The 72,089-nt window shown below is 36.6% G+C and overlaps 4 protein-coding genes and 2 pseudogenes across 4 annotated transcripts; 4 read left to right on the top strand and 2 right to left on the bottom strand.

Moving 5' to 3' along the window:
• Positions 1–12,750: 12,750 nt before the first annotated feature.
• On the top strand, positions 12,751–15,689 carry LOC107759080 (flavonoid 3'-monooxygenase CYP75B137). Its single transcript, XM_016576952.2, has 2 exons — positions 12,751–14,018; positions 14,889–15,689. The coding sequence occupies exons 1-2, from the start codon at positions 13,041–13,043 to the stop codon at positions 15,507–15,509; spliced, it is 1,599 nt and encodes a 532-aa protein (XP_016432438.1). The 5' UTR covers positions 12,751–13,040; the 3' UTR covers positions 15,510–15,689.
• Positions 15,690–16,431: 742 nt separating this feature from the next.
• Positions 16,432–20,903, top strand: LOC107759079 (flavonoid 3'-monooxygenase CYP75B137-like; annotated as a pseudogene).
• On the top strand, positions 20,770–22,222 carry LOC107759081 (ferruginol synthase). Its single transcript, XM_016576953.2, has 2 exons — positions 20,770–21,303; positions 21,902–22,222. The coding sequence occupies exons 1-2, from the start codon at positions 20,770–20,772 to the stop codon at positions 22,220–22,222; spliced, it is 855 nt and encodes a 284-aa protein (XP_016432439.2).
• LOC107759077 (labd-13Z-ene-9,15,16-triol synthase, chloroplastic-like) lies at positions 22,014–26,423 on the top strand. The gene is made up of 2 exons (XM_016576949.2): positions 22,014–25,288; positions 25,655–26,423. Exons 1-2 carry the CDS (start codon positions 24,350–24,352, stop codon positions 26,279–26,281), a joined length of 1,566 nt encoding a protein of 521 aa, XP_016432435.1. The 5' UTR covers positions 22,014–24,349; the 3' UTR covers positions 26,282–26,423.
• Positions 26,424–26,619: 196 nt separating this feature from the next.
• Positions 26,620–34,106, bottom strand: LOC107759078 (amine oxidase [copper-containing] gamma 2). The gene is made up of 5 exons (XM_075246825.1): positions 33,243–34,106; positions 31,703–32,379; positions 30,289–30,402; positions 27,747–28,294; positions 26,620–27,102 (listed from the first exon to the last, which is right to left on the bottom strand). Exons 1-5 carry the CDS (start codon positions 33,859–33,861, stop codon positions 26,892–26,894), a joined length of 2,169 nt encoding a protein of 722 aa, XP_075102926.1. The 5' UTR covers positions 33,862–34,106; the 3' UTR covers positions 26,620–26,891.
• A 1,968-nt stretch (positions 34,107–36,074) lies between these two features.
• Positions 36,075–39,788, bottom strand: LOC107764908 (amine oxidase [copper-containing] gamma 1-like; annotated as a pseudogene).
• Positions 39,789–72,089: the final 32,301 nt, after the last annotated feature.

A 72,089-nucleotide genomic window follows, 5' to 3' on the forward strand; every position in this document is an offset into this window, starting at 1 on the left:
GGTGAATATGTTTCATCAAAATCTACTCCAGGTCGTTGTGAGAATCCTTGTGCGACAAGGCGAGCTTTGTATCTTTCAACTTCATTTTGGTCACTCATTTTTCGCACAAAAACCCATTTATGACCAACTGGTTTTATACCAGCAGGTGTTTGGACTACCGGTCCAAAGACCTCTCTTTTAGCAAGTGCGTTCAATTCTGATTGAATTGCCTTTTGCCATTTTGGCCAATCATATCTTTGTCGACATTCTTTGACAGATCCGTGTTCAAAATCCTCACTATCTTGCATAATGTTAAGTGCAACATTATATGCAAAAATAATATCCACCACTATTTCAGATCGATTTAAATTAATCCCATCACCATTAGAACTTATTAAAAGTTCCTTGCTCACTTGAGTCTCGGGTTCGTTGATTTCTTCAGGAATCTCAGAACTAATCAGATCTTGGGTTTCTTCAGGAGATCCCTTCATATTATCATTTTCATCATTTGTTGATTTTCTTTTTCGAGGATTCTGATCCTTAAAACCCAAAGGCCTACCATGCTTCAAGCGTGCTTTAGGTTCACTAGATCTCATGTTAGTAAGTGGTCATGCTGGGATATCAATTCGGATAGGCACATTCTCTGCAGGGATATGTGACTTAGTTATCTTTTTCAAATCAGTAAATGCGTCTGACATTTGATTTGCTATATTCTGTAAATGGATGATCTTCTGGATCTCTTGATTACATATAGGGATACGTGGATCAAAATGAGATAATGATGAAACTTTTCACACAATTTTTCTTTTGATTTCCTTTTTCTCTCCCCCTAATTGTGGGAAGTTAGTTTTATCAAACTGACAATTTACAAATCGAGCAGTAAATAAATCTCCTGTCAATGGTTCAAGATAGCGAATAATATAAGGTGATTCAAACCCAACATATATTCCTAACCTTCTCTTAGGCCCCATCTTACTGCACTGTGGTGGTGCTACTAGCACATATACAGCACATCCAAAAATTCGTAGATAGACAATATTTGGTTCATGACCAAAAACTAATTACGACGGAAAATATGTATTATAATGTATCAATCTGAAACAGATAAGTGATGATGCATGCAATATGGTATGGTCCCAAACAGTAGTGATCAATTTTATTTTCATAACTAGTGGTCTTGCTATCAATTGCAGGCATTTAATAAATGACTTCGCAAGGCCATTTTGAGTATGAACATAAGTTACAGGATGTTCAACTTTTATCCCAACTGATAGACAATAATCATCAAAAGGTTGAGATGAGAATTCTCCAGCATTATCGAGGCAAATAGCCTTTATAGGATAATCTGAGAATTGTGCCCTTAATCGAATTATTTGGGTTAATAGCTTTGCAAACGCCAGGTTGCGAGATGATAGTAGGCACACATGAGACAATCTTGAAGATGCATCTATAGGACCATCATGAAGATGCTTGTAGAAAAATTTCAATAGAGTACCAAACGGATAATCTTCTTCAGAAAGATTATCTATAGCGGAGTAATAAATGGATATCCACAATATAATTATTTTCATAACAATCCATATAAATGTCGGATTATTGAAGTGGGTCAGTAAAACATTTATAATTTGTGGCTTTTATTTTTTAAACCTTTGGCTTTAAAAAACAATTACTACATCAACTAATGTCACTGAAAATATTGCTTGAATAGGTAGAGTGATAATGTAGCTAAAATGACAAAAATAGACTAACTACAAAACAAAACAAAAAGTGTTATAAAATAAAAGCAATTTAGTAAAACATGAACAAGACATGTTATGAAATAAAAATAATTTAGTAAAACATGAACAAGAAATGGAGATAGAGAGAAAGAAGAGATTTTCTTCTTCAATTGTATGTATTTTCTTATCTATTACAAGGCCTTTATATATGCATGAAAAGTGAAGAAAAATATGTCATTGAATATGTCATTAAGCATAGAAATATGTCATTGAATATGTCATTAAGCATTTGAGAAGATCATAGATAATGTGCCTCATTAAAACCTTATTAGGAAAAACCCCTATAGAAAAAAAATCCTAGTGAAGGAAAAAGAGTACACATGTTTAGAAATACGCCTTTTGGTTGCCTCGTTAAAAACCTTGCAAGGAAAACCCAGTGGGACAAAACCTTGCAACGGAAAAAGGCGTATTAACTCCCCCTGATGAGAGCATCAATTCACATCCTTGAGCCTTCGCATCCCAATCTTGCACACTAGTTTCTTAAAGATTGATGTGGGTAGAGATTTGGTGAACAGATCAGCCATATTATCACTTGAACGGATCTGTTGCACATTGATATCACTATTCTTTTAAAGATCATGTGTGAAAAATAACTTTGGTAAAATTTGCTTTGTCTTATCCCCTTTATGAATCCTCCCTTCAATTGGGCTATAAATGTTGCATTGTCTTCATACAAAATTATGGGTAGTTTGTCACACTTCAAACCACATTTGTCTCGAATAAGGTGTATTATAGACCTCAACCATACTCATTCTCGACTTGCTTCATGAATAGCAATTATCTTAGCATGATTAGATGAAGTAGCCATGATTGATTGCTTGGTCGATCACCAAGATATGACAGTGCCTCCATATGTAAACACATAGCTTGTTTGAGATCAAGCCTTGTGTGGGTCATATAAATACCCAGCATCGGCATAACCAACAAGATCGGGACTGCAATCATTGTCATAAAATAATCCCATATCGGTAGTCCCTTTTAGTTACCACAATATGTGTTTGATTCCATTCCAATGTCTCCTTGTAGGAGGAGCTATATCTTGTTAAGACATTAACTGAAAAAGTTATGTCACACCTTGTAATGTTAGAAAGATACATTAGTGCACCAATTGCACTAAGATACGGTACTTCGGGACCAAGAAGCTCTTCATTATTTTCATGAGGTCGGAATGGATGTGCTTTATCCATATAGAATCGCTTTAAAATCATTTTAGTGTATGCTGATTGATGGACAAAATTTCCATCTTTCATATACTCAATTTGTAGATCAAAATAAAATTTTATCTTTCCAAGATCTTTCATTTCAAATTTTTTCTTTAAATAGTCTACTGCTTTTGGAAGCTCTACTGCTTTAAGAAGCTCCCTAGGAGTTCCAATAATATTTAAATCATCAACATACACGGTGATTATAACAAATTTAGATCCAAATATTTTTATAAAGACCCAAGGACAAATTAAATCATTCTTGTACCTTTCTTTCAACAGGTACTCAATCAGGCGATTATACCACATGCGCCTTGATTGTTTCAATCCGTATAAGGATTTTTGAAGCTTTATTTAATAAATTTCTTGGAAACCTTAATATGCTTCAGAACAATTTAAATCCTTCACTGATTTCCATTATACGCATATCACGTTTTTCTTGTATTGCCAGATTAAAACCTGAAATGGCGACATCCACCACATGAGAACATGTCTATATATAATCAATGCCAGGATATTTACAAATTTTTTTGTGACACAAGTCGTCTTTATGTTTATCGACTTGACCTTTTTTTCGCACAAGAACACATTTATACCTCCACTAGCTTTATACTTTCAGGTGTTGGGACTATCCGTCCAACTTTATATTTTTCAGGTGAAATCAATTTTCATTGCGTATTTTTCATTTGGCCAATCATTTATCTGTCCAAATTTCATGACAGATTTGAGCTCAAGATCCTCGTCAATATTAATAATATTGAGCGCTACATTATATTAACAATATCGTCGACGATCATTTTATATCGGTTCTACTATTACCCAATAAAGACATAACTTATTGAGATCTCTTTATCTTATTATTTTCAGGTACCTGAGCCTCTCCCATGAGGTCTTATGAAATATTATGTCTTGGTGCTCTTCTAGAGCACTTGCCTCCTTATTATGACCATCTTGAACATTTGCTCATCTCCTTCTTCATGGAGTTTTATCTTTGGAACCGATTAGCCTATTATGCTTCATGCATGACATCGACTCTATTTATTATGAACTTTATTTTATTTGGAGCATTAGCAGCTGAATATGACATTTAGCTTTGGGTCAGCAAATACGCCTAGCAATATTTTACAAATGAATTATCACTTGAACTTCAAGTTCACTTTTTCTTGTGCGAGGATCTAGATGTACTCATAATAATTCATTACATGTATTACTTTTTCAGTTCCCCATTTTCTCCCCCTATTGTTGGGATCACCAACACATATCCCTAACCTTATTTGGGGATCCATCTTTGTGCATTGTGGTGGAACAACTAAATCATATAGCACATTCATATTTCTAGATGTAAATTATTTGGTTCCTGACCCTGAACCGATTGTGATAGGAAGAACTTATAATAACTTGGCTAGATGCGTACAAGTGCTGTTGAATATTAAATAATACATCACATACCAAATTTTATTTTGGTAATTTTGTTCTCATAACTAATGGTTTAGATATAATTGGAGGCATACAATTTCTGCTAAGCTAACTTGGATTTAAACCGGTATTATCAAGATAAATCATCATAATTTATATTCTGAAACTGTGCTCTAATAATTTGAGCAATCAATCTTGCAAAAGCCAAACGGCAAGTTGATAACAAATGCACATGTGACCATAGAATAGATGCATCTATTAAAATCATATAATAGTAAACGGTCCACATAGAAGGTGACTAGGTCCATATATTTATCACCTTTTATTCATTCCATAAATCAAGGGATTCAATCCCAACCTTAACTGGTATATCATGAGAATAAGCAGCACAAGAGAATTCTTGAAGAATCTTATATTTCTTCAATATATGCCAATGTAATTCACAATTAATTTTTCGCATCATAATTGAACCGAGATGGTCAACCGGTCATGCCAACTAATATTTATTTTAGTAAACCTCTAATTTAGTTGTGGCTTGTGATTGCATCATCATACTTATACTTGTGTAGTACAAATAGAAGAAAAGTCAGGTAACCTTTCATAGCTACCCGGTATGATTATAGTAATAGAAAGATATTCAATCTTCTTTTCATTTATAGTCTCAATATGCCTACCACTTTAGCTAATATATTTATAAATCAAAATGTTTCTTTTGAGACTTACTACTATATTAATGTCATGAACAATTTCTTCTTCCGGGTAGTAATAAATTAGTTCTTTCAGAGCTCTTAATTGCTTCTGTACTACAAGATCTTTTGTCACACCATCCATATAATGAATATCTCCTTCACAAAGAGAATCATATTATAATAATTGTCATGTTCAAAATCATCATAAGTAAAATAATTTCTTGCTTTAATTTTGCTTTTAATAACTTTCATAAGGCATGACAAATTTTTTTTGGCGTATCACATGTATGCGACCAATGATATATTCATGTAACTACACAATAATATTCATTATCTTTCTTTGTCTCAAACCTCCCTTAGAGGTGAGTTGTAGTATTTATCCAACCATGCACAAGTACATTATTATGCATAATCTTTATCACATATATATTTTCACATTCACTTTCAGGAATGAGTATGCATTCTCAATGTTTATCACAAGTCACATTCTCTTCAAAGAATGGAGTATAATCATACAATATGCTTTATTATTATTTTTTTCATACCAATTTGATGGTAAATATTGTCTTGTTCTCCCTTTTTATAATTACCATAGTAATAACTATTATTATTTTGGCCTTTTGCACGCCCACATTCATTGGTCAACCACTTGTCTTTATTTAGACTTATCATGCACTACTATTCCATTGGTTACACCAAGGTTCTGTGCTCAGTCCGTTCTTATTCGCACTGGTAATGGATGCGTTAACACACCATATTCAAGGGGATGTGCCATGGTGCATGCTATTCGCCGATGACATAGTTCTGATTGATGAGTCACGAGCCAGTGTTAACGAGAGGCTGGAGGTTTGGAGACAGGCTCTTGAGTCTAAGGGTTTCAAGCTGAGCAGGACGAAGACGGAATACCTGGGGTGTAAGTTTAGCGCTGAGCCAGGGGAAGTGGGCGTGGATGTGAGGCTTGATTCGCAGGTCATCCCGAGTAGAGGCAGCTTCAAGTACCTTGGTTCGGTTATCCAGGGGGAGGGGAGATCGACGAGGATGTCACACACCGTATTGGGGTAGGATGGATGAAGTGGAGGTTAGCATCTGGAGTCCTGTGTGACAAGAGAGTGCCACCGATACTCAAAGGTAAGTTCTATAAAGCGGTGGTTAGACCAGCCATGATGTATGGGGCTGAGTGTTGGCCCGTTAAAAACTCACATATCCAGAAGATGAAAGTAGCATAAATGAGGATGTTGTGATGGATGTGCGGGCACACTATGATAGATAAGATTAGGAATGATGATATTCGGGAGAAGGTGCACGTGGCTCCCATTGATGACAAGATATGGGAAGCGAGGCTTAGATGGTTCGGATATGTTCAGAGGAGAAGCCCAGATACTCCGGTACGGAGGTGTGAGCGGCTGGTTGTGGAGGGCACGAGAAGAGGTAGAGGGCGGCCTAAGAAGTATTGGAGAGAGGTGATCAGGCAGGATATGGCGAGGCTCCAGATTTCTGAGGACATGACACTTGATAGGAAGATGTGGAGGTCGAGTATTAGGGCTTTAGGTTAGGAGATAGTTGAGTCGTGCCTTACTTCGTACTATTGCAAGACTAGCCATGTAGGGTTTTTGTCTAAGATAGCTAGTGGCAATGTTGTATCTTACTATTTCGCTTTTCAGTGTAGGTCCTATTTACTAGCTATCGCTTTTGCTTTGCATCTTTCTTCTAGATTTCATGGTGTTCTTATTTTTCTTATGATTGTTATGGTGATACTAATATTGTCTCCCTTTGCTTTGCATCTTTCTTCTAGATTTCATGGTATTCCTATTTTTCATATGATTGATGTTGTGATACTAATATTGTCTCTTTTTTATCCTTTTGTCTTTTTGTTTTTTTGAGCCGAGGGTCTTTCGGAAACAACCTCTCTACTCCTTCGGGGTAGGGGTAAGGTCTGCGTACATACTACCCTCCCCAGACCTCATTAATGGGATTTTGCTGGGTTGTTGTTATTGTTTGTATGCACTATTATCCCATTCTCTTCAAGAATGGAGCAAATCAAGTGGGACAAGCTTCATGCTTTTTCATAAAAAATACATTATTTTTTCTTTAGTTATTATTATTATTATCAATATGGTGCATTAGGACTCAAACCCAATGCATTACCCAAATAAAGGCATGCTAGGCCATAATGCGTTGGAACTCAAATCCAACGTCTTTTCATCAACATAGTACGTTGGGACTTGAACTAATCGTCTTACCCTTAATCTTTGGCATAATAGGCCAAAATTCATTAGGACTCGCACTCGAGCCTTTAAAATATTATTACTTCATAATTATAGGCATAAGAAAATTAACTTTCAAGAAGACATATATATCTATTTCAATCTTGAAACAGTTCCTCTGCAACAAAAATGCTAGTTAGGATATATGCCAACTTTATTTTTAAATGATACTCTCACTTTTACATTTTAATAAATTAATTAGGGGAAAGGTGCAGATAACCTATAACAACTTATTTTTCAAAGACTATAAGAACTTCACCAAAAAAATCCAATACGGAGGAATGAGCCTTATGTTTCCAGCAAAAATATTTAAGGCTTAATGCATAACCGTGACTATTATAAATTATAACTATAATGAGTTTATATTGATTGTATATTCGAATGCCAAATTTGCAAGGTACTATAAAATTTCCTACATATTTGATAATTTTGCTTTCAATGAAATACATCATGTGATGGTAAAAATATTATTATTAAATTACCTTAATAATTATTTATCATAGTATGTAAAAGGTCAGAACATATATATACGTTGGAATATTATCTTTGTCCTATAAGAGATGTAGCAAATAAAGGTATACCTTTCCAGTTCTTTATTTCAGTGGATACAATTGAAAAAAATATTTTAACTAAATACTGAGTTTAGATGATGTAAAACTTATCTTTGTATTATCATCCAAGACATTTTTCATTGTACTTGATCTCATTGTCTGCTTATAATTTACATAGTCTTGATGTAAAAGATCATGAAATGAGCAATTCGTGCTGATAACGTGTTATAAAATAAAAGTAATTTAGTAAAACATGAACAAGATATGTTATGAAATAAAAGCAATTTAGTAAAACATGAACAAGAAATGGAGATAGAGAGAAGGAAGAGATTTTCTTCTTCAATTGTGTGTATTTTCTTATCTATTACAAGGCCTTTATATAGGTATGAAAAGTGAAAAAAAATATGTCATTAAATATAGAAATATATCATTGAATATGTCATTAAGCATTTGAGAACTTCATGGGGTAAAAATAGACATCCACCATAATTTAATTTTTCTTATAACAAAAAGTGATCTTTTTGCACTAGTTTATCTCAGTCGAGTGACGTTTTACAAAACAAAGGTGTTTGGCTAAGCTTATAAGCTGGTCAAACTGGCTTATAATCACTTTTTGGCCTATCTACGCGTTTGGTAAAATTAAAAGTGCTTATAAGTTAAGTGCTTATAAGCCAAAAATAAGCCATAAGTTGGTCACCCCCAACTTATCAAATTTCAGCTTATAAGCACTTTAGGTTTGACCAAAATATTTACTATTCTATCCCTAAAATACTTCTTTTTAAAACAAAACTCTTCGTATAGTTTTACTCTATCCCGGTTCTTCATAAAACCTAAACAGTTGTTGCCTCTCCAGCCGTGCCATTGCTTCCTTTACGTTCTTCTTTCATTCTTCTCTGCAACTATCAGACAAATTGCAGGTAATTTTTTTATGTTTTAAACACTCTATCAAGATATGTGTACAAATCCTCCTACGTGTTTCTATCAAGACAAGATGTGACTAAGATGAAAAGAATTGAAAACTGAATGAATCCAATTTTTAGTTTTGGGGTCCAAATCATAAGCTACTTTTGTCCCTTTTATCCCATATGTTTTAAACTTTACTGAGTATTTGTTGTTTGTCAAATTTATATTTCTCGAGCAGTATTTTTCTGCGTGTAATCAAAGTGACGGTACAAAACAGGCCAGCCTTTCGCTTTTACGCACGGATTTTCTTGTCTTGTATATTTTTTTTCTCATGACTTCTTGTTTAGAGTTGAGTATATTATTAATGTTATAAGGAGGTAGGCTACACGTATCCCCTTCTTTATGCATTGATGAAGACTAGCAAACACATTTTGGATGTAATACGAAAGATACCTAGTTATACATAAAGTTTCATGTTTGTGAAATTTATTCACGGTCACAACTCATGAGGAGAAAGAAGGAGTCGAGTAGGAACATAAATTTAATGGAAGTTACAACCCTCTGAAGCTCAAATATAACAACACATGCTTTCTCTTGTTTTGTTAGTCACTAGAAGTTTAAGACAGTTGGTCTCATTATAATATTGAATATTATTTATACTTCAAAAGTATGTGACATACAAAAATAAGAAGGTGTTCTTTTGAACTTTATTTATTTTGAGTTGTGCATAAATATTATTATATGTGTACGTTTATAGCTAAATCTTGTAATCTCTTCAGATTGTTAGCATTCAATTATGGGAGAACGACATAATGCTAAGTGGGACGAATATGCACATATTAAATTCATTGAATTGTGTGAGCAATAAGTTAGAAAAGGAAATAGGCCAAACACTTACTTGTCTAAAGATGGATGGAAGAATATGGTAAATGAGTTCAATAAGAAGACATGACTAGAATATACTAGAAAACAAATGAAAAATCATTGGGATCACATGAAAGCAGAGTGGACTCTTTTTAAGCAGTTGATGAGAGGTGAAATAGGTTTAGGATGGGATCCTGAAAGAAAAATAATTATTGCAGATGATGATTAGTGGGAGCAAAAAATTAAGGTACATTCCTTGCCCTTTTCTATAATTATTTCATAACTCTATTAATTGTTAGTTTTATTTGTTTGCTTAGAGTAATTTTAAATTCTTTTTTACAGGAGAATTCTAAATACAAAAAATTTAGGAACAAAGACCTTTCGCTGATATGGTTTCGTTACGATGCTTTATTTACTGATATCATTGCCACCGGAGAGAGAGCACGTGCAGCAAATCAAGAACAAGAGTCGGAAGTTGGGGTTAGAAATGATGTTTATGATAATGACATAGAACAATGGAATGATGAAAGAAGCGATGAAAGTCATGACTTGCAGAATATGGATTCAATTACGTTTCCTGAGCCATCGCTTAGAAAGCGAAAGTCAATAGATGGCAGTGGCAGTAGCAGTCAAGTGAAAAAGCGCAAGACAAAAAATAATTAATTGTCACTAAAAGAGGAGATACACTCCCTTATTGAGTTCATATCTAACAACAGCACATCTAAGTCTTCAGAGCCCACTATTGAGAAGTGCATGCATATTTTAGAAAATATTCCTGGTATTCTTGAAGGGAGTGATATTTTTAATTGTGATGTGAACTTGTTGACACAGAAAGAGATGCAACATGCATTTTTGAAGTTGTCTACCGATGAAGCTAGGAAATCTTGGTTGGAGTATAACCACCGACGATCCTTCGTGCCGTATAATCCATCTAATTCAATCTGAGAAGTTGTTGATGATGCCTTACCCATATTACATTAGCATTAGACGTTTTAACTTGTCCTTTAAAGTATGTGCAGAAGGTTACATTTTCTTAATGTTTTGTTTCCTGTTTATACATAATGGTGGTTTAATCATTTCTTGTTTAGACATTACGTGTTTTATTTTAATAGATGACTATACTATCAACTTTGAAGTTAGCATTTATCATTTTTAATTCGTAACAGTTTGTATGTCTATTTCATTTCAGTTTAATGGAATGCTGGAACAATGACTTGTTAAATGACGAAAATGAAGAAGAGGAAACTCAAGAAAATAAGGAACGGATGGCACTATGTCGAATAGCATGTAAGAGTATATTGATATATTATAAGAAATACATTTGTAAGGAACCATGTCGTACATCTAAACGCACTGGGAATATATTTATCCAAGAGATATTACATGAAAATGAGACTCGGTGTTATAAAAATTTTAGATTGAGGAAGTCAGTATTTCTTGATTTAAGCAAAGATCTAACTGATAAATATGGTCTTAAACCCACGCGTGGGATGTCTGTCTATGAAGAGTTAGGGATGTTCTTGATGATTTGTGCACATGGTGCCGGAAATCGATTGGTACAAGAGATTTTTCAACATTCAGGAGAAACAATTCATAGGCATTTTCATAGTGTTCTAAAGGCCATTGGTAAGCTTGCAAGAGACATAATTCAACCACATCCAAGTTATAATGATGGTGTAGGAGATCACAAGCCATGTAATCAACGATATCTCCCTTTCTTTAAAGTAAGTGACATACTTAATAATTATATTATTATATTTTTACATTTTAACTCAAAAAATTACCTAGTGTAAACTTATATTTAGTTTATGCATGTATATATTTTTAGGATTGTATTGGAGCACTTGATGGCACACATGTGAAAGCAAGATTGCCTCAAGGTCAAGAGATACCATATATTGGGCGTAAAGGTTATCCAACTCAAAATATTCTTGCTGTTGTCGACTTTAATATGTGTTTTACATTTGCATGGGCTGTGTGGGAAGGAGCAGCTCATGATAACCGTATATTTGGTGAGGCACTTCGTAGACCCGAACTGAATTTTTCACATCCATCCGGGGACAAATATTATCTTGTTGATGCAGGATATTCACACATAAAGGGATATATGGCTCCATATAAAGGGGATAATGTGAGATACCATCTTGCAGAATTTCGTCGAGGTGCGACACGACAATTGCGAGCACCAAATGGACATAAAGAAATGTTCAATTATTTGCATTCTTCTTGCAGAAACATTGTAGAGCGAACATTTGGGGGTATGGAAAGCAAGGTGGTCTATTTTGCGAGATATGCCTTTTTTATCATATTGACACTCAAAGAGATATCGTATTAGCTACAATGGCAATTCACAATTACATTAGAAAGAAATGTAAGGTGGACAATGCATTCCAAGAAGCTGAGAATGAGAGATATGTGCCACGTGTTGATCCTGATATTGGAAGATCCACAAGAGTCAACGTTGCAGATGAAGAAAATGTAGAAAATCAAGGAGATGATAATATTTGGATGGCAATTCGTGATATGATTGCTCAAGATATTTATGATAGTTAAATGTTTATTCTTATTTATTACAAACAATACATATTAAGTGCTTGTTTCTTCTCTACAAACACTGTGTGCATTATTTAAAGTTTTCTTCTTAACTTTTGTTAATTTATACTCCACCCCTTCTAATTTATGATTGTATACTTATCATAACATAAATTATATTTATAAAAACGATATTATCTAATCATTTTTATAATTAAAATAACATGATAAATAGATAGAATCTATGTAGAATCTAAAATTTTGAAGAAAATAACGTTTTTAGTAGTGTAAATTGTTATAAGGTCATTTAAGTTATTTTAACATAAAAAGAGCTTATCAGTACTTTTTAATCAAACAGTTTCAACTGCTTATTATTAGTTTAAGCACTTTTATCCAAACATGTAACTGCTTATTTTTTAAATCATTTTCAGCACTTAAAAGTGTTTTTCAACACTTAATACTTATCAGCTACTCTAAATCAGCTAAGCCAAACGGGCTCGTAATTTTCTTGCACAAATTTTAATAGTTGAGTAACCTATCAGAAACCACTCTAGATACATCCGTAACAACTTCAAAAAGAAAAAAGAAGGAAACAATGGTTTCCACTTTGAAACAAGAAACTACTAAGGGACCAACAATATTATTTTATTGTTTTTCCTTAGAGATAACAGTATGGGTAGGGAAGTAATGCATATTCAATGTGCATTTTCATCTTTATAAATCTGCCGAATTATTTTTGTCTTTATCCAAAATATCACATTCCTTTTAGGAAATCCATTTTCTTTTTAGTGGTGTAAAAGCATTGAACTTCCCATCACATTAGTTCTGCCATTTTTCATTTTCCCTCTTAGGCTCAAAAATAATGTCTCTCAAGTTTCTCAATCCTCTGTTTGATTCTTTTCCATGGCATTTGCAGGAACCAAATATTGAGCAAAATGGTGTCTTTTTCTCCTATATTCTTGGAATTATAGCTTTACTATGGTTTGTTTGGATTTTTATCAACAGGTCAAAGAAGGAACAACTCCCATTGCCACCAGGGCCTAAAGCTTTGCCTTTAGTAGGTAATCTCCTCTCTCTTGATCCTGAACTCCACACCTATTTTGCTTCTCTTTGCCAAATTTATGGTCCCATTTGTAGACTATGGCTTGGTAAAAAAGTTGGTATTATTATTACTTCTCCTGCTTTAGCTCGTGAGATTCTTAAGGATCAAGATACAATTTTTGCTAATAGAGATGTGCCTGCTGCTGGTAGAGAAGCTACATATGGTGGTAAAGATATAGTTTGGACTCCTTATGGACCAAAATGGCGCATGTTGAGAAAAGTTTGTGTTCGTGATATGCTTAGTGGTTCTACTTTAGATTCTGTTTATACACTAAGGAAAAAAGAGCTTAGAAGGACAATTAGTTACCTCTATAATCAGAAGGGTGTAGCAGTGAATATTGGTGAACAGATGTTTTTGACTGTGCTTAATGTGATTACAAGTATGTTATGGGGTGGTACAGTGAAGGGAGAGGAAAGATCTAGTCTTGGTGCAGAGTTTAGGCTTGTTGTGACTGAGATGACTGAGTTGTTAGGTACTCCGAATGTGTCCGATTTCTATCCGGGCTTGGCTAGGTTTGATTTGCAAGGTGTGACAAAGAAGATGAAGGTGTTGGCAAAGAGATTTGATAGGATATTTGAGACTATGATTGATCAAAGACAGAAAATGGATAGAAATGGTGGGATAGGAAGTGGTGTTGGACAAGAAAGCAAGGACTTTTTACAAGTTTTGCTTAAGTTGAAAGATCAAGCAGATGCGAAAATGCCTCTTACCATGACTGAACTCAAAGCCTTACTCATGGTATGTTTTTGTCATTTGTGCATATTCTACTAGAGTATACAGGAAAAGTATGTCACTTTCATTAGACCTGATTAGAAAAAACAGAAAAAAGTCTGTTACTTTCATTAGATGTGATGTTGGTTGTTTCCTTCTAAATGTGATTTTACAAATGAACCAGAAAGAAATCTTATACGGCATTAGTCATAAATGCATTATTATTGAGTAGTCAAGATTGCATTTGTCTTCAACAGTTCTTACCTTATCTCTATGGATGAATTATTGGCTCATATTGATCATGATGGCAGATATTCTTTTAGTTATAAATTATAATACAAGATTGAAATCAAATAAAAGATAAAGTGGGACTGTAAATTTATCGAAGAATTACTTTGGCGTATGAGAAATAAACTTAAAAAGAATCAAATTCATAATTCATGTCTAATGAACTGTTGGTTGCATACTTACATTCTTCTACTATTGGAAAATTCACTTTCAATATATGTGGTGCTGATTTCCTGGTTTGCATTTGCGTTTAAACAATCCATCTTTGGTTATTATGGATGAAAAAATTGGATTATAGTGATATTAGTCATAAGAAGAGGATCAAATGCTAATAAAAGTGAAAGATGGTTTGTAAATTTATTGAAGACTTATTGCGGCATATAAGAAATAAATACAAGAATAATCTGATTCATTTATTCATGTCCTGAACTGTTGGTTGCTACCTAGTTATTAGAGTACAGTAAGAAAAGAGCCGGAAACATTAGTATCAGACAACATATAAAGACTTAACTGTGTATTAAGACTGAACCTTGAAATGAATTCCAACATGCAGTTCTACAGAATATTCCTTTTGTTGTACATGATAATAACTTTAAATACCATGAACAGGATATGGTTGTTGGTGGAACTGACACAACCTCCAACATGGTTGAGTTTGCCATGGCTGAAATTATGAACAAACCAGAGGTACTGAGGAAATCACAACAGGAACTAGAGACAGTTGTGGGCAAAGATAACATAGTGGAAGAGTCTCATATTCAGCATTTACCATATCTCTATGCAGTTATGAAAGAAGCCTTGCGCATGCATCCAGCTCTCCCACTGTTGGTGCCTCATTGTCCTAGTGAGACAGTCACTGTGGGAGGATACACCGTTCCTAAAGGATCTCGTGTTTTCATAAATGTATGGGCAATACAGAGAGATCCCTCTATATGGGAAAATCCGACTGAGTTCCTTCCAGAGAGATTTTTGGACAGTAATTGGGACTATAGTGGAAATGATTTCAACTATTTTCCATTTGGTTCTGGCAGGAGAATTTGTGCGGGGATAGCCATGGCAGAGAGAATGTTCATGTATTCACTGGCTTCACTCATTCATTCTTTCGACTGGAAGTTGCCTGAAGGAGAGAAATTAGACCTTGAAGAGAAGTTTGGGATTGTTTTTAAGAAGAAACTGCCTCTGGTGGCTATACCTACTCCAAGATTATCCAATCCAACTCTCTATGAGTAAAATAAAAGATGCATCTCTATGTTGGCAATGGTCTTATGAACAACTCAAAGTTCTAATGTTCCATGTGAAACTAGTTCCATGACTCCTTTAGTATTATATACTGAATTGAATTTGAGATATCAATACATGTATATCATTTTATTTGGAGTACGTAAATGATTTCATACCGTTCCTTGTTTAGTTTGTGTTCATATAAAGAAGATATGGTTGGCATCTCCCTGATAGATATGTAAACACCCCTTGAACAAATTGTGAGATATATTGAAAATAAATCTTTATCCAAGTTTACATCAAACACATATTATATTATACAATGCATATGTAGATTTTAATGCGCTAAACCAAATGTCCAATCACAAATACAAATATTATAATAATTATGTTGCTTCATAATGAATCCTTATATTAAGTCGTGTACAAGTTATCTTATCTAACCATGATCATAAACTCTGATATTTATGCAAACTAAAAATGTTGTGTACTCTTTTAAGAGGTTGATTAATATGCTGAATTAGTATTTGAATTAAACTGGAAAAAACTTACTGCTGTTAGTAGCTCTAAAAATAAGGGCAGATTGGATTTTTCCGAGGAGATGTGAGATAAACTCCAGATTAGAGTGATCTGCGCCTCAATCAACTGAAAATAAGCATGGCATGCTTCTTTAGAGAAACTGCATATTCAATGCATACATGACAATTTTTTTTCTTCTTTTTGCCCAAACAATTAAAAAAAAAAGAAAAAAGAAGGAAAGAAGTGGTCCCTATTTAGAAACAAGAAACAATTTGGGACCAATAGTACATTGTTGTTTATTTCCCTTGAAGTAACAGTATGAGTGTGGAGGTATCTATATTCATTTTCATCTTATGGGACTGTCAAACTACTAATTTGTCTTGATCCAAAATATCTGTCTTCAGAATTCACCATTTTCTTTTAAGTGGTGTTAAAGCATTGAGCTTCCAATCACGTTGGTTCAGCCTTTTTTCTACACCACTGCTCTTTCTAATCTCATTTTCCTCTAAGGCTCAAATAATGTCTCTCAAGTTCTTCAAACCTCTATTTGATTATTGGCCGTGGCGTTTGCATGAAGCCAATATTGAGCAAAATGGTATCTTTTTCTCCAATATTCTTGGAATTGTAGCTTTACTATTGTTTGTTTGGATTTTCATCAAGAAGTCAAAGAAGGGACAACCCCCATTGCCACCAGGGGCTAAAGCTTTGCCTTTAGTAGGTAATCTCCTCTCTCTTGATCCTGAACTCCACGCCTATTTTGCATCACTTTCCCAAACTTATGGCCCTATTTGTAGACTCTGGCTTGGTAAAAAAGTTGGGATTATCATTACCTCTCCTGCTTTAGCTCGTGAGGTGCTTAAGGAACAAGATACTATTTTTGCTAACGGAGATGCGCCTGCTGCTGCTAGAGAATTTTCATATGGTGGTAAGGACATAGTTTGAACTTCTTATGGACCAAAATGGCGCATGTTGAGGAAGATTTCTGTTCGTGAAATGCTTAATGGTTCTACTTTAGACTCCGTTTATGCACTAAGGCGACGGGTGTTTAGACAGACAGTTAATTACTTATATAATCAGGCAGGTTCACCAGTGAGTATCGGTGAGCAGATGTTCTTGAATGCTCTTAATGTGATTACGAGCATGTTATGGGGTGACACAGTGAAGGGTGAGGAAAGAGCTAGTCTCGGTGCAGAGTTTAGGCTTCTTGTGACTGGGATGACTGAGCTGATAGGTACTCCGGATGTTTCGGATTTTTACCCGGGCTTGGCTAGGTTTGATTTGCAAGGTGTAACAAAGAAGATGAAGGTGTTGGCAAAGCGGGTTGACAAGATATTTGAGACCATTATTGATCAAAGACGGAAAACGGATAGAGATGGTGGGATGGGAAGTGGTGTTGGCCAAGAAAGGAAGGATTTTTTACAGGTTTTGCTGAAGTTGAAAGATGATGCCGATGCCAAAATACCTCTGACCATGTCTGAACTCAAAGCCTTACTCATGGTATGTTTTGTCATTTGTGCATTCCACTGTAGGAAAAGTCACTTTATCAGATCTGATGTTGGTTGTTTCCTTCTAAATGTGTTTTTCCAAATCATAGTCATTACTGCATCATTACCGAGTAGTCAATATTGCATTTGCCTTCAACAGTTCATACCTTATCTATGTGGATGAATAATTGGCTTACACTGATCATGATGGCGGACCTTCTTTTAGTTATAATAAAAAGATCGAATCAAAGGAAAGAGTGGGATTGTAAATTTATAGAAGAATTTTTTGGCGTATGAGAAATAAATTGAAGTCTTTTTCGAAACTACTGTGATTATGATTTCCTTGAGCTGAGGGTCTATCGGAAACAACCTCTCTACCTTCACAAGATAGGGGTAAGGTCTGCATACATTACCCTCCCCAGACTCTACTTGTGGATTACACCGGGTATGTTGTTGTCGCTGTTGTATGAGAAATAATTTAAGAAAATCAGATTCATAAACTCATGTCCTGAACTTTGGTTGCATTCTTCTACTATAGCAAACTTCACTTGAAATGGATGTGGTGCTGCTTTCTAAGTTTGCATTTGCGTGATAAACAGTCGATCTTTATTAATTATGGATGAATAATTGGCTTAGTGTGATATTTTAGTCATAAAAAGAGGATCAAATGCTAACAAAAATGGAAGATGCGATTGCAAATTTATCAAAGAACTGATGTGGCATATAAGAAATAAATACAAGAATCAGACTCAAGTAATCCATGTCCTGAACTGGTGGTTGCTACCTAGTTATTGGAGTACACATCAGACAACATGTAAAGACTTAACTGTGAATTCAGAGTAAACCTTGAACTGAACTCCAATATGCAGTTACAAAATACTGAATTGTTGTTGTACATGATAATAACTTTTACAAATACCATGAACAGGATATGATTGTTGGTGGAACTGACACAACCTCCAACACGGTTGAGTTTGCCATAGCTGAAATTATGAACAATCCAAAGGTCCTGAGGAAATTACAACAGGAACTGGAGACAGTTGTGGGCAAAGATAACATAGTAGAAGAGTCTCATATTCAGAACTTACCATATCTCTATGCAGTTATGAAAGAAGTCTTGCGCATACATCCAGTGGTCCCACTATTGGTGCCACATTGTCCTAGTGAGACAGTCACTGTGGGAGGATACACCATTCCTAAAGGATCTCGTGTTTTCATAAATGTATGGGCTATACAGAGAGATCCCTCTATATGGGAAAATCCGACTGAGTTCTATCCGGAAAGATTTTTGGACAATAAATTGGATTATAGTGGAAATGATTTCAACTTTATTCCATTTGGTTCTGGAAGAAGAATGTGTGCGGGAATAGCCATGGCAGAGAGGATGTTCATGTATTCACTGGCTTCACTTATTCACTCTTTCGACTGGAAGTTTCCCGAAGGAGAGAGAGTAGACCTTACAGAGAAGTTTGGTATTGTTTTGAAGAAGAAAATTCCTCTGGTGGCTATACCTACTCCAAGATTATCCAGTCCAACACTCTATGAGTAAGATAAAATATGTTGCTCTATCCTGGCAATAATCTTATGAACAACTCAATGAAAAATCAGAAGGTTCCATTGTTAATTCTATCTGAAATGGCTAATGGCTGTGACTCCTTAACTATTGTATACTGTACCAAATTTGAAATAATAATACATGTGTTACTTCATCAAAGCACTTAAAATAACAAAGCATGATACTGTTACTTCTTTAGTTAGTTTTCCTATTAAGGGAGAGATGATTGGCATCTCCCTGATAGATATGCCAGCAGCCTTCTAGCACTGCATGGATATTATAGAAAATAAATCTTTTTCCAATTTTAAATCAAACACATTTTACATTATACAATGTATACATTGATTTTAATGCAATGAACCAAATAGCCAATGACAATTACATAGTTGTGTCTTATGAGCACAGAATTGTGGCCTTCCAATCGTGGGATTTTTACCATTCCTCCGCCCCAATATGCATCACCAGCTTACTGAATTGTCTCAAAGCTTGATGATACAGTTGACACTATTAGAAAGTCATCTTGGCGTGGAATCAGGGGCGTACCCAGGATACTATTAGTGAAATTCGGAGTGGTGCAGTTTCTTATATATCGGGTAAAAAGCTTAGATCTACATTTCGTCTTGGAGCTTCGTAGTTTTATAATATAGTAAATAGATATCTAAAGCATATACATTACTCACTCCGTTCCAATTTATGTGAATCTGTTTGACTGGACACGGAGTTTAAGAAAAAATGAAGACTTTTGGAATTTGTGGTCCGAAACAAGTCAAAAATGGGCCCAGAGTATTTATGTGGTTATAAAAGCTTCTCATTAAGGGTACAATTGTAAGTTTAAGCTAAATTATTACCAAATTTAGAAAGGGATCATTCTTTTTATTGTTATGTTTTTGAAGCAACAGCATGGTTGGGAAGGATGTAGTGTATATTCATATTCATCTAGTTTGTCTGCTGGCTTTCAAAAGGTCCTACTTTAGGGTAAAAAAATGCCTATTTCCATTACAGCCTTGCTTATGATATGTTATGTCACATGTGCTTTAAAAGTCACTTTCTTTTGATTTGATGTTGGTTGTTTCCTTCTTCTAAGGTGTTTTAACCTTTCCTTTTGCCCAGCTCAAATCAGTTATAGTGGTTCAAACTTCAAATCAGTAACAGTCAGTGCTCCATTATTATTGAATAGCCAACATTGCATTTGCCTTCAACCGTTCTTGCCTTATCTATATGGATGGAAAAATTAGCTTCTATATTGATAATTGGCTTCATTTCAGAAGTTAATTTTAGAAGCAGCGCTAAGACTATCTTCCCACTAAACATGGCTTTAGCACCTCTAACCGAGCTTGGTCTTGCAGCTCTCACCCTTTCAATTGTATTCCTAACAATTCTATGGTACAAAAGGACATCAAATATACCACAGAAGACAGAACCTAGGTTGCCACCAGGGCCTCGTGGCCTTCCAATTGTGGGATTCTTACCATTCCTCCGCCCCAATTTGCACCATCAACTTACAGAATTGTCACAGAAGTATGGTCCAATATACAAGTTTTGGCTAGGAAGCAAACTATGCATTGTGTTGAATTCACCATCCTTAGCCAAAGAAGTGGTTCGTGATCAAGACTCTGTTTTTGCCAACCGTGACCCTTCTATTGCAGGATTGCTGGCCACATATGGTGGATTAGATATTGCACTTTCTCCCTATGGCTCCTATTGGCGTGATATGCGCAAACTGTTTGTGAGTGAGATGCTAAGCAACAGGAACCTTGAGGCTTGTTATAGTCTTCGGAAACACGAGGTCAGAAAGGCAATCAGAAACGTGCATACCAAGATTGCCTACCCCATTGACATTGGTGAATTGTCTTTTGTAACTGAAATGAATGTAATCATGAGTATGATCTTTGGCAGTAATTTTGTAGAGGAAAAGGAGAAGCATGCAAAAGATGGAGCTGAGTTCAGGGAATTGGTGATAAAATTTCTTCAAATGTTGGCAAAGCCAAACATATCAGACTTCTTCCCTATGCTTGCCAGGTTTGATTTACAAGGAATACAGAAAGAGATGGAGGCTCTCTTGAAGTCTGTTGAACGCATATTGGACCCTGCCATAAACGAATGCATGAAGATGCTTTCGGACAAAAGAGAGAGTAAAATTCAGGGGAATGCTAAGAAGGATTTTGTGCAGATCCTATTAGAGCTAATGGAGCAGAAAAATATTGGTATATCAGTGGACTTGGTGCAAATAAAGGCCATCTTGCTGGTAAGTTATATGGTCTGTAACTATTTTTTTTATCATTGCTTGTCTCCATAAAATTGGTTGTCCTAAGAATTCCATTATTTAGTTTACGAGAAATCAGTCTAAAGATTTAACAGTGATACAAACTTATTTATCATGTCTATTGAAGCACCCAAGAGTGTGGCCTAGCGGCCATTGATCAATGAAGCGGGTGCAAACCTTGAAAACAAAGGTTCAAATCCCATCAGAGACAAAAAATGTTAGTAGATGATTTCTTTCTATCTGCCTAAGATATGGTTGGTAGAGCTATCCAATACCTATATTGGTGGGAGGTAGCTGGTACCCTATGAAATTAGTCGAGGTGCATGCAAGTTTGCACGAACACCACTATTTATTGAATGCGGAATCAATGTGATAAATAGTGAAGAAAAATGAGAATGTTTTGATTTCATAATCAAGATGCATGAATCGCATAATTAGTTAGAATAGTCTTAAAAAGATGCACATATATATACTGAAACATGAATGCCACATCCCCCCTACGGGTAGAAGCAGGCATTTCAAATACTGGCAACGACTAAATTCCTTTTCCATGAGTTTCATATATGTTTCTGCATTGTAGGACATTGTGATTGGTGGGACTGACACTACAATCACGATGGTTGAATGGGTAATGGCGGAGCTTCTGAATAACCCAGAGGTAATGACAAAGGTGCAAAAGGAGCTGAAAAATGTAGTAGGGATGAATAACATTGTTGAAGAATCCCATTTACCAAAACTACACTATCTTGATGCAGTTGTAAAGGAGACATTTCGTCTACACCCTGCATTACCACTGCTTGTCCCTAAGCGCCCAAGCCAATCTGCAATAGTAGGTGGATACACAATACCTGAGGGAACTAAAGTACTCTTGAATGTTTATGCAATTCATAGGGATCCTTAAATATGGGAGAATCCATTGAAATTCCAGCCTGTTAGGTTCTTGAGTCACTCTACAAATTTTGACTTTGCTGGCAATAATATGAAGTACCTTCCATTTGGATCAGGGCGGAGAGTTTGTGCTGGCCTTCCTTTAGCAGAGAAAATGCTTATGTTTATATTGGCTTCGTTGCTGCATTCCTTTGATTGGAAACTCCCAGAGGGCGAAAATGTTGACCTTTCAGATGGATTTGGACTTGTCGTCAAGAAAAGTAAAAGGCTATTCGCCATTCCTACTCCGAGGTTATCAAATTTAGAACTATATCAATAAAAACAAGAAGCTATTAGGGAAAATGTTTATAGATGTTGAAGAAGGGGTACATGATCTTTCCCACTGGTTGTTGTATTTATAAGATCAACATGTATTATTGTGTATTAAATATTGAAGTTCAACTTATGTACCTTGCATTTTAAATAACATATGTACATTTAATGTAATGATATTATCAAAGGAGGATAATTCCATATTCAACTATTCTGAAATTGGTTATGGCTGCAAGGTTATATTTGTTTTTAGTTGCAATTGCTTCTTTTTAATCTATATCTGTCCTTAGATAATCTGCATGCAATATATTTTAGTACTTGTTTCTTTTGGAGGGCGTGTAGTATTCCCTTTAGTGTGGAAAAATATATTCTACTTGAAATACAAATGCTAAAACAAAAATGCGCGAGACACCAATAGAGAGATTTGAATTGCTGGCTGGAAACTTCGACTACTATACCCCCTGGCACTACATTGACTTTTTCGTAATCATTGCTCTCTTTAATACAAGCAAGTTTTCATTCAAGTCTCTCTTTGCACAATGTAATTTTGAAATTGGCTTTTCTTTGCGGCACTGACAGTCTAATCTAGCGTACAGAAGAGATTTTCAGTGCGGAGAGTAATCAGATAGAAGTAGGTTGTTTACATTACACGCCTTCTCAAGACATCTCAGGAAGGCGCCACATAACAGTTGGTTAGTACTCAACATGAAGATAAACTAAACCTGGTTATTAGGTGAATGCAGCTCTTTTCTGTACAGGGATCATCAAGAACAAACTAACTGCTCATGAAAACCATTTTCCCAACCAAAAAGGTATCATATTTCCTTTTGTAATATAAAATCAAGTCTATAACTTACTACTTTGAATAGAAAAACAAATTGTAGTTATTTATAAGCTTAACTCTAATAGTTTATCCGCCTACTATTAATTGTTGCTGACTGCTGACATTGCCGTGGTAACCACCAAATTTATCTTGGGCTTACTCTAGTAATATTCACCTAACCAGTGAAAATGCCAAAAAAAAAAAACAATAAAAAGTCCAAACTGTTTAAGGAAGATAATGTGAATTTATTCATTACTTGATAATCCGATGGAGTGTATTCTAAAAATAAACAACAACATACCCTGTAATCCTACAAGTGGGGTCTGGGGAGGGTAGTGTATATGCAAACCTTACCCCTACCTCGTGGAGATAGAGAGGCTGTTTCCGAAGACCCTCGGCTCAAGGACAAAATGAATATTCCATAACTAAAGATGCTGACAAATAGATTCAATTTAGTTAGGGTAGAAGAATATGTGCTGGAATTGCAACTCCCCTCTCTTCTCTTTATGCACTTTCCTAGAAGGCTTAGGTGTTCGTGGGTAAGCAATCACTATTATCAGGGGCGCGCTCTACCACTGAGCTAATAGCCCGTCGTGCCAGCCTCCCGTCAACCCATTAGGTTTATCGTTTTTCTAGTTTCTTCTCTAGCCGAGTGTGAAAGATTAACTTTTGACCGGTGACATAATAACTTGCTTCACTTCTAAATTGTTTGAACTTCCTGATGCAGAGAATTTTGACCTGGAAAAAAAAAGCCGTACTTTGTGCTAAAGGAGATACCTTCGGTTGCAGTCCCAGTGCCAAGATTATCTGAGTCAATATATATGGTCAAAAATTGAGTCTTCTGGAAACTTTCTAAGAACCCAAATTCTAGCTGCTGAAAGTGAGATGTAGAACAATAATTCAACCAAGACCTGATATATATAATTGTAATAATAATATACTCAAGAGGACATTTGACCTGATCCATTATAAGTAGAAAGTGCTGAAGCAATTTAACCAATAACCATGGCTTTAGCACAATCAAACCAGCTTGGTCTTGCAGCTCTCACAATTGGAATAGTATTCCTGACAATTTTTTGGTTCAAATGGACAAAAAATATCTCATACAAAGAAGGTCCCAAGTTGCCACCGGGGCCTCGTGGCCTTTCAATTGTGGGATTTTTACCATTCCTCCGCTCCAATTTGCACCATCAACTTACTGAATTGTCACAGAAGTATGGTCCAATTTACAAGTTTTGGCTAGGAAGCAAACTATGCATTGTGTTGAATTCGCCATCCTTAGCCAAAGAAGTGGTTCGTGATCAAGACTCAGTTTTTGCCAACCGTGACCCTCCAATAGCAGGATTGGCAGCCACATATGGTGGAGTAGACATCGGATTTTCTCCCTATGGCTCCTATTGGCGTGATATGCGCAAACTGTTTGTGAGTGAGATGCTAAGCAACAGGAACCTTGAGGCTTCTTATGGTTTACGTACACACGAGGTCAGAAAAACAATCAGAAACGTGCATACCAAGATTGGAAACCCCATTGACATTGGTGAATTGGCTTTTGTAACTCAAATGAATGTAATCATGAGTATGATCTTCGGCAGCAAATTTGTAGAGGAAAAGGAGAAGCATGGAAAAGATGGATCAGCTGAGTTTAAGGAAGTGGTGGTGAAAGTTTTTCAAGTGTTGGGAAAGCCAAACATATCAGACTTCTTCCCTATGCTTGCCAGGTTTGACTTACAAGGAATACAGAAAGAGATGAAGGCTCTTTCCAAGTCGGTTGAAAGTATATTAGACCCTGCCATAAACGAACGCATGAAGATGCTCTCGGACAAAAAAGAGGGTGAAATCCAGGGGAATGGGAAAAAGGATTTTGTGCAGATCTTAATAGAGCTAATGGAGCAGAAAGACATTGGGATATCACTGGATTTGGTGAAAATAAAGGCTATGTTGGTGGTAAGTTATATGGTCCTTATATCTTTTCTAAGTGTCTCTTTAGACTTGGTTATCTTGAAAATTCCATAACAATACTTTATCAGAAAGAAGTCTGAAAACTTAACAGCCTTATACGAACTGCTTAATCGTGTTTACAGTAGTATACAGGATCAATGTGATAAGAAAGTAAAGAAAAATGAGAATACATTTCAGTTCTTACTTAAGATGATTGAGCAGCATAATTAGCTATAATAGTCTTAAAAAGAGGTAGATATACATACCTAAACATGAATGTCGCGTCCCCCTACAGCTAAAATCAAACATTACTAAATTCCTGTGATGACAATGTTCCTTTCCCCCGACTTCATATATGTTTTTGCTAAGTAGGATATTGTGATTGGTGGAACTGACACTGTAATCACAACAGTCGAATGGGTAATGGCGGAGCTTCTTAATAACCCGGAGATAATGGCAAAGGTTCAACAAGAATTGAAACATGTCGTAGGAACGAACAACATTGTTGAAGAATCCCACTTGCCAAAACTACACTATCTTGACGCAGTTTTAAAGGAGACGCTACGTCTGCACCCTGCATTACCATTACTTATCCCTAAGCGCCCGAGCAAATCTGCAATAGTAGGTGGATACACAATACCTGAGGGAACAAAAGTATTCTTGAATGTTTATGCAATTCAGAGGGATCCTCAAGTGTGGGAAAATCCATTGGAATTTCAGCCTGAAAGGTTCTTGAATCACTCTACAAATTTAAACTATTCTGGAAATAATTTCAAGTACCTTCCATTTGGATCAGGGAGGAGAATATGCGCTGGCCTTCCTTTAGCTGAGAAAATGCTTATGTTTGTATTGGCTTCATCGCTGCATTCCTTTGATTGGAAACTCCCAGAGCGCGAAAAAGTTGATCTTTCAGATGGATTTGGACTTGTCATTAAGAAAAGCAAGAGCTTATTCGCCATCCCTACGCCCAGGTTACCACATTTAGAACTCTATCAGTAAAACCAGTAAATTATAAGGAAGATGTAATATAGACTCTGAAAGAAGGGGCTAGACTGATTTTGCCCACTGGTTATTGTATTTATAAGATCAAATACAATAATGTAAAATAAGTGATGTGATACTACAAATGTACACTAGTATTTTGAAATAAAATATGTATAATAGTTAGAATAGTGTTATCAAAGTATGATAACTTCATATTTTATCAGCCATTCTGGAATTCGCCATTGCTATACTGTTGCTTCACTTGTTCAAAGTTGCAATTGCTTTGACTCCACAGTTTCATATGAAATTAGCCTGTATCTATTGCAATTTGACATATTTAGGCCATAGTATTGTTTTATATGAAGATACAAACTGTGTCACAATAGTTTCATATAGCTTAGTTTTACAAAGTTTCATTGTTTGTGTTCAATTCCCTGTCAAACACAACTTTTGCCTAATTTCAACATCATCGGAAATGAAGCTGCAACTAATTAACTAACTCGTTCACTTTTTATTCATGAAATTTTGAGACTAAGGTACCCGAAATCCAAGTCTAGCGGCTTCATTTTTACATATTATGCACATTTGACAAGAGAAAGAACACTATTCATTGTGTAACTGATCATCAAGCAGAAGCAGCAGCTTTGCAATTTGGCAGGTCATTTGGAGAATTAGGTGGAATGCTCAGAATTGGGTTGCTCTCAAAGAAATTCACTGGCTTTATTTCAAAGCTTGATGATACTGTTGGCATAATTGGGAAGTCCTCTTGACATGGAATATGATGGAAACCTAATGTATACCACAACACTATGTCTTTATTCTCAATTGGCCTGTCTCTGCAAAATAGAAAGAAAGAGTGTTAATTACTCAAAAATTTCCAAGCCAACGGCTCTATCTAAAGTCAAGTAAAACTAGTAAAAGTAGGGGTGGTAAATTGATGGGTCGAAAATGGGTAATGAAAAAAAACGGATAAATTATCCGACTCGGCCCATATTTAATACGGATAAAAACGGGTTAACCGGCGGATAATATAGATATTCATACTATCTATGGCTTCTTTAATATGATTAGTTTTGGGAGAATTCCTAATCTCCCAAACTTGAGGAACCCAATTTGAGACTTTAAAAATGTAAAAGTTAAACCCATTATTTATCCATTTTCTAAGTGGACAATATGGTTCTTATCCATATTTGACCCGTTTTTAAAAAGTTCATTATCCAATCCATTTTCTAATGGATAATATGGATGAATAACTGTTTTCTTTTAACTATTTTGTCACCACTAAGTAAAAATATCTTTTAGACTTTGGATTTTGTCACGCTTTAAAATAGTGTTTACTCCGGAACTTTTACACTACCAGTGTATTTTAACCTGTTGTAGCAAGTAACATGGCTTATTTTTCAGGTTACTGTGACGGATACCTGTAATTATCTTTTAGGTGATTGAACTATCAATGCATAAAGGAAATAGTGTGTTTTACCTGTTAGACCAAATAGCAAGAGTGTCATCACCTTGACTTTGGTAAACAAACAAGCCAGCAGCCCATTGCTCAGATTCATTATATGGAGTGACCCAAATTTGGTTATTAGTAAAAGCACCTCTCTTCTGTGGAGGATCATCAAGATCAAGTAAACTAGCAGCAGTACCACCAGGAACAATTTTATAACCAGCAGGATTTCCAACTCTTGACTTCTTGCTAGGATTAATCACATGAAATTCTGAAGGATCATATAACTTGAGCTTAATTTGTGCATCTTTTTCAGTTTTAGCCACATTTCTAACTGCTTTTAAGTAACTTTTTCGTGGCGATTCGCCTGGAGAAGTCATTGCTTTCTGGAGATTTACCTTCACGAAAGAATTGTTCGATCCATCGATATCCATGTCAAGATGGAAAGTTATGTAGTGATCATGGATTACACCAATTATGTTTTCTGATAAGAGGGTACCATAGAGATACTCATTTTGGTTCACTTGATTCATGTTCACATATGGAGAGCCTTTCACCATCAATATTCCACTTAGTCCAACCTATGACAAGTATAATGAGGGAAGAAGAATTAATCTTGAAATTCAACTTGGAATTGATATTGAGATGTGACTAATAACCAAAAAAATACTTATGCAATTTATGATAAGTCACTAGTACTAGTACTATTTACGAGTTAGAACGAAATTAATATCAAAGGAATCTTAATGAGGAAAGAAGAATCTTGATGACTTAGGGTGTGTTTCGTACGACGGAAAATATTTTTCGGAAAATATTTTTTCATTTTACACTGCTTGGTTGCACAAAATAGTTTGGAAAATATTTTCCTAGATATTACATTTTCCTGAAATCGGAGGAAAATGACTTCCTTAGAAAAAGTTAGGAAAACATTTTCCAAAAACTCCACAAAATAGTTTGTCTTCCCCTGAAAAATGACAATGAAAAAGAATCTTATTTTTAAAATAGTTTTTTTTATTTGTTTCTGAAAATGTCAATAATAAAATAAAAAGAGTCGCGTTGAAAGTGGTTTTATTATTTGTTGCAAATATATATATATATATATATATATATATATATATATATATATATATATATATATATATATATATATATATTATTTTATTTTTTTTAAAGTCTGGTTTTTTTATTTTTCAGTTTAGAGGTTCGAAATTTTACGAGTTCCAAAGTTATGAGTTCGGAAGTTTATGTGTTTGGAAGTTTGGGGGTTTAGAAATTATAGAGTTTACGGGTTCGAAAGTTTAGCGATTCAGAAGTTTATGAAATTTGTGGGTTCGGGAGGTTGTTAGTTCGAAAGTTTATGGCTTCATGATTATTGTATCTAAATTATTTATAAATACTCTTGAGAAGTTATTTTCCTTAATTTGCGTACCAAATACCGGAAAATGGGTAAGATTACTACTTGTTTTTCAAGAAAATATTTTGCACAAAAAACATTTTCCGTTATACCAAACACAACCTTAATGATTCAACTTGGAATTATAATGAGATGTGACTAATCACGAAAACCGAAAAAGAAAGTACTTTTTCAATTTGACCCGGACAGAGTTTAAGAAAAAAAAAATTGAAACTTGTGATCTTAAAAGGTTAAAGTGTAAAAACTTTGTGGGCCATGACATTTGTATGGTTATAAAATCTTCTCATTAAGAGTAAACTCGGTAAAATGAAGTGTTTAAAGTTGAATTGTTTTCAATTGTATAAATATGCCATTTTTTGGAACGGACTAATAAGGAAAGTGTGTCATCTAAACTGAAACAAAGAGTGTACTATAATTCATTATTTTTTATTTGTAACTAAATTGATGTGATTGCTACCAATAATACACTACCGGTTGGTTTCCTGCATTAACTATTTGTCGGATTCTAGCTTTACTTTCGTAAAACAAAAGTTCAAAAATTTATTTTCTTACTTAAAAATATAAAAATAACATATACTAACAGAAAATTACTATAGTATCAATATTAGTAAATGTTTATAATATTATTTACAAATAAAGAAAAATAAAATACTTAATGGATAGGTGCAAATCAAGTATTATTTCCTCCTGTCCTTTTTATCTGTCATTTTAGCTAAAAGAATTTGGCCCAAAGTATCTATCACTTCCAGAAATCAAGAAGAGTTTATCTTTCTTTTTTTATTCCGTCCTTGCAACTACAGGAAGGCCTAGAATTATTAATCATTCATTTAAAAAAAAATAGGAATAATTTAGTTAAATACCTTTGATAATCTAGTTTATGTTTGTTACTTGTCAGAGTTATTGGACGGCAAATGAAATGATTCCAATTTTGTTTTTATTGACATGTAGAGTGAGTATAAGATTTTACACAAATGGTCCGCGGGATTTACTCTTTACTTTTTCTATCACGCACATAAATTATACACTAATTACACGTGATTACACACATATTATATGTAAATTATACATATACTTATTATATACTCATCGATTATTTTTAATTTATATGATTGAATGAATGATTATTTAATTTAGATTAATTATTCAAGATTATGTGCTAACCTTAACCCGGATAAGTCCGTCCGTTTGGAACTCCCAATCCACAATGTAATCATAGTTTGCCACTGATGCTGCCATTCTCACCACTAACGTCACCTTTGGCCTCACTTCTCGAATCTGCCCAAAGTAAGAGACGGAAAATAACAATCAGAAAGCGTCAAAGAAAACTTAATTTAAGAAACAAATGTGAAAGAACACTTGTTCAGTGACCAGTGCCGACATAGCGTATAGACAAATTCTAGTTCTAACTGAACCACTAAATTTGGAGCTAGACGATAAGACCAAATGAATGGTACTTGTCATGAAGAAGGACACAAGCTTTGTGGTGGCGGAACAAGAATTTTTATCAAAGACTGTCAAAAAATAAATAATTAATTATATCGAAAAGTAAATGAGAGTCAACGTATAGTAAATATACATAAAATATAAAAAATTATCTAGCAATATAGTATAATTTTTCGGCAAAGGGGTGTCGCTTGATACCCCTTGGTTCAATATGGCTCTGTCACTGCACAAGAGCAAGCTAGTTTGTGTCCCCACACCTTGTCGGAGAAGATAAATTTAAGATTTTAAGTTTATGAGTTCTAAAATATAATTTTTTTTATATACATGGATAAAAATAAATTATATATATATATATATATATATATATATATATATATATTAAATATTTTTTAATACAAATATAAAATTTAAGCCAAAATTATTAAATTCTACCGAATACATAACTTCTATTGTGGCTCCACCCCAACCCCACCTTTTCTATCCAATTTTCAAGTAAATGGTTCCACATGGAGTTAATGTACTTCTGAGAAATTGTAGGATAAGAGAACGAGAAGGGAAAAAATTAAATGGGTGTAGTTTTCGACATAGTTAACCGCAGAATAAGAGATGTAACTAAATAATACTAGTAGCCAAAAAGTCACTAGGATATAAACTTATGATACGGAATTTGTTTACTAACAATATACTCTAACTGCTTTTTATTTCAAATATAGATAGTCGAAAATTTTACATTAATTGCCGAATTCATTTTTTATTCTTTAACATAAAATTTACAGAGTAGCAAAGAATTGGCAAGATCAGTGACGTCATAACCTGATGCCGGGAATTTGATCTTATCATTTATATTCTTTAATTTGAACAATTAAATACATGGTTCAGTTATTTTACTGTGACAAAAAATTCCAGAAGGTCCAATGATATTACATGCCGTGGCGATGCCACCTTATGCTTAGATTAACATCCTTTCATCGAAAAATTATATTGTTTAAAATTATTTTTATGTATATATATTATACGTTGACTCTTCTTATTTTTATGTGCATTTATTTTTTATACCTCTTAATTAGTAAAATTTCTAACTCCGTTACTGATTACTTGAAATTACCCTAAAAGAGTATTATAATTCACTTACGGGCAAACCAGTGATGGGAGATTCAGCGTGTCGCCATCCAATATCACCAGCATAGCTTTCAAACACACAAATCATATTCGAACGAACATATGGCGTTCCATCAGCTGCCACAAACACACCATCCATATAATATGCATTACGTGGGCAATCATTTAACGGGTCAAGTGGCATAGCTTGTAACCCGAACCCGTATTCTCCAGCATCCATATACGTCTTAAAATACCATGCATCCGAAGGATCCATATACGGTACAAAAAGCTCCGACGTAAACCCTTTATACATAACATTTCTCATTTTCCCCGTATCCGGGTCTTGGACCATGACCCGGGATATAATCACTCCGGCTCTCGGGTCGGGTTTGAGGTGAAATTCCCAGTTTGCCCATTTCACTATATGGTTATCCTCTATAGTGAAACTTGGACCGTTTGGTTGTTCGATAGATATTGGCTTTAGTAAGTTTAGCGCTTGTGTGTTTTTTTGAGTAGAGAAACGATAGTCTGTGTCGGCGGCCTTTGGTATTGGTATGTTCTTTCCCTCATCTAAAATTTCTATAACTTGTTTGGTGTCTAAATCGAGAAGTACTGTTAGTCCTTCAATGGGTCTCATGTAGAAATTAATTGTGTCCTTCATTGTGTAGCACTGTACTTTAATTACTCTCCTTTTCTCCTCAACTTTTCCTGAAAATAAAAATAAAGCAAAATTAATTAACAATGAACAACTGTATATATTAAAACCACTAAGTACGTGTCTCATCATTAAGCAGACAATAAGTAATAATTAATATATACTTATATTCCATACCTACCAAGGACTTATTAAATATTGCAGTATGCAGACAAGTATCTAATGTCAGATGTCACAAAACAAAAAGGGAGGCAACTGATAATGGAAAAAACTTATCCAAAATCTGATCTTTGTACAACTCAACAATTATAGAAGTATCTTCACATAGGTCTCCATCAAAGCGAAATTAATTACTAATACACATTATTTATTAGCTTAATCTATTACTTAACTATGATGGTATAATTTAGTGCATGTACACATCAGTGAGAATAATTTTTACCTCTCGTAATTTCGCCAAAAAGATGTTTGTATTATTTTCTATTTTTAATTGCTTAAAAATCGGAAACACTTTCACCAAAATGAAAACTTTTCATATACAAAACTTTTCTAAGTTTATTATATTAAAAAAAAAGGTATATAAGCCAGATACAACTTTATAACATCGAGTTCATATGAGTTCATCACTTTTCATGTGTAGTATAAATTTAATATGTGTAAAAATTTACAATAACTATAACAAAAAAATAAGTTTGAATTCATAATTTTAAAATTACAATAGATTCGGCTCTACTTTCATTTTAAAGTAGATTTTTAATTCATTAAATTCAAGTTCACCTCCGTTTTGCCAATTTTATTGAATACAATAAGACAAACTTTATCATATCATGCTCAAACCAAAAACAAACACACCTAAATTGTAACGATAGTAAGAATTTCACCATCAAACTTCTAATATAAGAAAATTGACACTCACCATACCAACCAGTGGAGATAGGCAAACAAGCAAGATCAGCCAAATCAACGCCACGCTGGATAATCGTACGGTTAAAATCAGAGTTACCAAGTGGGGCAACTCTCGCCGTGATCATATCCTCGATCGTCAAGATCGGATAACCCGAAAGATGATCCATTTCACGGCGGGTCACACGACCCGTCGCAATGTCCACGGTGAGCACGTGCACACCACCGTGAGCACGTGCAATGACCGACGCCTTCCTCGACGGAAGCCGTTGACCTTTTCTCCAATTCAACACCACTTTTTTCTCTGGCTCTTCAAGTACCACAGAATGAAGTACATAACTACCCTTTATTTTAAAACCCTCGAGGGAGTTAATAATTTTTTTCACCTTTTGAATTTCTTGTATGGTTAGTGGGTCTAAAGGGTGATTTGGGAAATCCGCGTGTTTTTTGTCTTTCCTGGAATTTAGGGGAAAAAAAGGTTTTCTTGAACTGCACCACGGGGAGTAAGTGGTGCAGTCCAATAACTCAGCTGTGTGAGAAAGAGGAGATGGTAAGTTTAAAAAGGTGAAAAATAAGAGTAAGATTATGCTCATGAGAAAGAAAATATATCTAAGGAAGTTTCTTCCTTCCATTTCTACTGATGTTTAATTTTGTTAATTTTCTCTGCTACTCTGGTTCATGTGGTGGCTAGCTATGGTGTTAAATATATACACAAAGCTAGCTAGAGAAGTAGTGTACAAACAGACAAATAGAAAAATCAGAAACAACAGAGAAAAAGTATAGAAATATATTATGGTTATCGCATGAATGTGACGTGCTAACTTACGTATGAGAGATGGACTTAATTTATAGGTTATGAATTATTTTCTTTCTGGGTATCTTTTTTTCTTTTTGGAATCTGTCATTTTGATATGCTATTATCTTTAATTTATTGCTTCTTAACGTAACTTAGCTTGTATGATAAAAGTTTAGTGCATGTCTTCATCAAAGTACATTTTGTATCAAACTTTACCAAGATAGTAGTGTATATCTACTCATTTCGTCATTATGGGATTGATCGTTGCTTTTCACGAACATTATTGACAGCCCAATTTGAACCTTTTCATTATTAAAATAAATTGCAAAAAATAAATTGCAAACGATAATAGAACGCCGACAAAGTGTTTAGTTGGGAATAAGTGTTTTAGGCAAAGTGGGCAGAAGTTTGGAACAACTTAAAATATAAAGTAAAACACTTACTTTTCGGACAGAGAGAATTGTATAAAGTAAAACACTTAAGAAATCTGTTCTCTTATGGATTATTATATATTTTAGAAAAAATAGAAGTCGATTATTTTTTTTTTCTTTTTAAGTGAGACATTTACGAGAGAGTTAAAAGTACTATAGATAAATACTCTTATACTTCAAGTTATTAGATTTTTTGAAATGAAAACTTTTGAAATTATGGTCGTAAATATATTATAATATTTGTATAGCTTTAAAAACTTCTTACTAAGAGTAAATTAAATAATTTAAAATTAAGTTATTTTTATATATATAAATATATCATTCTCTTTTTAGCAAATCAATAAGAAAATATAATTGAAAACGGATAGTCGGAGAGAGTAACAACTTAACTACTAGCATGCCTTCTTTCCTTTTCAGCAGTGCTTTGGTTATTTCAATTTTAAAGAATTAATCCATTTCGTCGTTCATCTAATTTTTTAAACTAAAAATAGTTGACGAATATATATATATATATAATTTATATATAAAATATATATAATTATGTATAATTAATATATAATTTATATGTATCTCCTAGAAAAATAAACATTAAATTTGACGTTTTAATTTTTGGAGTCATTGGACTGAATATTGGTGGCGGGCTCCACAAATGAGCAACTTGCATCTCGACTTCCAACATTTGTGGAAATCCATGCATAAACATATGGAGTGGAGTGGACAGCTGATTAAGAAAAGATATTTATGAATTGGTGAATGAGATGCTTATGAACTGCTGATGCAATCACTCATTTAATTATTATCCAAATTAAATTAACATTACAAGATTTATAAAATGTTACTATTTTTTTATTTTTTTCATGGGAGGCAAACTTTGAGCATGAACAGAGGCGGATCTAGGCTAGTGAAGGTCAGAGACGGAATCAAGATTTAAAATTTTTTAGTTTGGAATTGTATTTAATCTAAGTCATTGAGCTATAAATTAATAATTTGTATGTATTTCATAAATTTTTTAAGACAAATATATAATTTTGACCAAAGTAAATGGATTCGGTCAAACCCGTATCCTTTGTGCTAGTTCCGCCCCTATTAAAGGTATCGCTACTATTAAGGTATCTGGTTTATAATTCTGTTGTAACCCTGAACAATAACGCTGAGCATTTATCATTACTATTTCAACACAATTGTCGAGTTATAAATATGCAATATATATAAGTACAGCTTCTCCTCACCAATCCAATGCAGAACACTTTTACTATGCGTGAGCACGATATTTGAGGTTATTTCAATAACTATATTAATTTTTCTTTATAAAGAAATTGGTATACTATTAAGGTATCTGGTTTATAATTCTGTTGTAACCCTGAACAATAACGCTGAGCATTTATCATTACTATTTCAACACAATTGTCGAGTTATAAATATGCAATATATATAAGTACAGCTTCTCCTCACCAATCCAATGCAGAACACTTTTACTATGCGTGCACCAATCCAATGCACAACACTTTAACTATGCGTGAGCGCGATATTTGAGGAAGAGTCAGGTCACATTATGTTATTTCAATAACTATATTAATATTTCTTTAAAAAAGGGATTCGTTCTCATATTAGAATCAAGGTGCAGGCGGTAAGGAAATGCAAAAAAATTACATCTCACTACTGTTAACTTTCTCCAAAAATATGAAAATATGAAATATTAACAAAAAAGGATGAAAAAAAAGAGGAATTTTCATAAAGCGCTATAATTTAGAGCTTAGTAATTATAATTTGTCTAATTACCATTTGTAGTTATTGTTGCAATATACAAGGGTGTATACAAAGGATACAACCTGTATCGATTATATTCGTTCGCGCAACAAATACAACCAAGGCGAATTACAGAAAACCAAATGCTCTTATTTAGGCAGTGATGAAGACAAAAGAAAGCCCCCAACTAAGCAAATACTCTAATCATAATAATTAATCACTTGTTTTATGGATTTACTATAAATTTCAAAAATAGCTACAAATGATAAATTTGCACTAATTAGTGAAACGGCAAACATGCAAGTCTACATCAAAATTGGGCCTGGCCCTAAGTATTGGATTCCTTTCAAAGAAATTGAGAGGCTTCAAATCAAAGCTAGAGGTAACATTTGGCATAACTGGAAAATCTTCTTGACATGGTATGTGATGAAATCCTAACGTATACCACAATACAATATCCTTCTCTTTGATTTCACAATTTCTGTCAAATAAAACATAAAAGATTTCATGATCATAAGCTCAATAATTTTGGCCTAGTTTTTTCCTTCATTTTTATGGCAAATTAAATGGTAGTGGTCCTTTTCTAACCAACTTACATGACTTATTTATATCATTAGGTATAGTTTGGTATATTAATTTATGTATTAAGATAGTGATTTCGCTGCTTGATGTTAGCTAGTCAAAAAACTACTTACCATGTTTTTCATACCTGTTGGACCAAACGGCAAGTGTATCTTCTCCTTTGCTCTGATAAACTAACAGCCCACCAGCCCATTGTTCAGATTTGTTGTATGGAGTTACCCATATCTATCATTCAGAAACAAATGTTAATTGCAGTATTAATAACATTACCTATGTTGCTCGGACTTTCCGAAAATATCGTCGGATGCATGCCAGATCTTTCAAAAGTACTGTATTATTGGAGGATCTGACATGAGTGCGCCATCATTTTAGAAAGTCCGCGCAACCATAGAACATAACAAGTATAATAATACCAATCTTTTCTAAACACTTTAATTCGATTAGTAGAAGTCCACAATGACGACAAAGATCTTTTTCTAGTTGCCGGACAAAAGTCTAAAGCTAGCTTTTAGCTTTTAATATCCTTATTTCGATGAAATGATAAGAACCCCATCATGTTTTAATACCATGTTGAAGTGCTCGATCATTTTCTTTGAAAGTATAAGTCATTTAAAAAAAAATATTTTTATTTACTTAAATATGTCTTCAACATAGTTCATACCTGGTTGTTAGTGAAAGCACTCCTAATTTGAGGTGGATCATCAAGATCAAGTAAACTAGCTGCATTACCCTTTGGAACAATCTTGTACCCTATTGGATTTCCTATTCTTGATTTCTTCAAAGGATTAATGAAATGAAATTCAGATGGCTCATAAAGCTTAAGCTTAATTTGAGCATCTTTCTCTTTCTCAATTACTTGCCTTTTAGCTCTCCAATAGCTTTTTCTTGGTGTTTTTACTGATGGATTTTCTTCTTTCACAAGATCAACCTTAACAAATGAGTTAGTTGGGCCATCTATGTCCATATCCAAATGAAATGTGATAAAATGATCATGGGCCACACCAATCACATTCTCTGAAACTAATGGACCAAATATGTCACTTTCATTTGTGCTTTCTTGTGGAGTCCCTTTTACCATTAGCATTCCAGATAAGCCAACCTATTTATGAATGTAACCAACTTTATAGTTAAGAAGTCATAATTCAAATTGCAGTGTCACGAGTTTGTATATAATTAGGTAGAAATGACACCAGGTAGCCACTTTAAAAGGGTACTATGTAGGAATTAGCCAGTGTGTCCTGAATTTTAGTTTTTTAAAAAAATTTTGTTTAAAGTTTCAGGACAAAATAAATACCGGCTAATCTCTAAATAAAATTCTTGAAAATGGTTATATGTACACTTGCCCTTTAATTAAGTAAGCAAGTAATTACCGTAACACGAATTAAACCATCAGTTTGAAATTCCCAATCGAAAATTGTAGTCATAGTTTCCAACCGATGCAGCCATTCGAGCCACTAGAGTCACCTTTGGTCTTGCTTCTCTTATTTGCTCCTAACAAAAAATAGAAGGAAAAAAAAAAGGTGAACATATTTTTCTCTCTTTTATAGGATTTAATAACATACTCATTTGAGAATTTGCAATTTCTTACCTCAAAGCCATGAATGGGAAGATCAGAATGTCTCCAACTAATATCACCAGCATATCTCTCAAACACACAAATAATATTGGGCTGAACAAATGGCTTACCATCAGCAGTAACAAAAAGCCCATCCATAAAATAGGAATATCTTGGACAATCATTAAGTGGCACAAGTGACATTGCTGTTGCCCCAAGCCCAAATTCACCAGCATCCATATATGAACTAAAATACCAATTTTCATCAATCTCCATGTATGGCACAAATAATTCTGAAGCAAATCCTTTGTACATTACACTTCTTGGTTCACCAGTTTCTGAGTCTCGAATTCGAGCACTAGAAATGACTATTCCTGCTCGTTGATCCGCCTTTAGGTGAAAATCCCAATTGGCCCATTTAACATTGTGTCCATTTCGATCGTAAAACTTGGGCCTTTAGGCTGTTCTATTGAGATTGGATTAAGTGGTACCATTTGTGGAGGCCTGTCTTGTGACATATATCTGTAGTCCGTGTTCTCACCATTTGGAATTGGAATTTTTGGACTTGTGTCCAAAACTTTGATTACTTCACCATTGTCAATGTCAACAATTACTATGAGACCTTCAATGGGCCTCATATAGAAACTAGGAGTGCCTTGGCTCGAATAACATCGAACTTTCATGATCCTTTTTCCTTCTTCTTCGGGCCCAAACCAACCCGAAGATGGCGTAGTACAAACCAAATCCGAAAAATTAACTCCTCTCGCGACAATGGATTTATTGAATTCTTCATTGGACAATGTGGCCCGTATAGCAACATCAATGGATATCGGTGGATAGCCCGAACCCGGATTTTGTACATGACTTATAATTTGGCCCAAGTTTAAGTCCACAATGAGCAAGTGAACTTGGCTATTGGCCCATGCAATAACAAATGCTCTTCTAGGAGGAAGAGGGTTACCATATTTCCAATTTAAGACTTGAATTTTTTCAGGCTCATCTAGTGACAAAGAACGAATAGAAGGGAAAGAACCAAAGAAGGGCTTATAAGAAGAAATAATAATTTGGGCTTTGTTGATTTCTTGAATAGTAAGTGGATCTAAAGGGTGTGATGGGCTGCTATCAAAAGTGTTTTTGACTTTGAAAATTGGTGTTTCTAAAATTGAACCAAACTTGGTATTCCTAGTCTTAAAAGTTGGTGGAAAATGGGTATTGGAGCTAAAAAAAAAAGCTTGTTTTGTGTAGATGAAACCATGAATTTGTAAGAAGGAAAATAACAATGGACAAAACGAAAGCCAAACGAAAGATTGAAGAGGATTCCATATATGCTCCCTTAAAAACACCAACCTTAGGACGAGGACATATGAAAAATGGAAACTCATGTGCTACCAATCTTGGAAATTGGGAGAAGATATTTCCGATGCCTTATCTAAAGCTATTTTTAGTAAAGTGTGCTACCAATGGGGCTGAAAGAGTTATTATTCCCGTGAAGAAAGAGTTGTCAATAAACTTCATTGAAATAGAAAAAGGCTGAGAATTTTTATTTTGAATTTAAAGACTCGAACATTTTCATAAATCATAGGGATAAGTGATAACCATCAAAAGTTTAACAACTCCTTGTGCAATTTAATTGATTTTTTTGACTTTTTTTGTAGTCTATAATATTAATTTTTTTTTAGATATCAAGACGATTATAAAGTAAAAATTTATAGGTTGAATTCATTAAATTTTAGACTCATATCAGAAGTACATGTGTAATCTGTAAACTTTTGTTTGGTTGACTGCATTGAAATAGGTTGCAGTACAATACTGTATTGTGTTGAATGTAGAACCTTATCCGATACTATATAGAGCATGTGATATCATCAGAACTTTGAATTATTGAGACAAAATAAGTAAAATATGACATAAGCGTCGATCAAATATGGCAACTAGCAAATTAAGTACGTGTCAAATGAGCAACGCTGTATTAAATAGACATTCCTCAGGTAGCAGGTGGCATAAGTTGGTTTAGTAGGATTTGTTGAGTATGCTTAGCATGACGAAAATATTTTTCAGAATTGTTTTATCCGTGAAAATACTTTTTAGTATTTAATTTTCTTGAATTATAGAAATATTTTTTCAATAAAAGAAAACTATAGTTATTATTTTTAGATGTGAAATGATTTACTCCATTTTTAGACGGTATTTATTTTTGCAAAACTACAGTTATTATCCCGCATCACGTATTCAATCAACTCTTTTATTGTTTTGAGATTTAATGCTATCATCAAAACACTATATTCACTTTATTCTGCATTGTGTATATGATTATCATATAAAAGTTTTTCTTTATATAAAAGTTTGGGCCAATTTTAAAAAAAATATAATAGTGATATTGTCACGACCCAAAATCCAACTAGTCGTGATGGCACCTAACCCATCCCGTTAGGTAAGCCAATTTTTAACTAACCAATTTTAATAATAATTATTAAAGCAATTTAAGTGAATAAAGATCCTGATCTTATACAATCCCCAAGAACTGGTAGTACAAATCATGATCGTCTAAGAATAGAGTATACAAAGCGGAAATGAAATAAATACATAGTCTGTTTGAATAGTACATAAAGAGAGCTTTTATAATTTAAGGCTACCATGAACAAGAGGCAACTACAACAAGAACGCATGTATATCTTCAAATCCCGCAACCATCGAGCACAGCAACAACATCAGTCAACATCTGCACGCAATGTGCAGAAGTGTAGTATCAGTACAACCGACCCCATGTACTGAGTAAGTAATAAACCTAGCCTTAGGTTGAAAGTAGTGACGAGCTTCTACCAAGGTCAGGTCCAAATCCACTAATCCACAACCGTTAATAACGACATAAAGCAAATAATACCAGAAGTAACTCAGAGATAAAATACTCAGTCACATCATGATTTCAGCAATAATAGTTCTTCCTTTCAAGTACATCAGTGAAAACCCAAATCTTTTGCTAAAGTTACCAGAAATGTGAATAAGTTTGAAAACAGAAAATTTTCCAAAATCCTTTCAATAATAGATAAAATATCTCATTTTCTTTTCAGATAACCATTGTAAAACAAATGCATCACTATGCCCATCTGTCAACATGTGTGAGAAATCATAAATAATGTGATACCGTATGGCATGAGGAAAACACATCTCTATGTATATATGTCATGTGTGCATACCAATGCAATGTATCTCAGAGATTGTACTCATGTACTCACACTCTCAGAGTACTCAATCTCACTATCTTGCATTCTCTCTCACTGTGCTCAGCACACTCAATCATTCAGCGCTATATGATACCTACTGCGGCGTGCCCGATCCCTGTTTATAGTCGACTGCGCTCACTGGGGGTGTACAGACTCATGAGGGGCTCCTACAGCCCAAGCGCTATAAGCACGGACAACTCACGTGCTGCACGGACAACTCACGTGCCATAATATAAACTTCTGGATATGCACGACCAACTCACGTGTTGCACGGCCAACTCACGTGCAATAATAATATAAGGATCCGCACGGCCAACTCACGTGCTGCATGGCCAACTCACATGCAATAATAATATAAGGATCCGCACGGCCAACTCATGTGTTACACGGCCAACTCACGTGCAATAGTATAGTATATATATAAAGCCAACATGGCCTGCTGCGGCGTGCAGCCCGATCCCAAAAATATCCTCACAATCAGGCCCTCGGCCTCCCTCAGTCATCAATCTCTCCAGTCTCTCTTTCATGGGCTCACAATGTCATGAGAATAGCCCAAAATGATGATATGATGTATCAATAAATAACAACAGAGACTGAGATATGATATGCAATGAAATGAATATGACTGAGTATGAATTTTTAATTTAAAATTAATATTTCACAACAATATGACCTCTGTGGGTCTCAATAATACTGGCACATAGCCTCAACATGATTTTTAATATGCTTTCCAGCTCAATTTCTTTAACTCATAAAATCGCATGGAAAATGCCAAGATCATTTAACTACAAGATTCCACAGAAATAATTATGTCACAATTTCTATAGTGCACGCACACACGCCCGTCACCTAGCATGTGCGTCACCTCCCAACAATTTACGAAATACATATATTCAGGGTTCATACCCTCAACTCCAAGATTAGAAGAGCTACTTACCTCGAACAAGCCAAATCCAATGACAAGCAAGCTAAGTAATGCTCCAGAAATTCCATTCTGTGCGTATCAACTTCCAAACTGGTCGAATCTAGTCACAATAATTTGACTCAGTCCACACAATTTATAAGAATTAATTCCATATCAAAACGCTAATATTTTCCATAAAATTCGAAATTACGCCTCAAATATCACTCGTGGGGCCCACATCTCGAAATTCGACGGAACTCACAAAATACGACAACCCATCCAATTACAAGTTCAACCATACTAATTTCACTCAAATCCGACTTCAAATCGGTATTCAAACTTGAAAATTTTATTTTGTGACATTATAGAAATTTCCTTCTATTTCTCTTGAAGATTCAATAATCTTACACCAAAAATGAAGATTAATTCATGGAATATAATCACAAGGGAGTTAAGAACACTTATCCCAAGTTGTGTAAAAAATTTTCTCTCCAAAATCGCCCAAACCGAGCTCCAAAATGTCCAAAATGAGAAAAAATCTCGGAACCCTCGTTTTAAACACTGCCCAGGCATTTCCGCATCTGCGGTGCCTGGGCTCGCACCTGCGAAGCCGCATGTGCGTGAAATAAGCCGCAGAAGCGGCCAAGAGTGGGACTGGGCAGTACTCGCAGGTGCGAGGAATTTGCCGCATCTGCGAGGCCGCAGGTACGAATGTGTTGCGCAGATGGGGACTAGGGCTGGCCTGGAGCGAACGCAGTTGCGAAGGGTTTGTGCATCTGCGAGCCCGAAGATGCGAGATATATATATATATCACGATCCGAAATTTTCACCTTCGGACCGTGATGACGCCTCACATTTCACTTGTTAGGCAAGCCAACGTTAGAATAATATTAACCAATTTTTTAAACAATCTTTAAATTATTAATAATCAAAGAAACAACTACGGAAGCAAAGTTTGAGATATAGTGAAATAATCCATAAAAATAACGGTGTCTAAATACCATCCCAGAATTGGTGTCACAAGTGCACGAGCTTCTAGAATAAATACAAATAAAGGTTTGAATAAATAAAGTTGTCTGGAAATAAACACACAGCTAAAGTAAAATAGACGGGGACTTCAGAGCTGCGAACGCCATGCAGTTATACCTCAAGTCTCCTCTGGTAGCTGAAATCCGAGCAAGTCTATGGTACGGCGCTGGAACCAACTCCAAAATCTACACAAGAAGTGCAGAGTGTAGTATCAGTGCAACCGACCCCATGTACTGGTAAGTGCTGAGCCTAACCTCGACAAAGTATTGACGAGGCTAAGGCGGGTCACTTACATTACCTGTACGCAATATTAGTAACAACAACAATAATAGAAATAAATCAGGTAACTCATTTATAATAATTGAAGCCAACTCAGCAGTCATAACCAATTATCATTTCTATCAATTTTGTTGTAGCGTGCAACCCGCTCTCACAATATATTCACACTGCAATCCGCTCTCACAATATATTCACATTTAATTCTGTTGCAGCGTGCAACCCGCTCTCACAATATATTCACATTCAGTTCTGTTCCGGCGTGCAACCCGCTCCTCCAATTTATTCATTTTAATCAAGTCTGTTGCGCCGTGCAACCCGATCCCCCAATATATATATGTATGTAGACTTTTAAATAAGTTTGTTGTGGCATGCAACCCGATCCTCCAATATGGACTTTTAATAAGTCTGTTGCGGCGTGCAACCCGATCCTCCAATATGGACTTTTAATAAGTCTGTTGCGGCGTGCAACCCGATCCTCCAATATGAACTTTTAATAAGTCTGTTGCGGCGTGCAACCCGATCCTCCAATATGAACTTTTAATATAAAATTATAAGACAACAAACATACACTAATTATGATTTAATTACGAACAAACAAAGGCAAATAGCAAATTATTATAGAAATCAGAGAGAAAATATACAGTTTAATATTTAATATGCTAAATGTCAAATAACAATTAAGGTACATAATTCAAATAGCACATAACAATTAATGCAGGAATTCAAGAATTAATATTTGACAAAGAATAGGAGAGCAACAAATATTATAACAATTAATTCATAATTTAAAACAATTTATGATTTTTCAAGTAAATACGCAAACAATTAATTTGACGACGTATAAACACTCATCACCTCGCCTATACGTCGTTCACATGCATTTCATATAACAAATAATTTAGGGTTCTATTCCCTCAAGTCAAGGTTAACCACGACACTTAACTCGCTTCACAAATTCCAATCAATTACTCAACCACAACTTTTCTTTTTAAATTTGTCTCCGAAAGCTTCAAATCTATTCACAAACAATTCAATATACTCAATACAAATTATAGGAATTAATTCCATATGAATTTACTAATTTTTCGGATAAAATTCAAAATTTATTAAAATACTCGACAGTGGGACCCACGTCTCAAATCTCGGAAAAACTTACGAAATCTGAACACCCATTCCTAGACGAGTCCGGATATACAATTGGTTTTGGAATCCGACCTCAATTCGAGGTCTAAATCCCCAAATTTTAAAATTCCTAAGTTCTACCCAAAAATCCTAATTTCACCATAACAATTGTAGATTCTAGGTTGAAATCTTGTCATAAGATGTAAAAGATTGAAAGAAAAGAGTTAGGAATTACTTACCTATGATTTGGGAAAGATTTGGTCCTTAGAAAATCGCCTCTTAAGGTTTAGGGTTTTGAAAATATGAAAAATGAATGAAACATCCCGTCTAAGTCCCTTTTACTCAGCTGCAGGTGTTGCAATTGCGACCTGAGCTTCGCAAATGCGAAGGAAGACTCGCAATTGCGATGCCCTTCACAGTCTCGTTGCCTTCGCAAATGCGAGGAAAGTGTCGCATTTGCGACCACTGAATCTTAGCAAATGCGACTAAATGATAGCATTTGCGATCACTGCCCTTCCCCGAGAAAATTCGCAAATGCGAAAACTATTAGCCCAACTTCTGATCGCAATTGCGATGAAAGCCTCGCAATTGCGGACCCTGTTATGTTCACATTTGCGATGCCTGATCTCGCAATTGCGAGATCAGAGGCATGCAACACGTTCAGTTGTACCAGCAAAATTTCTAAGTTCAAAACATCCCGTGGCCTATTCGAAACTCACCCGAGTCCTCGGAGCTCCAAACCAAACATGTATACAAGTCTAAAAATATCATACGAACTTGCTCGCGCGATCAAATCGCCTAAATAACTTCTAGAACTACAATTTAGCACCAAATCAAATGAAATTCTCAAGAACACTTTAAAATTCATATCTTCTCAATTGGACGTCCGAATCACGTCAAATCAACTCCGTTTCTCACCAAATTTCACGGACAAGTCTTAAATATCATAATGAACCTGTACCAGGCTCCGGAACTAAAATACGGACCCGATACTAACAATGCCAAATATCAATCAATTCTTAAAAACAAATAATTTTCAGACTTTTAATTTTTATTAAAAATTCATAACTCAAGCTAGGGACCTCCGAATTTAATTTCGGGCATACGCCCATGTCCCATAATTCGATACGGACCTACCGAGACCGTCAAAGCACGAATCCGGACCTGTTTACCAAAAATATTGACCTAAGTCAACAAAAATCAACTTTTAAGGCAAAAAATCTTATTTTCATTAGTTTTCAACGTAAAAGCTTTCCGGAAACCTGCCCAAACTGCGCACGCAAATCGAGGAGGGTAAAGTGAGATTTTTTAGCCTTAAGAGCGTAGATTCGAGTTCTAAAACATAAGATGGCCTTTTGGGTCAATTCACAATATATATATATATATATATATATATATATATATATATATATATATATATATATATATATATATATATTATACACTATATTAAAAGTACGAAAGCAATTAGCGAAATGTCGTTTGACTTTTTTACCATTTAAAAGTAGAGTTCACATGGGATAAAATAGTAATTTAAATATTTTCCTAACACGTAGGATTGGTCATTTAATTGTTTTCCTAATATTTGGGACATTGAAATCAACTATAATTTTGATTATTAAATTTTTTCATATTTGAAATTATGTTGAGAATCCTAATATTTAGGACTTCAAAAGCAATTGAAATTTATTTTATATACATTTCTTTATCTAAAGCCCATTAACATTAAGTTGTAGTAAACTATACTTATATCTTTTTATCATTCAAAACTTAGAAATTAAAAACTCATATTTGTACTATCTTTTTTCCGTCAGATTAGCACTAATTTAAAGCTACTAAATATAGGCACGCATAAGCTATATATAACACAAAAGTAAAATACTCATTATATTTGGAAATTTTAAAATTGAATTTTTCCTATTAATTGAATTTTTTCTTGAAATTTTAAATGATATTAGCCAATATATTTTTCGACAAGTTTATCTAAGTATTTTTTTTACATGTTGTATGAAACGCAGGACTCTTTTTTAAAATTGAGTTGAAATATTTGCTTTAGTTTCTTATAACTTTTTGGGGTTATTTTCCTTCTAATGTCTTTTATAATAAAACATAATTAAGGTATTTAGATTCTTAATATACATTGGCACATTAAAATCAGGGGTTTATTTTCATCATACATTAATAATTTTATAATATTAATAAATAAATTGAAAGGAATAATCGAATAGAAAGAAAATTAATATATCTCATTTCTGAAGATCAATATCCAGTTTAGGTAAATAGATATGCAACATGAGTAAAATAGGTTAAAATTCGATTGTGAGATGAAAGAGTCGTAATTCCCATTTTATTATTTTAGAAGTGAAAAAACTTGTATTTTATACTCATATAAATAATTTTGTGTTACTAAATTTAGTATTTAATATATAATGTCATTGAAGGACAATTTGGAACATTATATAGATGTTATTATCTTTTATCATGTGAATTTTGTTTCGCTATAAAAATATAAAATAAGAGAGGTGAGCGTAATTCTCAAACCGCAATAGAAGTTTGTGTTATAAAGAGAATCTCGGAGGGAAGTTTTCGACATTATCCAAATTGTAATTATAGCTAAATATTAAAACTTTAGATAAGTTGATATTAAGCTTTAAATTAAAGAAAAAATATTTTCTTTAATTTTTAAATAAATAATTAAATTAGCTAATAAGCAAAAGAATGCAATTCATTTTTTACCAAAATAAGTAAACGTATTTTTCAAATGGAAAAAACTCCTAGGATACATATATTTGTTCCATAAGAAGTGCATTAACAGAGAAAAAATAAAAATAAAGTAAAATCAGTTATTGTGTAATATTAAGAGTCAAATCGGTAAAAATATAAACTTGAAACAAAAAAGATGAAATAGTAGAAGACAAAATATATTGTATATGAGTTGTCATTCATTTTGTTTTTTAAACATTCCTACAAATTGAACTCCCTATATCTTTTTAATGTATTTAGTTGTTTGTTGTAAAATATTAATTTAATATTAATCATTCTTAGAGTTTAGTTACATGTACCTTGTTTCTAAGAGCCATAGGGCAAATTTATGATTCCCAAATTTTAAAAAGACTATAATGACCTGATCGGTCGCTTTGAACTCTAGCGCATCGTTTGGCGGTTTGAGGCCTTGAGTAGCTTCACTTCATGTATTATGACTTGTACGTGTGGTCGAAATAGATTTCGGGAAGTTCGGAGTGGATTCGGAAGGAAATTCTCAATTCGGAAGCTTTAAATTGGAAGGGTTGACTAGGGTTTGACTTTTGAGTAAACGATCTCGGAATCGGGATTTTAAGGTTTCAATAGGTTCGTACGACGATTTCAGACTTGGACGTATATTCAGGTTGAGTATTGGGGTGGTCAGGGAGCATTTTGATACTTACTTTGGAAAGTTGGCATTCTAAAAGTTTTAGAAATTCCTAAGTTTGACTCTAAGTGTACTTTAGTGTTATCGATATCCATTTGGGATTTCGAGTCTTGGAATAGGATTGTACTGTGATTTGTGACTTGTGCGTAAAGTTTGGCATTATTTCGGGATGTTTACGCATGAATCAGACGCGTTTATCGAAGTTTGAAAGTTTAAAGAATGGTTTCGATCGCCGATTCATAGTTTTGATATTGTCTGGCGTGATTTGAGGTTTTGACTAAGTTCGTATCATATTTTAGGATGCATTGGTATGGTTGGATCGGGTCCCGGGGGCCTCGGGTGCGAATCGGATTGGAATCGGGCCGAGTCTTGGACTTAAAGAATTGCTGAAGCTTAAGGTTTCTCGTGTGATCGTACCTGTGAGGTTTTAGCCGCAGGTGCGAGATCGCAGAAGCGGCCAAGGGGTCACAGAAACAGTTCTGGGTGAGTTGGACAGTGATCGCAGGTGCGAGGAGATTTTCCGCATCTGCGAGCCCGCAGATGCGACGAGGCTCCGCAGATGTGGTGTTGGGAAGGTGTGGCTGGCTTCACAGAAGCGGATGGGTTCACGCAGACGCGGAAGCGCAGAAGCGAGGGACAGACCGCAGAAACGGCCTCGCAGGTGCATGCTTCGGGCCGCAGGTGCGGCTGGTCGGGGGCTTAAGTGACTTCCCCATGAGCGGACATTTTTTTCCGCAGGAGCGGAGCCACAGCTGCGACTGGGGTGCCTGCAGGTGCGAAAATGCCTGGGCATACTTGTCTTTAAATCGGGACTTAACTCTCATTTCTCTCATTTTGCACTTAGATGGCCGAATTTGGGGAGCTATTTTGAGGGAATTTTCATCGAACAACATGAGTTTCGGATCGATGGGCATCGATTGAGGTATTAGATAGGCGTTGGAGCCGGTTATGGAACTTCGGAGCAAGATAAGTCTCCTGTCTAATCTTGTGAGTGAAAATTTACCTCGTAGGTGTAATATTCTTATGTGCTACATATTGTGGGAGCTACGCATGTATGAGGTGACGAGTGTCCATGCGTATGCTAGGATTTTTTATTATGTCTGGGTAGACTTAGACTCACGCTATGTTTAAATTGTACTATTTGAGTTCTTCTTGCCTGTTTAAATGCTTTAATTTACATTTATTATGAGACTAGACTCACGTAGAGTATCATACTCACTTTTTAGATATTCGACGAGCTACTTAGTTAGCCGTAGAAATTGTACTTCCTTTATGGATTCTTCCCGCGTTGTGTATATTCATCAAAAAGTTTTCTTAAAATTCATAACTCACACGTATATTCGTGGGTGAAGTCAAGTACCCGTTAAAACTTTTTATTCTAATGGGACCGGCCGTTCACCTCGGCAGTATCATGTACCACACTCTTATGGGACCGGGTCATTCGCCTCAGAAGTATTATGTACCACACTCTTATGGGATCGGGCCGTTCGCCTCGACATTTTTATAAAAATACTCCTATGGGATCGGGCCGTTCGCCTCGGCAGTATCATATTCTTATGGGATCGGTCCATTTGCCTCGGCAGTATCATGTATCATATTCATATGGGATCGGGTCGTTCGCCTCCGCATCTCTATTAAACCACTCTTATGGGATCGGGCTGCTCGCCTTGGCAGAATCGAGTGAAATACTTGATAAGAAGTTCACGTATTCATGAATATTTCAAACTTGAGATGTGACCGTTGATTTGGTGTTGACCATTACGTACTCCATTTGAGAGATATCCAATATTTGAGAACTTTGTGTGCACTATTCAGCTATAGACTGTATTATTTGCCTTTATGGCTTTACCTGTACTCATTGTTACCTACCATGTTTCATATTTGCTTACTTATTTTATTGATTTGCCGGACCTCTAGTAAGTGTCTATGTCGACCCCTCGTCACTACCTCTCCGGGGTTAGGCTAGATACTTACTGGGTACGCGTTGATTTACGTACCCATGTTATACTTTTGCACTTATTGTGCATGTATATATGTCTGGTTGTCTTTTTGATGCAAAGGCGCAGCTATTGCGGAGACTTTACGGTGAGCTGCATCCCATGTTAAGATCTGCAGAATAAAGAGTCTCCATCATAATTATTTACATTATCCTATCTATCTTGTATTCTAGACCGATGTTGTATTATTATTGATGTTACAACCCATATTTTCGTACGTATGAGTACATCGTAAGTCAATTGATGTAAGCTCAGAAATAAAATCATATTTGAAAAGTTTACAAAGTTAGATAATTATGTTAACTTGGAGGTTATAAATATTTATGATCATGGACTGCAAGTACCAAGAGGATTGGGAGGCTTAGAAGCTAAACCAATTGAAGAAAACAAGTTTCGTTGAAAGTCGACAAGTTGGGAATGTTATAACATGTACTTTTTGGGTGAGACTAGGGAGCTTAACATGATAAGGAGGTTATGTTATGAGTTATGTTAGTCGTATGATATTCATGTATTATGTTTTTAAGTCAAGTGAGTTATGGAACAAAAGTCGATGAAAGTCATCACAAGTTACGTTCATAAGATTTACTGAAACTTTGGGTAAAATGTAACTGCGATTTTTTCCCAATATACTTAGAGTTATGGGGTGTTCCACCCATAAAATCGAATATCTATGAGTCTAGTTTCTAAAACATTAAACGGTTTGTTGATACGACATCGGAGTAGAGTGATATTTGCAGTTTCGCGAGACTGCACAGACTACATAGGTGACAAATATGTGTATCACTAAAGCTTTTACGAAATACATTTCGTTTGTTATATGAGGTCTTTTTGAGACATATTCTATACCAAATTGAAGGCATTGGAATCTAGTTTCCAATGCTTTTAACCGTTCATTCATACGATATCCAGATAAAAAGATATAAGCATATGAAGAAGGGCCAATGATATGATGCCAAGTATCACCTTTTTGACTTTTTAAACAAATTGGATATTTATATCCTTATCTCGTCTCCTTCTTCAATTTTTCAGAGAACACGACCAAATAATACCCCTAACTTTACTCTCAAGCTCTCCACAAGGGTTTCCAACAAGATTATCATCCGGGGCACGAAATCAAGCAGCGATAATATTAAAACGATCCCTATGATGTAAGTATTGCTATATTGCCTCTCTTTTTCTTTGTAGTTTGAGTTTTGGAAGGTATTTAATAGTTAATAAAATGCCTTCTTCTGTATTTAATATTTTAAATATCAATAAAGGTTGATAAATTCATTTTCTAATAGTTAGAACTCACGGGACGGTGATCGAAAGCCGTGAGTTCGAGTTATTCACTTGTAGTAGACTGTTTTGTGTTCCTGTTGGGCTGCGTGTTTTACTACCGTTTTGTGGAGTTTTGGAGGAGTAATGGTATAGAGAAATACCACATAAATGCAGGGTGCTGGTCTGGTCATTCGTCATAATATTTTTGGGTTGTTTGACACTACTACAGTGGTCGTTTTGTGTATGAAGAGATTAGGGTGTGTTGGGTTGTTTTGTAGTATTTTGTGATGCATATAAGGTTGGAAAATAATGTATACATATTGATATTATTGTATTGTTGTGCTGTTGGTGTTATCTTGAATTTGGAGGAAGTAAGGATTAATGGGGAGATGCTGCCCATTTTAATACAAAATAAGCTTGTCGTTCGTTGTGCGATAGTTGTAACTTAATGATAGAGTTATTATCGTTGTTGTAAATTAAGGTACGAAGATGCGAGTTCAACTTGGTGATTGGATAGATTGTGATAAGGTATATTAAGGCTAAGCCCTTCCTTCATTTTGGCATGATCTCGTAACTACATGTGTTTGATAACGAGGCATAAAGAGAACTTCATACTCCCGAATTTATATACATTATCCTAGTCTCATACGTTACAGTATTCTCCCTTATCGGGACTTTATATTCAATTGAGTATTGTCTTATTCCAGTCAAGAGAGCAGAGGGTCTATATATATACACAGTATTACAGTATTTTCACCACCATCGAACTATAATCGGTGGGCATGCCCTATTGGAAAACCTCTGATCAGATAATAAGTTATATACCAAGCCTACTATGGCCGAGCGCCTATGAGCGAGCCAAGAATGGCCGAGATACAGAGCCTAGTATGGCCGAGCAGTTATGAGCGAGCCTACTACGGCAGAACAGTTACACATACCGAGCCTTATAGGGCCTGACAACTATTTTACATACTATATGGAGAGAGTCGAGGCAGTATCAGTAGGTAATCTTATCTTCAGATTATTATTGACTCCCAGTTACATTCAATTATTATATCATCAGTTCAGTTTCAACTTTCAGTTATTCTGTTGCCTTACATACTCAGTACATTATTTCGTACTGACATCTCTTTGTTGGGGACGCTGCATTTCATGCATGCAGGTCCTGATAGACAGATGGATAGACCTTCCCAGTAGACAGAGCCAAATATCAGCTTGGTTGGTAAGCTGCACTTTCCCGGAGTTACAAGGTCTAGACCTTGGAGTCTGTGTTTATATATACAGGTTTGATGGGTAGGTCGAGGCCCTATCCCGACCATGAGATAGTTCAACTATATCTCTAGAGGCTTGTAGACAAGTCATGTATAGTTTGTATATCAGTAGATGTTCATGGCGGCCTCGTCAGCCTGCACACATACATACATACATACATACATACATACATACATACATATATATATATATATATATATATATATATATATATATATATATATATATATATATATATATATATATGAGTTTTTGGGTATGTTTACCCCTCATATGAGAGAGACGATATTTTCAGATGATTCAGAATATGGCCTCATCGGCCTAGGTTGAGGGTTACCCCTCTAGAGTTCACAGTTACAGAGTGGTATGCTCGGGCCGAGTATGGTACCGGGTGCCGGCCACTCCTCTTCAGGTTTGAGGCATGACATAAAGCAATCTCGCTCCATAGTAAGCCAATAATACCATGTCCGCAGAATCTTCTTCGCCGTGTTGTGCACCACACTTATAAGCAGGAGGCTACAAGGCATTTAGGAGTCTGTTACCCTTCATTCAAATCCAAATCCTACTATAGAGCTCAGTCATAAGAGTTCGAGCCAAAGCTTATGTTTGCTAATGATATAGAGATGCTTTCAATTAGAAAAATTATAGCTAGCTAGAGGGGTAATACAACAGTAGGTAAGGGCATTAGTAGAGAGAGAATTATTGACGACGTGGCCCTGTTTGAGACCCTATTAGATCGTGTTTACCATATGTGCGAATTTCCCATTTACCCTAAGAGGGGAATATATAACATACCCCGTGAATAACAGGCCATTGGAGTATCAGAAGGTAAAAGTATAAGTTTCAACAGGTAATAGAAGCAAGGTGAAGAAGGGTATGAGGTACCTAGTTAGTGAAGATTATCTGAGTTTCCTAGTTAGGCAGAGAAATAAAAGGATTCTAAGTTACCTTTAACAGAAATAGAGGTATGTACAATTGGCCACACCCATCTCAGTTATGCCCTATGGGAGCTAACATATATAGTTTAAGAGAAGGATGGGATATCAAGATCCAGCTTGGGTTAGAGTAACCCGAAATGGTGGATTGAGCTAGGGGAGCTAAAAGTGAAACAATGTTTTGTTGAAGTTTTCAGAATAATGCGATAGACAGAAGTATTAGCAGGAGAATAAGAAGAGAGTAAATAAAGTATTATGAGTAAGATGTGATAAATGGGTGATACGGTAAATCAAAATATGATATGATGACAGAGTCTATAGTCAAGTGAAGGAAAAGACAAGAGGTGACAGGCCTTGAGAAAATAAAAGAGTATAGGCCAAAAGTCATATCCTCTTCGAGAAATGAGTTGGCGCGTCCAACGTGATTACCAAAACAAAAAATTTAGACCCCTCGAGTAATAGAAATCAGCATGGGTTAGTGAACAAGATAAATTGAACATCAATTAGGGATCGAATGAGGTGATGATAGTCGACATCTAGAGAATTTCAAAGATCGCATTCCAACAATAATACAATGGACAACAGAAGAATAACCTTTAAAGGTCACTCAGAAAGACGCTTCCCTAAAGCAAGTACTTTGAGCAAAGTTAAGCTTAAGGGACTAAGTGTTTCAGTTACACTAGGTGAGTAAGAGTCTATAAAGACGTGAAAAGACGTCGAAGATGAAGAGGTAAAATATTTATAAGTATTAAATGTTAATACTCTCCTAAAGGGGGGAATATGGTGTAATATGGTATTAAGTCGGAGTTAAGTGGTTCAGGTAACTATGGAATAGAAAAGGAAGAATGGAATGATATTGCATTTATTCAGATCCTACAGACATGATACGACTCCAGAATATCATGCAAGCATGATGTCGGAAGAGGCAGTAAGGGTTCCCACACCAGATGTTATTGATAAATAAGTGGGAATGAACACTTGATTCATTAGGAGCCAGTGCAAAAGTTAAGTTAATACAGAAGACATAACCCAAGAGAGGTTACCCTGAATGTAAATATGAGCATGGACTGACGAGTAGTTAATAGTTCATTCAGGAATGCAGGAAGATCCTAGTCATGGCTAGACAAGAGGTCTCAGATAAATTTGTAGATCATGCAAGATAAACGAAGTGAAACCCAGCATAGGAAAATTGGTCTCGTAGATACGACATCGTAATCCTTGAGAAATATTCTGATAGGAGTTGGGGTAGTAAAAGGTACCGTATAAGTGTTACAGAAATAAAGAGAGAGTGCCACTAAGGAGATAATCAAAATTTGAGTGCAGAAGTAAGCCTATGAGCTAAGGGAGCAGAGATAAGTAACTAAGGATAATTATTTGCGAGTCAGTACATCAAGATTTTCGTCGGGTATACGATATAAAAAGCTCCCAGCTTTACAAGAGTCAAAGGGTCTTCCCTAAGTGCTACAATGAAAGACTAGCTTAGAAAATAAGGAATAAGGCTTCAACATAAGCATAGTGACCTAAAGAAGAAATGATCTTGTAACAATAGTCTCACTACAATATTGTATACACTCCATAAGAAAGTGGCATCTATCGTGGCTAATGAACGGAAAGTAAAAATCAAAAGTAATATTTGAGATCATATGAGTTGTACGAAATTCCAATAGGTGTGGGCACTAAGATAAGCCAAGTATTCATGTAACAAGTGGCAGAACGACCCGGAGAAGTAATTGCGCACTTTTAAAGAAAACTGAGAATGCACGAAAGGATTTATTCAATCAATGACCCAGAGTTAGTTACGTTATGACCGCACTTAACATTTCAGAGTATTATCCATGCATCATATATGTTGACATTCCTACAGCTATAGGAGACTCTAGTATAAAGTTAAAAGAAATAATTGAGTCCACCTCACAGACAAAGGCTTGAATTGTTAGAAGATTATATTATGGATGTTCCATGGCGTCCACCAAAGGCAAAAGTAATAATACCCTGAGCAGCAGATCGAAAGATAGCTTAAGCCTACTTAAAGGCTGGGAGAGAAGAGGAAATTAACGAGTTACATCAGGTAAGTGAATCAGGAGTCTAATTATTAGACCAATATAATTATAGAAATCATGATTCTGAACATTGCAAAATCACTCTTAACATTAGAGGTACAAGAAAGATAGTACAACAACCATATTCTATAACAACTCTACGGAGTAAGTATGAAGCTCCCGCCGGATTGTGTATGCACTAGAGGTGCAAGTTTATAGTAGAGCTTCAAGTTGTGGATGTGAATTCTACCTATGTGGAAGGGAGGTTATGAAAGAGACAGAAGATACAATGCGAGATTAAAAGCTAAGTAAGGTAAAGGTTAAGAAGGTACGAGATGCTCAAGTGTAGATGGTTGTGAATAGTCCATACATCAGATAAAAGGTTAGAAGCGTCGTGATTCAGTATCCACAAATGATAGTGGTGTTGTCAGTGACATATCTTCTAGCCTATAGTTTCCAAGTACCGAGAGGTCTAGTTAACAGAGTAAAGAAGAGTTAGAGACGATTTGATGTCTCGCTTGAAGTTCCAGAATAACATAAGAAAATGTAAGGTAGTAGAAAGTTAAAGAAAGATTGTGAGTACATAAATAGATATGTGTAGGCCGCAATCTAAAATATGGTAGAGCAACAAGGTTTTAGGTGGACAGGAGTAAGGATAAGAAGAGGTGATTGAGAAGGTGACGAAAATAGATAAGGCCTCATAATTAAGCCCATCAAAACAAAAGAGCTGATGGTTTTTGTAAGTTATAAAAAAACTCAGTATAGCCTAAATGAACTCAGAGGAGTCTAAGACTATGAGCAATTTGAAGAGATGAAATGTTGCCCTGGTATTAGAATAATGGTGTAATTGTAATAGATAAGAGGATGACACTAAGGCCATTGATTGGTTAATGATTCAAAGAGAAGGGATTTCATAAATTGCATGAGATTAGAATACCCCTCATAAGATGAATCACGTTGGGATGCAATGAAATACGGTTATTGAAGTATAGTATTGTCCCTAGGTAGATCAAGAAAATAACTTCAGATGTTCCCTGATGAGACGTGATCCCTAAGGACAATGTATTACGTAAAAGGTTTCAAGTTATCAGTGGTAGATTATAGGTCAACATTAAGGTGAATCAACAATAGGCAGATAAAAGTTCCAAAGTATGAGATGATATTAGGCCGTCATTCTTAAGATGAACAGTAATGAGGAAGAACTAAAGGACTTATATTTATACATATAGGATAAGCAGCGAGAGGGTAACCTGGAGTTGGGTAGCAAACCTCGGCAATTGTAATGACCCGGCCGGTCGTTTTGAGAGTAATAGCCCTGATCCCCTATTAACTGTTTTTCCCATATCTATTTCTGCTATTGTGACTTGTCGGGATGACTGGTTTTGAGTGTTGGAGTGTTTTGGGACACTTAGTCCCTAAATGAGAGCTAAGCCTTAGGATTTGGGTCGTAGTTAGAATTGTGTAAAGACGACTCTAGAATCGAATTCTGTTGGTTCCTTTATCTCCGTTAGGTGATTTTGGGTTTAGGGACATGTCTGGATTGTGTTTTGGAGGTCCGTAGCTCATTTAGGCTTGAAATGGCGAAAGTCGAATTTTTGGAGTTTTGGACGGGTAGTGAAATTTTTGATATCGGGGTCGGAATCCGATTCCGGAAGTTGGAATAGGTATGTAATATCGAATATGACTTGCGTGCAAAATTTGGGGTCAATCGGACGTGGTTTGTTAGGTTTCGGCATCGGTTGTAGAATTTTGAAGTTTCAAGTTCTTTAAGTTTGAATTAGAAGGTGATTCATGATTTTAACATTTTTTGATGTGATTTGAGAGCTAGACTAAGTTCGTATGGTGTTTTAGGACTTGTTGGTATGTTTGGTTGAGGTCCTGGGGGCCTCGGGTGAGTTTTGGATGCTTAACGGATCACTATTGGACTTTGCAAGATAGCAGATTTCTGGTGTTCTGTTGCAGGCATTTTCTTCATCGCGTTCGCGAGGGGACCTTCGCGTTCGCGTAAGGTATCTGGGAAGGGCAACTGAATTACTCTTCGTGTCCGCGATGTCTCTCTCATATTCGCGAAGGTGTGGAACCTCGAAGCTATGCGTTCGCAACATTGTCCTCGCGTTCGTGAAGAAGAACTGGAGGCAGGCGAGATTTCGTGCTTCGCGTTCGCGATGGAGATCCCGCATTCGCGAAGGGTCAAGCTGAGTGGTCTTCGCGTTTGCGACATGTTCATCGCATTCGCGATGGAGGATTTTTGGGCCGAAGTAAATTGTGCTTCGCGAACGATAGGGTGTGGCCGCGTTCGCGAAGAAGGACGCGTCTGGGCAGTATTAAAGTTTCCAAAACGGGGGTTATGCCAATTTTATCAAAAACTTGAGTTGGGAGCTCGGATTTTGGACGAGGGATTGAGGGATTTTCAGAGATATTGATTGGGTAATGATTCTTAACTCCTTTATGGTTATATTCTACTAATCTATGCTTGAATTCATCGTTTAATTTCGGATTTGGGGTGAGAAATTGAGAAAAGTTCTTAGGCCGAATTTTGGAGTTTTGATCGAGATTTTGGTATCGGATTTGAACAATTTTGGTACGAGTAAACTCGGGAGTGAATGGGTGTTCGTATTTTATGACTTTTACTCGATTCCGAGACGTGGGCCCCACATACGATTTTTGAGTAAATTTTGGAATTTTTGTTAAAATGTTGATTTCATTAATTAGATGAGTCTATTATGGTTATATTTATGATATGTAATTGCTTTTGGTTAGATTTGGTCCATTCAGAGCCGAATATTCGTGGGAAAGGCATTGTGACCGATTGATTGAGCTTGGTTCGAGGTAAGTGGCTTGCCTAACTTTGTGTGGGGGAAATTCCCTTAAGATTTGGAACTATTATACTATATGGGCGCCGTGTACATGAGGTGACGAGTACGTACACGGGCTAGTTGTGGAAAACCCGATTTTCTTACTGAGCAGCAACATATTTTCCTGTTATTTTGAGTTATACCATTTTAATAAGTACTAATCTATTTTCAGTTCTTAATTGAGTTATTCCAATATGTGTAACTATCATGTTTAGTCTAATACAACATGTCTACGTGTTTTAATTGTTTATGTGAATTATGTGCAGCATGCTTAATGAATTTCCTGCTTCTTCCGTGACTAGTAATTAGTCTAAATTGTAAGAATTTCGTGATGTAGTTGTATTTCTATCATTCGCGCTGCATATTTATTTTGGGACTACGGAACGGTATTCCGGGAGATCCCCCTGTACTGCATATTTAATTTGGGACTACGGAACGGTATTCCGGGAGATCCCCCTGCACATTTTCTTTGGGACTACGTAACGGTATTCCGGGAGATGCCCCTGCACATTTATTTTGGGACTACGCAACTGTATTCCGGGAGATCCCCCTGCACATTTACGTTTGGGACTACGGGACGGTATCTCGAGAGATCCCCTATTGTGTTTCTGTGTACTAAGTTGTTACCTTCTATGATTTCATTGTTGTTAAATTTCAGCTTTTATTTTATTGTTGTATTATATTCTATATTGTTTTATTATATATTTGCCAGTGGGGCCTTGACTTGACCTCGTCACTACTCGACCGAGGTTAGGCTTGGCACTTACTGGGTACCGATTGTGGTGTACTCATGCTACTCTCTGCATATGTTTTTTTCGTGTGCAGATTTAGGTGTACCTTATCAGCCGCACTATCAGTGAGCCGGGACAACTTTGGAGACATCAAGGTATATCTGCCGCGTCCGCAGACCTCGGAGTCCCCTTCTACTCTTTCTCATGTCCATTATCTTCTATATTTTTCCTTGTTAGATTCTGATGTATAGAGACACTAGATTTTTCCTTCTGTAGTTTGTGATTCACGATATTCCGGGTTTTGGGATTTGTTGTGTATTTTGAATAATTGTTTAAATTTATATTTTTATTTCAATATTCCGCAAAATGTTAGGCTTACCTAGTTATAAAGACTAGGTGCCGTTACGATGTCACACAGAGGGAAAAATTAGGTCGTGACAAGTTGGTATCAGAGCTCTAGGTTCGTAGGTGTCGTGAGTCACAAACCAGTTTATTAGAGTCTCGCGGATCGGTACGGAGACGTCTGTACTTATCTTTGGGAGGCAATGGAACTGTTAGGAAAAAAAATTCACTACTTTGATTCCCTGTCGTGCGAAAATTGTTGACTTCAAAGATTCTAAACTTATGTATTCTATTCTCTCACAGATGGTGAGGACACATACAAGCGGATCTGATGACTAGGCACTTGCGCCCCCTGCTAGAGCCACGAGAGGCCGGGGCCGGGGTAGAGGCCGAGGACACCCACGTGGTGCAGCCAGAGCACCCGCATGAGCTGCTACAGAAGAGCCCCCAGTAGCTCAAGCTGAAGGGCAGACACCTGAGATACTTGTTACTGCACCAGCCCTCCAGGAGACTCTAGACCAGTTTCTGAGCATGTTCAGCACCTTTGCTCAGGCTGGACTGATTCCACTTGCTCCTGCCACATTTCAGGTTGGGGGAGGAGCACAGACTCCCGTCGCCGGTACTCCAGAGCAGCGGGTTCAGGTCGACCAGGTTCCAGAGGTTGTACCAATGCAGCCGGTAGCTCTAGCTCAGCCCAAGGTTAGGGCAGCAGCTTTTGAGGCGGAGCAGCTCAGACTTGAGAGGTACAAGAAGTATCACCCACCTACCTTCAGCGGATTGGCTACAGATGATGCTCAGGGTTTTCTAGAGGAGTGTTATCGTATTATCCGTACTATGGGCATAGCGGAGATGAGCGAGGTTTCTTTTACCACATTCCAGCTTAAAGGAGCAGCCTATCAGTGGTGGCGTGCTTATGAGTTGAGTAGTCAGGCTGAGGCAGCTTCACTTACATGGACTCAGTTCTCGGACATGTTTTTGAGAGAGGATGTCCCTCAGAGCCCCAGGGACTCATGGCACGTGGGGTTTGAGAAGTTGTGCCAGGGTGCTATGACTGTGTCAGAGTATGCAGTTCGTTTCAGTAATTTGGCCCGACATGCACCGGCCTTAGTTGCCACAGTTCGAGAGAGGGTTCGACGGTTTATTGAGGGTCTCCATCCTAGCATCCGGAGTAGTATGGCCAGGGAATTGGAGATGGATATTTCTTATCAATAGGTTATGAGTATTGCCAGGAGATTCGAGGGCATGTTTGCCCGGGATAGAGAGGAGAGGGAGGCCAAGAGGTCTCGAGAGGCTGGTTATTATTCTGGAGCTCGTGCCCCAACAGCTCGCCATGGTAGGGGTTATGTGAGCCGCCCCGTTCATTCAGCTCTTCCAGCCTCCAGCGGTGTTCCAGCTCCTTTTAGACCCAGGAGCCTTATTATGCACCGCCAGTATCCTGTGTGCCTCCTGCGCGGGGTGTTCCTAGCGGCCAGTCCACTAGACCTAGCCCAAGCCAGTCACAGCAGACACGCCCTACTAGAGCTTATTTTGAGTGTGGCGACACTCGCCACATGGTGAGGGATTGCCCCAGGATTAGGAGGGGTGCACCTACACAGACTTTTCAGCCACAGCGTGCTCCACCGGGTCCTCAAGCTATGATTACAGCACCAGCTGCCACCCCACCTGCTCAACCAGCTCGAGGTGGAGGTCGGGGAGGTAGAGGTCGCCCTAGAGGGGGAGGCCAAGCCAGATATTATGCACTTCCTGCTCGTACAGAGGCAGTTGCTTCTGATTCTGTCATTACAGGTATTGTTCCGGTCTGTCATAGAGATGCGTCAGTATTATTTGACCCAGACTCTACATATTCTTATGTGTCCTCTTATTTTGCTCTGTATTTAGGCGTATCTCGGGATTCTTTGAGTTCCCTTATTTATGTATCTACTCATGTGGGAGATTCTCTAGTTGTGGATCGCGGGTATCGGTCGTGTTTGATTGCTCTTAGTGGTTTTGAGACCAGAGCCGATTTATTATTACTCAGCATGGTGGACTTTGATATTATTCTGGGCATGGATTGGTTGTCTCCCCATTATGCTATTCTTGATTGTCAAGCTAAAACCGTGACGTTGGCTATGCCAGGTTTACCGCGATTAGAGTGGAGAGGTACCTTAGAGTATACTCCCAACAGAGTTATTTCTTTTCTTAAAGATCAATGAATGGTTGATAAGGGGTGTGACGCGTATCTAGCTTATGTGAGAGATGTCAGTATTGATACCCCTATAGTTGAGTCAGTTCCAGTAGTGAGGGACGTTCCAGATGTGTTTTCAGCTGATCTTCCGGGCATGCCGCCCGATAGAGATATTGATTTTGGCATTGATTTGTTGCCGGGCACTCAGCCTAACTCTATTCCTCCATATCGTATGGCTCCTCCAGAATTGAAGGAGTTGAAAGAACAGTTACAAGAATTGCTTGATAAAGGCTTCATTCGGCCCAGTGTGTCACCTTAGGGTGCTCCTATCTTATTTGTGAAGAAGAAGGATGGTTCTATGCGGATGTGTATTGATTACTGCCAGTTGAACAAAGTCACAGTGAAGAACAGGTACCCATTGCCTCGTATTGATGACTTATTTGATCAGTTACAGGGTGCCAGGGTATTTTCCAAGATTGACTTGCGTTCTGGCTATCATCAGTTGAAGATTCGGGAGTCGGACATCCCGAAGACTGCTTTCAGGACCAGATATGGTCACTATGAATTTCTTGTCATGTCATTTGGGCTGACCAATGCCCCATCAGCCTTTATGCATTTGATGCACAGTGTGTTCCGGCTTGACGACATCCTGGTATATTCCCGGTCTCGGGAAGAACATGAGCAACACCTGAGGATCGTGCTTCAGACTTTGAGGGAGAAGATGTTGTATGCAAAATTTTCTAAGTGTGAATTCTGGCTTGATTCAGTGGCATTCTTGGGCCACATAGTGTCTTGTGATAGGATCAAGGTAGATCCAAAGAAGATTGAAGCAGTGTAGAGTTGGCCCAGACCGTCCTCAACTACAGAGATCCAGAGTTTTCTTTGTTTGGCAGGGTATTACTGCTGATTCGTAGAGGGTTTCTCATCTATTGCAGTACCTATGACCAAGTTGACCCAGAAGGGTGCTCTGTTTAGGTGGACAGAGGAGTGTAAGGAGAGCTTTCAGAAGCTCAAGACAGCTTTGACTACCGACCCAGTATTGGTATTGCCTTCAGGTTCAGGGTCTTATACAATTTATTGTGATGCATCGCGAGTTGGCCTAGGCGCGGTGTTGATGCAGGACCGTAGGGTGATTGCCTACGCGTCCAGACAGCTGAAGGTGCATGAAAAGAACTATTTTATCCACGACCTTGAGCTAGCATCTATTGTTTATGCCTTGAAGATTTGGAGGCATTATTTGTACGGAGTTCCTTGTGAGATTTAGACTGATCACCGGAGTTTGCAGCACTTGTTCAGGCAGAAGGACCTTAATTTGCGTCAGCGGAGGTGGTTGGAGCTACTTAAAGACTATGATATCACTATATTGTACCACCCAGGGAAGGCCAACGTAGAGGCCGACGCCTTGAGTCGCTGAGCAGAGAGTTTGGGAAGTTTGGCATATCTTCCGGCAGCCGAGAGGCCCTTAGCCTTGGATGTTCAGGCCTTAGCCAGCCAGTTCGTGAGATTGGATGTTTCAGATCCTAGCCGGGTATTAGCTTGTGTGGTTGCTCGGTCTTCTCTTTATGACCGTATGAGGGAGCGCCACTATGATGATCCTCATCTTCTAGTTCTTCAGGACAGGGTTCGGCGAGGTGATGCCAGAGATGTGACTTTTGGTGATGACGGTGTGATGAGGATGCAGGGCCGGATCTGTGTGCCCAATGTAGATGGGCTTCGGGAGTTGATTCTCTAGGAGGACCACAGCTCACGGTACTCCATTCATCCCGGTGCCGCGAAGATGTACCAGGATTTGAGACAGCACCATTTTTGGAGGAGGATGAAGAAGGATATAGTTGGGTTTGTGGCCAAGTGCCTAAACTGTCAGCAGGTCAAATATGAGCACCAGAGGCCGGGTGGATTACTTCAGAGGTTACAGATCCCAAAGTGGAAGTGGGAGCGGATCACCATGGACTTTGTAGTTGGACTTCCACGAACTTTGAGAAAGTTCGATGCTATTTGGGTGATCGTGGATCGACTGACCAAGTCAGCTCATTTTATTCCAGTATTGACCACTTATTCTTCTAAGAGGTTGGCTGAGATTTATATTAGAGAGATTGTCCGCCTTCATAGTATTCCAATATCCATTATTTCAGACAGAGGTACATAGTTCACATCACGGTTCTGGAGAGTCGTACAATGGGTGTTGGGTACTAGGGTGGAGCTGAGCACAACCTTTCACCCTCATACGGACGGGCAGTCCGAGCGCACAATTAAGATTCTTGAGGATATGCTCCGTGCCTGCGTGATAGAGTTCAGAGGGTCATGGGACCAATACTTGCCACTTGCAGAGTTTGCTTACAATAACAATTACCAGTCCAGCATTCAGATGGCACCGTATGAGTCTTTGTATGGTAGGCGGTGCTGGTCCCCAGTGGGATGGTTTGAGCCGGGCGAGGCCCGATTGTTGGGTACAAACTTAGTCCAAGATGCCCTTGATAAGGTGAAGGTGATTCAGGAGAGACTTCGCACAGCCCAATCCAGGCAGAAGAGTTATGCGGACCGGAAGGTTCATGATTTGGCATTTATAGCTGGTGAGCGGGTCTTGCTTCGGGTATCGCCTATAAAGGGCGTCATGAGGTTTGGGAAGAAGGTCAAGCTGAGCCCGAGGTTCATTGGTCCTTTTGAGATATTGCGACGAGTTGGGGAGGTTGCTTATGAGCTTGCCTTGCCTCCCAGCCTAGCAGGAGTTCACCCGGTATTCCACGTGTATATGCTCTGAAAGTATCACGGTGATCCGACTCATGTATTGGATTTCAGCTCAATCCAGTTGGACAAGGATCTATCTTATGTTGAGGAGCCAGTAGTTATTTAGGACAGGCAGGTCAGAAAGCTCAGGTCAAAGAATATTGATTCAGTAAAGGTCTAGTGGAGAGGTCAGCCGGTCGAGGAGGCGTCTTGGGAGACCGAGATGGATATGCGCAGTCAGTACCTTCATCTTTTCACAGATTCAGGTATGTCTTTCTACTCGTTCGAGGACGAACGATTGTTTTAAGAGGGGGAGGATGTAACGACCCGACCGGTCATTTTGAGAGTAATAACCCTGATCCCCTATTAACTATTTTTCCCATATCTATTTCTACTATTGTGACTTGTCAGGATGATTGGTTTTGAGTTTCGAAGTGTTTTGGGATACTTAGTCCCTAAATGAGAGCTTAAGCCTTAGGATTTGGGTCGTAGTCAGAACAATGTGAAGACCACTCCGGAATGGAGTTCTGTCAGTTCCGTTAGCTCCGTTTGGTGATTTTGGGTTTAGGGGCGTGTCCGGATTGTATTTTGGAGGTCCGTAGCTCATTTAGGCTTGAAATGGCGAAAGTCGAATTTTTGGAGTTTTGGGCCGGTAGTGGAATTTTTGATATCGGGGTCGGAATGCGATTCTGAAAGTTGGAATAGGTCCGTAATATCTAATATGACTTGTGTGCAAAATTTGGGGTCAATCGGACGTGGTTTGATAGGTTTCGTCATCGGTTGTAGAATTTTGAAGTTTCAAGTTCTTTAAGTTTGAATTGGAAGGTGATTCGTGATTTTAGCATTTTTTGATGTGATTTGAGAGCTTGACTAAGTTCGTATGGTGTTTTAGGACTTGTTGGTATGTTTGGTTGAGGTCTCGGGGGCATCGAGTGAGTTTTGGATGCTTAACGGATCACTTTTGGACTTTGGAAGATAACAAATTTTCTGGTGTTCTGTTGCAGGCATTTTCTTCATCACGTTCGCGAGGGAGCCCTCGCATTCGCGTAAGGTTTCTGGGAAGGGCATCTGAATTACTCTTCACGTCCATGATGTCTTTCTCATGCTTGCGAAGGTGTGGATCCTCGAAGCTACGCGTTCGCGACAAGGTCCTCGCATTCGCGAAGAAGAACTGGAGGCAGACGAGATTTCATGCTTCGCGTTTGCGATGGAGATCCCGCGTTCGCGAAGGGTCAAGCTGAGTGGTCTTCGCATTCGTGACATGTTCATCGCGTTCGCGATGGAGGATTTTTGGGCCGAAGTAAATTGTACTTCACGAACACGAGGGTATGGCCGCGTTCGCGAAGAAGGACGCGTCTGGGCAGTATTAAAGTTTCCAAAACTGGGGTTATGTCATTTTTATCAAAAACTTGAGTTGGGAGCTCGGATTTTGGACGAGGGATTAAGGGATTTTCAGAGATATCGATTGGGTAATGATTCTTAACTCCTTTATGGTTATATTCCACTAATCTATGCTTGAATTCATCGTTTAATTTCAGATTTGGGGTAAGAAATTGAGAAAAGTTCTTAGGCCGAATTTTGGAGTTTTGATCGAGATTTTGGTATCGGATTTGAACAATTTTGGTACGAGTAAACTCGGGAGTGAATGGGTGTTCGTATTTTGTGACTTTTACTCGATTCCGAGACATGGGCCCCACGGGCGATTTTTGAGTAAATTTCAGAATTTTTGTTAAAATGTTGATTTCATTAATTAGATGGGTCTATTATGGTTGTATTTATGATATGTAATTGCTTTTGGCTAGATTTGGGCCATTCGGAGCCGAATATTTGTGGGAAAGGCATTGTGACCGATTGATTGAGCTTGGTTCGAGGTAAGTGGCTTGCTTAACTTTGTGTGGGGGAAATCCCCTTAAGATTTGGAACTATTGTGCTATGTGAGCGCCGTGTATGTGAGGTGACGAGTACGTACACGGGCTAGTTGTGGAAAACCCGATTTTCTTACTGAGCAGCAACATGTTTTCCTGTTATTTTGAGTTATACCATTTTAATGAGTACTAATCTATTTTCAGTTCTTAATTGAGTTATTCCAATATATGTATCTATCATGTTTAGTCTAATACAACATGTCTACGTGTTTTAATTGTTTATGTGAATTATGTGCAGCATGCTTAATGAATTTCCTGCTTCTTCCCTGACTAGTACTTAGTCTAAATTGTAAGAATTTTGTGATGTAGTTGTATTTCTATCATCCGCGCTGCATATTTACTTTGGGACTACGGAATGGTATTTCGGGAGATCCCCCTGTACTGCATATTTACTTTGGGACTACGGAACGGTATTCCGGGAGATCCCCCTGCACATTTACTTTGGGACTACAGAACGGTATTCCGGGAGATCCCCCCGCATATTTACTTTGGGACTATGGAACGGTATTTCGGGAGATCCCCCCTGCACAATTATTTTGAGACTACGAAACGGTATTCCGGGAGACCCCCTGCACATTTACGTTTGGGACTACGGGACGGTATCTTGGGAGATCCCCTGTTGTGTTTCTGTGTACTAAGCTATTACCTTCTATGATTTCATTGTTGTTAAATTTCAGCTTTTATTTTATTGCGGTATTACATTCTATATTGTTTTATTATATATTTGCCAGTGGGGCCTTGACCTGACCTCGTCACTACTCGACCGAGGTTAGGCTTGGCACTTACTGGGTACCAATTGTGGTGTACTCATGCTACTCTCTACACATATTTGTTTTTGTGTGCAGATCCAGGTGTACCTTATCAGCCGCACTATTAGTGAGCCGAGACAGCTTTGGAGACTTCAAGGTATATCTGCCGCGTCCGCAGACCTCAGAGTCCCCTTCTACTCTTTCTCATGTCCATTATCTTCTGTATTTTTCCTTGTTAGATTCTGATGTATAGAGACACTAGATTTTTCCTTCTATAGTTTGTGATTCACGATGTTTCGGGTTTTGGGATTTGTTGTGTATTTTGAATAATTGGTTAAATTTTTATTTTTATTTTAATATTTCGCAAAATGTTAGGCTTACCTAGTTGTAGAGACTATGTGCCGTCACGACGTCACACGGAGGGAAAAATTGGGTCGTGACAGCAATAATAAATCGAAGTAAGTGTGATGGTGTAGTATGACCTACCTAGATGTAGTAAAGCCATAAAGATATATTTACAAGGCTACGAAACAAGATATCGTAACAGGCGTAAGTTTGACAAAGTACCGAGCGAAAAACGTCACTACACCTATATACACTGGGAGGAACAACTTGTCATAGTTCTGTATATGTTTCCAAAGTGAGGCCTAGAGATTGGCTAAAAGCTGGAGGAAAAGGAATAGAAGAGTCGCATAGGCGCACATACAAGGACAAAGTCATATAGGCTGCATGACAGAAGGTTGCAATAGTTACGAGATTGGAAGGATTCCGACCACAAATCGTGGTGTGAGAAAGAGGCCTAAAGGGAGGAATGCCCTAGCCTATGGATTTATTCATAGAATAGTTTCCTAGATGGAAAGGCCAGCAGTAAAGTATTTATAAGAGCTATAGGTTATGAGACTGATAAGTGCATCAGTCAACATTCGAAGACGAATATTCCAAAGGGGGGAATGATGTTACAACCCATGTTTTCGTACATACGAGTACGTCGTAAGTCAATCGATGTAAGCTCAGAAATGAAATCATATTTGAAAAGTTTATCAAGTTAGCTAATCATGTTAACTTGGAGGTTGCACATATTTAAAATCATGGACTGCAAGTACCAAGAGGGTTGGAAGGCTTAGAAGCTAAACCAATTGAAGAAAATAAGTTTCGTCGAAAGTCGACAAGTTGGGAATGTTATAACATGTACTTTTTGGATGAGACTGGGGAGCTTAACATGATAAGGAGGCTGTGTTATGAGTTATGTTAGTCGTATGATATTCGCATGTTATGTTTTGCAGTCAAGCGAGTTGTGGAACAAAAGTCGATGAAAGTCATCACAAGTTACGTTCATAAGATTTACTGAAACTTGGGGTCAAATGTAACTGCGATTTTCTCCCAATATACTTAGATTTATAGGGTGTTCCACCCATAAAATTGAAGATCTATGAGTCTAGTTTCTAAAGCATTAAACTGTCTATCGATACAACATCGGAGTAGAGTGATATTTGCAGTTTTGCGAGAGTGCATAAACTACATAGGTGACAAATAGGTGTGTCACTAAAGCTTTTTAAGAAATACATTTTCTGTGTTATATGAGGTCTTTTTGAGACATATTATATACCACATTGAAGGTCCTGGAATCTAGTTTCCAATGATCTTAACCGTTCATTCGTACGACATCGGAATAAAAAGATATAAGCATATGAAGAAGGGCCAATGATAGGGTGTCAAGTAGCACCTTTTTGACTTTTCAAACAAATTGGATATTTATATCCTTATCTCGTCTCCTTCTTCAATTTTCCAGATAACACGACCAACGAAGACCCCTAACTTTACTCTCACGCTCTCCACAAAGGTTTCCAACAAGATTATCATCCGGGGCACGAAATCAAGTAGAGATAACATTAAAACGATTCCTACGACATAAGTATCACTATATTGCCTCTCTTGTTCTTTGTAGTTTGAGTTTTGGAAGGTATTTAATAGTTAATAAAATGCCTTATTTCTGTATTTAAGCTTTTAAATATCAATAAAGGTTGATAAATTCATTTCTTAATAGTTAGAACTCACGGAACGGTGATCGGAAGCCGTGAGTTCGAGTTATTCACTTGTAGCAGACTGTTTTGTGGACTGTTTTGTGTTGCTGTTGGGCTGCGTGTTTTACTACTGTTTTATGGAGTTTTGGAGGAGTAAGGGTGTGGAGAAATACCACATAAATTCAGGGTGGTGGGATAGTCATTCGTTGTAATATTTTTGGGTTGTTTGACACTACTGCAGTGGTCGTTTTGTGTATAAAGAGATTGGGGTATGTTGGGCTGTTTTGTAGTATTTTGTGGTGTATATAAGGTTGGAAAATAATGTATACATGTTGATATTATTGTATTCTTGTGTTTTTTGTGTTATCTTGAATTTGGAGGAAGTAAGGATTATAGGGGAGATGCTGCCCGTTTTAATACAAAATAAGCTTGTCGTTCGTTGTGCGATAGTTGTACCTTTCGTAACTTAATGATAGTATTATTATCATTGTTGTAAATTAAGGTACGAAGAGGCGAGTTCAACTTGGTGATTGAAAAGATTGTGATAAGGTATATTAAGGCTAAGCCCTTCCTTCATTTTGGCATGATCTCGTAACAACATGTATTTTATAACGAGGCATAAAGAGAAGTTCATACTCCCTAATTTATATACATTATCCTAGTCTCATAAGTTACAGTATTCTCCCTTATCGGGATTTTATATTAAATTGAGTATTATCTTATTCCAGTCAAGAGAGCAGAGGGTCTATATATATATACAGTAATACAGTATTTTCAACACCATCGAACTATAATCAGTGGGCAGGCCCCTATTGGGAAATCTTTGATCAGATGGTAAGTTATATATCGAGCCTACTGTGGCCGAGCGCCTATGAGCGAGCCCAGAATGACCGAGATACAGAGACTAGTATGGCCGAGCGCCTATGAGCGAGCCTACTACGGTAGAGAAGTTACACAAACCGAGCCTTATAGGGTCGGACAACTATATTACATACTATATGGAGAGAGTTGAGTCAGTATCAGCAGGTAAGCATATCTTCAGATTATTTTTGACTCCCAGTTACATTCAGTTATTATATCATCAGTTCAGTTTCAACTTTCAGTTATTTTGTTGCCTTACATACTCAGTACATTATTTCGTACTGAGGTCCCTTTGCTGGGGATGCTGCATTTCATGTCTGCAGGTCCTGATAGACAGCTAGATAGACCTTCCCAGTAGACAGAGCCAAATATAAGCTTGGTTGGTAAGCTCCACTTCCCCGAAGTTACTAGGTCTAGACATTGGAGTCTGTTTTATATATACAGGTTTGATGGGTAGGTCGAGGCCCTGTCCCGACCATGATACCATTCGGTTATCTCTAGAGGCTTGTAGACAAGTCCTGCATAGTTTGTATATCAGTAGATGTTCATGGCAGCCTCGTCATCTTGCATAGATATATATATATATACATACATATATGTATAGTTTGTATATCAGTAGATATTCATGGCGGCCTCATCAGCCTGCACATTTATATATAGATATATATATTTAAATATATATGAGTTTTTGGGTATGTTTACCCCTCAGATGAGAGAGACGATATTTTCAGATGATTCAGAATATGGCCCCATCGGCCTAGGTTGAGGGTTACCCCTCTAGAGTTCTCAGTTACAGAGTGATACGCTCGGGCCGGGTATGGTACCGGGGGCCGGCCACGCCTCTTCAGGTTTGGGGCGTGATAATTGTACTTCATAATAGATGCTCATGCACGTGTGACACCGAGTTTTGGGGTGTTCTAGAATTTGTTTAGGATTTTGCTTACCATTAAGACACATTTATTTTGTATTTTACTTAAATCATACGTATCTACGAATTTAGATGCATCGGTCTCTCTATCTAATAAAATCCATGATTTTAAAAATAATAAAATAAACAATTAAGTTGGTTGTTCAGCTTTAGCTTGTCTAGCGGCGACGTTGGACGCCATCACAACCTATAGTGTATTTTGGATCGTGACAAAGACCAAGAGATTATATTTTTAAATTTGTTTTATTTTCCAAATCTTTGATGATGATAAGTAATTTTGTGTTACTTTATTGTTTCTATATTAGATACAAAAAAAAAATTATAAGATATTCCGCATAATTCTAAGGACTTATATAATGCATAATTTCTTCTTTTATTGAATTAGCTAAAGTGGAATTAACATTCTATCAATTTTAGGAACTTATTTTTTTTTGTATCTCAAACACTTTATTTAAAGTTACATATTTTAATCCTTTAAGACGATATATTTATTGATATTGAAAACACGCGTAAAGCGCGTACCCTAAAAGTAGTTGCTAGAAATAATCAGAAAATGATACACTAAAACTAGTTACTAGAAATAATCAGAAAATGATACACTAAAACTAGTTACTAGAAATAATCAGAAAATGATACCCTAAAACTAGTTACTAGAAATAATCAGAAAATGATCTTTCAAACTTAATTCTTTTACAAGAAAATATTTTATAAAAAAGAACATTCTTCTCCATGCCTCTACGGGGCAAGTGCACAGTAGTTATTCTTAGGGATAGTATTAGAGATTAGCCAGTACTTATTTTGTTCTGAATTTTTAAACTAAATTATTTTACTTCAGGACAATTAAGAACATTTTTGTTATGAAAATTTAAACTGAAAATCTAAAATTCAGGACGTGCTAACTAATTCCTAAATAGTATCCCTTTAGAGTGTATGTCTGGTGTCATTTCTACTTGCTCTATCGAGAAGCCCATTTGAAAGTAAAA

Source organism: Nicotiana tabacum, chromosome 23 (genome assembly GCF_000715075.1).
Source record: "Nicotiana tabacum cultivar K326 chromosome 23, ASM71507v2, whole genome shotgun sequence".
Lineage (NCBI taxonomy): Eukaryota > Viridiplantae > Streptophyta > Magnoliopsida > Solanales > Solanaceae > Nicotiana > Nicotiana tabacum.

Excerpts from the sequence above, each read along its gene's own strand:
- LOC107759077 (XM_016576949.2), top strand. The coding sequence starts at position 24,350 with ATGGCTTTAGCACAATCAAACCAGCTTGGTCTTGCAGCTCTCACAATT. Across the intron at positions 25,289-25,654 it reads AAATAAAGGCTATGTTGGTG|GATATTGTGATTGGTGGAAC; the intron begins GTAAGTTATATG and ends TTTGCTAAGTAG.
- LOC107759080 (XM_016576952.2), top strand. The coding sequence starts at position 13,041 with ATGTCTCTCAAGTTTCTCAATCCTCTGTTTGATTCTTTTCCATGGCAT. Across the intron at positions 14,019-14,888 it reads AACTCAAAGCCTTACTCATG|GATATGGTTGTTGGTGGAAC; the intron begins GTATGTTTTTGT and ends TACCATGAACAG.
- LOC107759078 (XM_075246825.1), bottom strand. The coding sequence starts at position 33,861 with ATGGAAGGAAGAAACTTCCTTAGATATATTTTCTTTCTCATGAGCATA. Across the intron at positions 30,403-31,702 it reads CTCCCATCACTGGTTTGCCC|ATTCGAGAAGTGAGGCCAAA; the intron begins GTAAGTGAATTA and ends TACTTTGGGCAG. Across the intron at positions 28,295-30,288 it reads ACGGACTTATCCGGGTTAAG|GTTGGACTAAGTGGAATATT; the intron begins GTTAGCACATAA and ends TACTTGTCATAG.
- LOC107759081 (XM_016576953.2), top strand. The coding sequence starts at position 20,770 with ATGCGCAAACTGTTTGTGAGTGAGATGCTAAGCAACAGGAACCTTGAG. Across the intron at positions 21,304-21,901 it reads AAATAAAGGCCATCTTGCTG|GACATTGTGATTGGTGGGAC; the intron begins GTAAGTTATATG and ends TCTGCATTGTAG.